The 69,398-nt window shown below is 54.3% G+C and overlaps 2 protein-coding genes across 5 annotated transcripts; one reads left to right on the top strand and one right to left on the bottom strand.

Moving 5' to 3' along the window:
* Window positions 1-22,410: 22,410 nt before the first annotated feature.
* CBX7 (chromobox 7) lies at window positions 22,411-39,628 on the top strand. 4 transcript variants are annotated; one of them, XM_070411148.1, is made up of 6 exons: window positions 22,411-22,687; window positions 24,965-25,008; window positions 31,195-31,260; window positions 35,169-35,235; window positions 37,827-37,899; window positions 38,268-39,628. In XM_070411148.1, the coding sequence occupies exons 1-6, from the start codon at window positions 22,619-22,621 to the stop codon at window positions 38,441-38,443; spliced, it is 495 nt and encodes a 164-aa protein (XP_070267249.1). In that variant the 5' UTR covers window positions 22,411-22,618; the 3' UTR covers window positions 38,444-39,628. The 4 variants fall into 4 exon arrangements, with proteins under 4 accessions (XP_070267249.1, XP_070267248.1, XP_070267247.1 ...); XM_070411147.1 differs by having other exon boundaries at window positions 37,725-37,899; window positions 38,265-39,628; XM_070411146.1 differs by having other exon boundaries at window positions 37,548-37,899.
* Window positions 39,629-47,519: 7,891 nt separating this feature from the next.
* LOC139006538 (DNA dC->dU-editing enzyme APOBEC-3F-like) lies at window positions 47,520-66,972 on the bottom strand. The gene is made up of 9 exons (XM_070408857.1): window positions 66,814-66,972; window positions 65,470-65,608; window positions 61,951-62,236; window positions 61,549-61,737; window positions 53,581-53,716; window positions 52,240-52,378; window positions 48,711-48,996; window positions 48,385-48,499; window positions 47,520-47,692 (listed from the first exon to the last, which is right to left on the bottom strand). Exons 1-9 carry the CDS (start codon window positions 66,861-66,863, stop codon window positions 47,686-47,688), a joined length of 1,347 nt encoding a protein of 448 aa, XP_070264958.1. The 5' UTR covers window positions 66,864-66,972; the 3' UTR covers window positions 47,520-47,685.
* Window positions 66,973-69,398: the final 2,426 nt, after the last annotated feature.

Here is a 69,398-nt window from a genome sequence, read left to right as displayed (position 1 = left end):
TCGTTGATCCACACGTGGGATGTCCACCCGCCTCCCGGTGACCTCCAGTGGAAGCATCTGTTTCTTCATCCTGTAAATGAGGACACTGACTTGCCTAAGTTCACACAACCAGGGTGGCAGAGGCGGGACTTGAACTTCGGCCAATCGGACACCGTGGCCCCTGTCTTCTAGCTCCCGGGGGATCTGAATGCCCTCTGAACCATGGCCCCACCATTACATTACTCTGTGTGTGGGAATGGGCCTGGCTCTGCTGCTATGGGGAGGGACAGTCTTGAGAGAACTCAGGTTCATGCCCTGGCCTTGCCCTACCCTGCCGGGCCACCTTGGGTGAGTCACGTTTCTCAGGGCCTCAGCCTCCCCATCTGAGCAATGGGGTGATCCCTACCCAGCCTTGCTCCCGCGGTTCTTAGTGAGAAAGGCATGGAAGGACCCGGATGGAAGAGGCCATTGGCTTTGTCAGATGCTACTTGTTTGGGTCCCCCCGGTGCCTAAGCTGACCTTTCCTGTTCCCTTTTTTGGTGTCAGGGGAGAGTCCGGTCATTCCCCCCTCCCCCTGGCCTCTCCAGCCTGCACTTTTTCCAGATTAATCAGTCTGCAGCTGCCCCGCGCCCCAGCAGGCCTGGGTTCCGGCCAACGGCGGCCGCCCCCATCCTGGGCTCCAGGGCCGCCAGATGGGCAGCTGGTCCTGGTGCTGGAAATAGCCTTGAGGGGAGATTTCCCGCTTTCCGGCGCTCAACCACTTCCTCTCTGACGGCATGCAGTCTCCAGAAGCTTCTGCTGGTGGCCTGGGGTCACGCCTTGGGTCTTGGTCTGTTGTTCTCGGTGTGTCTTGTAGCAGCAGATACTGGGGGGCCGCCTCCTTGATATCCATTCTCTGATGGAACCCCACACTTCCCAGCCCATGGCTGAGTGGGGTCGACACAGCCCCAGCTCCAGGTGGGCTCCGGTTTAAGCCAATCACTAAATCCCACCTGGGATGGTTCAGGGATGGACACATGACCCAAGACTTGAGGTCTCCGAGAGGTAGACTTGCTCTCCCTACTGAGTGTGAAGAGAAGCAGGTGGACCCAGACCTGGTTGGGGGCCATTCTGACACCCCCAGGGGAGGTCAGGCTGGGAAAGGGACAAACGAGATAGAGGCAGAGAGACCTGGTCCTGTCCGTCCGTCTGTTTGCACGGCTGGATCAGGCTGCACCACCACTATCTCCTCTGGGGACTCCAGCTCTTCTCCCAAAAACAACCCAAACACCAAACTGAGCAAAATCCATCCCTGCTTCACCCCATCGGTCAAGTTCTCTGCTCCCAGGTCAGTTCTTACCTGCAGGACCCGGGACAAGAGTGCAGGCGGCCTGCACACTCTAAGTCAGAATGTGGAAATGGTATAAACACGACACCCAGCTGTGAAATCAAATACCTCCTCTCTTTCCATTGAGAAGTAGACCTTCGTGAGGGTTTGGAGTTAGACTTCTCCTACTTCCGGCACCTGGTGGCCTGGGGAGAGCCAGCCCTGGCCCTGGCACCCTTCTTTCCTCACCCCCTCACACCTTGACCAGCTTGGAGCCCCTGTGTGTGGACACCCAGCCCAGCCGAGCGCTGTCCAGCGTCCCTGAAGAAAGCAGCTGTCCCGTGGCCACAGTGTGGGCGGAGGACCCCTGGAGCCCTGGCCTCCTGCTGCTTCCGATCCAGCCGCACCCGGGGAAGAGCTGCCGCGACTTGCCCCTTTAGTTTTGAATCCTCATCTGAGGGTATGTTCATTGATTTTTTTGTGAACGATAATCTTATTTATTTATTTATTTTTATTGATTTCAGAGAGGAAGGGAGAGGAAGAGATAGAAACATCAATGATGAGAGAGGACCATTGATTGGCTGCTTCTTGCATGCCCCCTGCCGGGGATCGAGCCTGCAACCCGGGCATGTGCCCTGACCAGGAATAGAACCGTGACCTCCTGGCTCATAGGTATGTTCAACCACTGAGCCACGCTGGCTGGGCTGTTCACTGATCTTAGAGAAAAAGGAAGGGAGAGAGAAACATGGATGTGAGAGAGAAACATTGATTGGTTGCCTCCTGTACGTGCCCCACCGGGGATCAAACCTGTAATGTAGGTATATGCTACGGTGTACGGTGTACGGGATGACACTCCAACCAACCGAGCCACCTGCCTGGGGCTCCCCTCCCCCATTCTCTCCGAAGTCTCCCTCTCCTGTGCAGCTCCCACCCCTCCTCCATGCTGCTGAGTGCTGAGCTCCTCCCTGAGGACCTGGCTCTCCTGGGCCTCCCTGGCTGCTCAGGCTCCTCTGCGGGTCCCTCCTTATCTCCCCAACTTCGCAATGTGGGGGAGGGGCAGGGCTCAATCTTTGGCCTTCTCTGCCTATACCCATTCCACGGCTCTCATCCCATCTCGTGGCTAAATTGCCACCCATAAGCCAATGATGCTCAAAGGTGTGTCCCCAGCTGGGACCTGTTCCTGGCTGTCGGCTCCACACCTGCCCATGGATGTCTCGGATTCATCACTGGGTATGTCAGCCCTCACCTGTCCCACCTCAGCGCCTGCTCTCCCTGCTCCTGTCCATCTTAAACTAGCCCTTCCCCAGCGGCCCATTCTCTCAAGTGCTGGAGCCCAAACCCGGAACTGACCTTGATCCTTCTCTTTCCTTTACCCTCCCCCATCTGATCCTCTGCAGACACTGCCAGCTCCTTCCCTACTTCTCACCACCTCCAGCTGCCAGCCAGCCTAGCCCCCACCGCTCCCCTCCGCAGCCCCTCACCCACCCCACCCTCCAGGCGCGTGGTGCACTCACCAGGCAGGGCTGCGATCCCCGCCTCTACACTGCCCAGCACACAGTAGGTGCTCACTCCGTGTTTGCTAACTGGGGTTGCCCATTTGGCTTCGTTTTATGTTTAATGTTTTCCATTAGGCCTTCATTTCTTTTCTTTTAAATCATGTTTATTTGTTGTTGAGTTTGTCTTTACTTTGTTTTTATTGCCCTTTTTCTGATTATAAAACTAAAATGCGCTCATTACAGAAAATGGTGACAATATGTCAGAGTATAAACGAGAGAGAAGATTACTCATAAGTTAGCAACCTAGAGGTAATCATTATTCACATCTGCTGTGTTCACTTCAACTTTTTCTGCTGGGTGCACATTTTTTCTTTTACCAAATCTTTTACTGTGACCGTACCTTATGTCTGGTCTTCATCCTACCTCACGGCTACGTAATATTCCGCTGTGACAGTTTATTGTAATTTATTTAACGAAACATTCTACACACAAATGATCATGAGACATGCACCGCCTTGCCATCCTACACACACACACACACACACACACACACACACACACATACACACTGACCCCCACCCCCCCAAACACACCAGCACACCCTCCCGGGCTCCCGGCCGCCATAGCAGAGGTGGCTTCCCAGCAGAGGGTGACCAGTGCACTCACTGGTCATGTGGACCCAGCTGGGTGGGGCTCCAGCCTTTTCCTCTGACTGTTCCTCAGACAGACAGATGTCGAGACAGACACAGACAGGACAGGCAGACAGGGCGAGCAGGAAGTAGGCAGAGGGGGGCCAGGGGAAGGAGGAGGCAGCAATGGCTTTGGGGGGTTGAGAGGGGTCAGGTGATGGGGAAAGTGGGGTGGTTGGGGGCAGGGCCCTGGCTGCCCCCGAAGCAGCAGACCCCCGACAAGGGCGGGCGACAGAATGGGGTTTCCTCTGCTCAGCTCTCTCGAGGGCCTGCAGAGGGAGGTGCATGGGCACAGAACCGAGAACTAGAAACTCAGGATCCTGGGACCCGAGGGGCTGAGCGGGGCGGCCAGGAGGGACCATCTCGTGCCGCTGCCCGATGATGGTCAGTGCAGGCGCTGGGCCCAGTGGTTCCGGCCTCTTGGGGCTCCTGACTTGAGCAAAGGGGCTTTTCTGCCTCCCCGGGTGGCCTGGCCCAGGCTTCCGTGGTCTCTGTCTCCCGAGCCAGAGTGAGCTCTTGAACTACGTAGCGCCGTGGGCATCGGGTGCAGCTGCCTGGAGGGTCGCCAGGACTGGGCAGAGGGGCTTGGGTGGTCCTTGGGCTGCCACAGGAGGGAGGGAGACTGGCATCCCAGACTTGGCCTCAGATGTGTCCTGCTGGCCCCCACCAGGCCCTGAGCGACGCCTCCAGGGCCCTCAGCTGCATAGGGCAGCCTGGGGGAGAGGCGCAGGGGCCAGTGCCCGGGGTCACCTGCATCCTGTGGCGAGGAGGTCTCCGAGGCAGACCCCTGGGGAGCTGCCCTGGCCGGACTCCTTCCCAGAGTGCACTGGCTCTCCCGCGGCTGAGACCAGAGGCTGCAGAAAAGCATGAAGAATGAACTCAGCTCTGGTGGCTCTGGGGAGGGGTAGCAAACACGGGGTCCAGAGTCAGCGCGACCTGGCCACGTGGGATCCTGGACGAGTCATTTCCCTCCCGGGACCCCCTGGCACAGCCAGGCAGGAGGCTCCGGGGCCTGACCACCGGGGACTGCGGTGTTGCCAGTTCTCGGAGCCTGGGAGCCGGCAGGCCATGGCTGCGGAGGGAGTTGGCCCAGATAAATAAACAGTGGGAACCACCGTAACCTGCACTAGGCCAGGCTCGGCGCAAAGAAGGGCTGGGTTCCTGCCCTTGGCCAGGGAAGAGGCTCTGCAGAGAGGCAGTTACTAGATGGTGACCACAGCGCAGCAGCGCTGAGGACGGAGACAAGCCTCCCATTTTTCAGACGGAGAAACTGAGTCCCAGAGAGGGAAAGCGGCTGTCTAGGCCTCTTTCCTCCCCACCCATCCACCCTGTCCCCTGGCCACTTTCCAGAGCTGGGGGGCAGGCTGGGGAGCCCTACAAGGGAGAACTGAAAGCAGTAACGCCTCTCGTGTTGATTGACTGCTCCCAGGCCCCCCAGTTCTCTCCTTCCGGGTTGGGGTTTGTCTGCTCCTGTGATAGCTTGGGTGAGTGGGACTGGTAAGAGAGTGTCCCCTGTCCCCCCAAATCCAAGGAGCACCCCAAGTGGGACACTGCTCGGCCGCCAGGACAGAATGGCACTGGGCCAATGCCCCAAGCAGCGACAGCGAGAGGCAGCTGGCGGGGCTGCCGCCAAGAATGCCAAGAATGCGGAGCCAAGAATGCAGAGCGGCTGTGTCCTTCCCGCTCCTCTTCCTCCCCCAGCGGGAGAACAGGATATTCCCTGTGCAGGGAAGCCCGAGCCCTGCCCCCTTATGGGAAAACCGCGGGCATGTGGGCTCTGCTGCTGCCCTGGGATGGGCACTCAATGCGGGGGAGCCCCGGGAGGCGAGGGGGCTGGCACTGCTGGGGACAGCAGGCCTGTGTGGGTTCCGCACATGTTGAGGACCTACTATGTGCTAAGTAGTTATTCACGCAATCTCACAAGCATGGGAGACTGTTTTACAGGTCAGACAGTTGAGGCTCAGAGGGGCCAAGGAACTTGCCCGAGGGCACCAGCTGGCAAGTGGCAAAGCCAGGCCTGATCCAGGCCAGTCCGACTCCAATGCTCTTAGCCATTAGGCCGGGCGTCCTCGATGCCACTGTGCTGCTGGGGGCCGTCCCCGGCCCCCCATAAACCCTACAGAGAATGGGCACCTGGTCTTCCTGGCAGTTGGCAAAGGGTCAATGCGGGAGGTCTGTCTCTGAGCTGCGGGGACTGCGGGGGCTGCGGGGGCTGGAAGCGCAGCCCGGGGCCCCCTCCCAGTTCCCCCAGGGTCCCAGCACCCAGCAAGCCCAGAGCTTGGCCCGAGCTCCTCCGGGCCCTCTGTGACGGGGGCCCTGGGAGAGGATGGAGGGCTCTGGAAGGCTGAAGGGAGATGCAGGGGCGGGAGAGAGCCTGCACCCAGACTCCAGTCCTGTGATTCTAGGGTTCTCTCTGTGCCCCCAGCTGTGTACCCATCTCCTCTCTCCTGATCCCGGCCTTTTGCTGGGCTGCGCCTCTGGCCATCACCCCTTGACTGAACTCAGCCCTGCTGGCAGGTGGGCGACAGATAGGACTACAGAACCTTGGGCTGTGCTGCGGGGGATGTCCAGACTCAGGATCGCCCCAGACCAGGCCTCGAGTCACTGGAGAACAAGAGGCCATCTGCACGGGGTATTAACCCATGAGAAACAGGGGGGACCCCCCAAAAAAGAAAGAAACAGGGGGACCCAGGCTCATGGGCGCCAGGCCACCTGCTCACAGTCACAGAGCTGTGATTTAAATCTTGGTCTTGTCTCTGGCTCCCACCAGCCCTCAAGGGGGTCTGGCCTGGTCTTCCCACCCGGTCCCCTTGCCCCTGGCTCCGGCTGGTTCGGTTCCAGCGTGCTGTCCTGCACTGGCTCCGGGTCCCCTGGGGAGACCCGGGTCAGGTAAACAGGATCCCAGCGCACTCCCTGACCTTGTTTACCTCCCGAAAGAATGTCAGGGCATTCTTCCCCTTCCCAGCCTGTGAGTCACCCCGCAGCAATGCCAGGCTCCCGCCACTGCCTGCCCGGCCCCGGGTCAACCCCTCTGGACCCCGGCCCCTAGCCTCCTCACCCGGTGATGTCAACCGTGTCCCCCTCCCCCGCTCCAGGGAGCCCACTGGGCCTTGGGTCGCCATGGCGACGGCTCACAACAGGAAGCCAGGCCCACGAAGGCCTGCGCTGGGCCAGAAACACAGGAAGCAGCGCTGAGCACTGCACAGCATTGTCAGCCCCATAAAAAACAAAACAGAACAAAAAATTTAATGAGAACAATTAGCCCAAAGAAAAAGGGAAAAAAAATAGGCCAACAAAACAAACAAAGCCAAACACCCTGAAGGCAGGGGGCTGGCGGAGCTCCAAGGACCCCGTGTTTCCCCTCCCGACACAATGTCGGTTAAATAATACTTCCTTCTCAGAAGGCTCCTGGGGCATGGGGGTGAGGGGTCCTTCCCAGCAGCTCCTCTGCGGAGCCCCCCGACTTCTGAGGCTCCTAAGGCTCCTCCCAGCAGCCCTGACCCAGCCAGCTCTGTGACCTCCTCTGCAGGCTCCGGGGGGCCAGATGGGGCAGTCACCCCCCACTCCCAGGTACTAGTGCTCCCCAAGGCCTGCAGGGGCGGCACCGGCTCAGTGGAGAGCGCACAGGCTCTGGGCACAGATGGCAACTCGACTGCTGCCCCCACTGCTGCCGGCTGTGAGACTGTGCGGTGACCACGCTCCCGAGCCTCAGTTTCCTCCCCATTTTCCCATCATCACCACCGTCAGCACCATCCACCCCACCCCGCTGAGGTCTGTGAAGCTCAAACGAGTTGGCGCATGAACTGCATCTACTCCGTGCGCTGAGGGAACTGGAGAAGGAATGAATGAACCGGCAGAAGTTCCTCGTGGGGAGGTGCAGCTCAGCATGGATAAGCTCAGACACCACGAGGGGCGGAGGGGGTTGGGGGGGGGAGGGGGCCCCCATCAGCACAGGGGGCCGACAGAGGCTGGGAGACTTGGCGGGCTCTTTACAGGGGACCGAGCCCTGGAGTGGGGGTGCAGCGGAGAGTCCTCAAGGTCCCCTCTCTCCCAGGAGCTGAGGGCTCCGGCCCAGTGACTCTGCCTGGATGATACCATCTAGTCTGGTACCCAGCTGGTGTGTCTGCCTGTGGCCGGGAGCCTGTAGCTCGGGGGCGGGGGGGGGGGGCAGCTGGAGGCAGAGAGACCCCAGGCAGGACCAAGATCTCAGACAAAGCGGGCTCTGGGGCAGAGGAGGCCACCATTGAAGTCCTTGGGAACGTGCTGACGATGGATAGCACCGAGGGACGGTGGCAGAGCGAGGCCATCGCTGCAGCCGGGGTTGATCCAGCACCTGCTGTTGGCCTGCAGCTCCTGCCGATGGTCAGTGAGAGAACCAGGCACTCCACCAGGCAGTGCAGGCCGAGGCTGGGCCGTGGGCGGCTGGATGCTTAGGGGACAAGGTTGACTGTGGTGGCCCCAGGCCGTCCGGGAGCCACAAGGAGGACGCGGGCCAGGAAAAGCTGATGGGAGTTTGTGGAGCAGCTATGAAAGGGGTAGCTGTGCTGCTCGGGGGACAGCGTGTGCACAGGTGTGTTGGTGAGAAAGCCAACGTCTCCTGGGCATGGGAAACGGGCCCACGTGACTGCAGTGGAATTTGGTGTCACAACATTAAGTGGAAACCTGATGGGAAAGAACGCGTTGAGAGCCAGACCGTGGAAGGCCTTGAGTGCCACATCCAGGAGGGCCAGTCTGGTATCTGATATTTCTGGACAACTTAGGAATTGAGTGGGGGGGAACACACCAGGGAAAAGCACAGGAATGGAGGTCAGGCAATCTGGGGTTTGCCGACTTGGTTTCTTTTATTTGAACTCAGTAATAATGACACATAGTAGGTGCTCAGTCAGTATTTATTGACAGAATGAATGATAATCACCTTATACTGAGATATATATTCGTATACATTGTCATTAATTCCCACCTCAACCCTATGAAGTAGGCCTTATTCTTCTCCGCTTCTACAAATGAGAAAATGGAGGCTCAGAGAGGTTGAGGAAGTTGCCCCAGGCTGCACAGCCTGCGATCCTGGAGCCAGATTCCAGCCCAGCTGGCTCCACCTGCCATCTCAGGCAAGCCACCGCTGCAGTGTTTACCCTGTGCCGGCCCCAGGCCAGGCCTGGGGGACACCCAGCTACACCCCTGAGGAGCCTCCTGAGTTAGTGGCCTCAGTTTTCCCAGCCGTGGAGGAGGAAGCCCCAGGCCCCTCCGAGCTCTCTCACCACTGGCCTCAGGAGCTGCAGCGGTGGGAGCACAGTGGAGACCATGGAGCGCAGCGCGGCTCCCAGGCCCAGCTGGGGGAGGGAGGGCCGAGACTAAGGGGAAGCCTGAGAAGAGATCGGATAACGGGGTGGGGGTGGGATTGAGCGGGCGGGGGGTGTCCCTCAGGAGAAGAGCAGAGCCAGGGCTTAGCAGGGGAGAAGAAGCAGATGTGGTGAGGGGCAGGCGCAGGGGCAGCCAGGGCGGGAGGAAGTCATCTCAGTCCCTGGCCCTGGCCCTGGGGCCCTGGGCCTGCTCAGCTGGAGGCCAGGCCTGGGATGCAGCGGGCGGGGGTGGGGGCTGCACCTGCCCACACCGTCCTCTTGCCTCCTCATCCGGTGCCCCGCACGCACCTGCCCGGGTGGGGAAGGACACGGATCCCCTCCAATCCGGGGGGAAATCCTTGTGGGGGTGTGGAAATGGGCTGCAGGAAAGGGACATGGCGCGTGGGCGGCCGTGTCTGCAGCAGGTGAGGGACAGGGAGGGGCCGCTGGGGGCCCATAGAGCCGCAGGTCTCCTAGGACGGGAGGGGGCAAAGGGTCGTCATCAATAGCTGAGGAAGGGCCCTGGCCTTGCAGCCACAGAGCTGAGTCCTCCTCTCGCTTCTGCTCCACATGGGGGGTGGGAGGGTGGGGGGGTGGAGGGGGTGGGGACTTTGTGGAGTTGTTCTCTTGAAATGAGGGGCTCTGACTGTAGGCAGAGGCAGCAGGCCGGTCTGTGCCTATGAGTGTGGGTTGGCAACTGGACTGTCGGGACGCAACCCTGGCCCCGCAGCCACACCAGACAGACCGTGAGGAGGCATGTTAATAGCACACGGTGCAGCCCGGCCGGCGTGGCTCAGTGGCTGAGCATCGACCTATGAACCAGGAGGTCACGGTTCGATTCCCGGTCAGGGCACATACCTGAGTTGTGGGCTGGATCCCCAGTGGGGGTGTGCAGGAGGCAGCCAATCAGTGATTCTCTCTCATCATTGATGTTTCTATCCCTCCCTCTCCTTTCCTCTCTGAAATCAGTAAAAATATATTTAGAAAAACAACACACAGTGCGGTATGGTCGACAGAGTGGAATGTTCTGGCTCCTGCACTCACTGGCTGTGCAGCTTGGGCGGGATGCTCAGCGTCTCTGTGCCTGTTTTCCTGGAAGAAGAGGATTGTCACAGCACCCACCCGCTGGGCTGCCGGCCGCGGAGTCAATGCACCTACGCTGGGCAGGTTGTGGGTGCCCACAGAGCCACCCTAGGGTGCTCTCCCTGGGGGTCCCCAGAACAGCTTCACTGCCAGGCCCTGTGTCCGCCTGGCCCTTGGGACAGAGATGGGAGCAGGTGGAGGAGCAGGAGGCAAAGTGGGAAACTGGCTGACCCAGGGGTTGGAATGGTCGTCCTCGCCTCGGTCTCCCGGCCCTGACCATGGTCATCCTGGGGTTGGGCCTCCGGGTCCATCTGGCTTTGTCCACCTCCCTCCCTGGACTGAGCAGGCGGGGCCTGCAGAGGAGCTGGCAGGGAGGCGCATGGCCCCAGGGAGAGTGCGTGGCCTGTTTCTCAGGCGGCACTTGACCTCGGGCTTCAGCGAGCTTCTCTGTAAGAGCAGAGCAAGAGGGCCCGAGGACATCACGCAAGGGGGGCCTGCAGGGCCTGCGCCCAGGAGGTGCCCCCAGCGCTCCTGACCTGCTCCTTCCCTTCCCCAGTCCAGCTCCCCCTCTTCCACCAGCTGCGCCCTCTACTGGTTGTCCCCCCGCAGCTCAGACACATGCTCAGTGTCTGCCCTAAAGGCCCTAAAGCAAACAAGCTGTGACCCCCAGCTCCCACTTACCCTTCTCCCCTCTCCCCTTTGTCCGCACGTCCTCTCCCCATCTTCCCAACGCCACTGCGGTTGCTCCGTAGCTGTCACATGTCTCCCGAGCCTTCAGCACCTTCCGTGTGTCCCTCCTGCATGGCCCCAAGATGCCTCCTCTTCATTCTCCTCTGACCCCTCGTGGCTCCCTCTCAGTCTGGTTGGCTTCCCCTGCCAGCCTGGACCCTCTGGCCTTGTTCCTGGGGCCTCTGCCTCCACCCCCTTCCCTCCTCCCAGTCCCAGGCTCCGCATCCACATCTAATCTCCCTCCAGCAGGATCCTGTGGGCCAGAGCCCACCTCCTCGCTGTGTAACTTTGAGCCAGATACCTAACCTCTCTGTGCATCAGTTTCCTCCTCTGTAAAATGGGGCCAACGGTGGTTCCTGCATCCTACGGTGGTGGAGGGATTAACTGAGTAAAAAAGCACTCAGAACATGCCTGCACACAGCACGACCAGTACCCAAGTCACACAGCCAGTCCGCGGCCGGGTGGGCGCTTGAACCCAAGTCCCATACTCCGCCATTTTGCTCTTTGGCTTGTTTGACACGCCTGTCACCCAACACACTCTCCCCTGAAAGGTTTTGCAGTGTAAAGCCGGCATCCCATCTCCTGTGGTGGGAGCTCGGGCACAAACAAGCAGATGGAACACGACCCCCTGAGGCCTAGAGAGACCCTGTTGTGCGGCTGCTGAGCATCCTGCAGGAGGCTCTGGCCTCCTTGGGACTCCATCCCAGGAGGGAAGTTGGGGACAGCGCCCAGGGCAGCCAGACACCTGGGAGTCTGGCGCCACCTGGTGGTTAGAGCGAGTCCCACTGTCCTCCGGGATTCACCCTGGGAACTCCGGCCCAGCATCCTGCAGCTAGCCCTCCGCAATGGTTTTTCCCAACCCTTTTATCAGCCCCACCTTGAGCCCTCGTCCCCCGTGCCCTGCCGAAGGCCGGCCTGTCACTGAGTATTTGTTTATTTACTCAACAAGCACTACCCACCTCTTGTGTGCCTGGCCCCCAGCAGAACCCCAGGATGGTGAGATGAGATGAATAAAGCATGTTCCCTGTCCTGGGGTGCTCCCAGTCTGATGGGGAGACACACACGGACTGACAGCTGAACCAGGACTGTGACTGAGAGAAGCCCAGAGGCTCTGCTGGGGCAGGCAGAAGGGTAGTCCAGGGGGCTTCATGGAGGAGGAGGCATATGGAGGAGGGGTGTGGACTGCCAGGAGGAGAACAGACAGCATGAGCCACTGAAGGGTGGCCGGTGTATGTGTTTTCCGACACCACCAAGCAAAAGTCACCTCCTCAACACAGACTCAGAGGTAGTCAAAGGGTTCGTTATGAATATCAAGACACCTTTACCACTCTTATCACTTAGGCACTTCCAAGGGTTTTAGGAGCTCTGTACTACAAATGGGGAAGAAGACCAAATATATATATATAATTTTTTATGATAATCACAATAATTAGTATGGAATGATGCTGTCACTCTGGCTGCCAAAGCTGGAGGTGGCAGGGGCTGAAGAGAGAGGCGCTGGTGGCTTGATCTGGGAGAGGGGGTGGTGGTGTGGTGTTGACTCCAGGGGTTGGGAGAAGGGGAAGGAATTGAGAGGTGGGTGGGAGGTGAGCCAGAGGAGGGTCTGGGACACCATTCAGGGTCTGAGAATCTGCATGTTTATATTTAAACATCAAACTTTAAAAGAATATATTTAATTTTATTATTGACTTTAAACATCAAATGCTCACTCGCCATTTGTATGGCAAGAAAATATTTGCAAAACATCCTATCTAATAAAGATGTGATATGCAAATTGACTGTCACACTATCACAATCCATTAACTGAACAATACAAAACATGATTATCTCAATATATTCAGGAAAAGCATTTGACAAAATTCAACACTCTATTATAATAAAAACCCTCAGAAAACTAGGAATAGAATGAATCTTTCTCAATCTAATAAAGGGTGCCTACAAAAAAATCTGTAGTTATAGCTGATATCAAAACTATTGGTAAAAAATATGAGTGCTTTCTTCCTAACATCAGGAAAAGGCAGAGAAGTCTGCTTTCAATACTTATGGTCCTCGTTGTACTGGAGGCCTTAGCCAGTGCAATAAGGCAAGAAAAAGAAGGGCATATAGATTAGAAATAAAGCAAAACTATCTTCACAGACATGAAACCTGGGTGGAATTTACAAAAAAGCTAATAGAACTAATAAATGAGTTCAGTGATATTGTAAGATATAAGGTCAACATTAAAAAATCACATTTGGGCCCTGGTTGGTTTGGCTCAATGGATAGAACATCGGCCTGCAGACTGAGGGGTCCCAGGTTTGATTCCAATCAAGGGCACATGCCCAGGTTGTGGGCCTGATCCCCAGTAGGGGGCGTGCAGGAGATAGCCTATCAGTGGTTCTCTCTCATCATTGATGTTTCTATCTCTCGCTCTCCCTCTCCTTCCTCTCTGAAATCAATAAAAATATATTTTAAAAAATCACATTTGGGCCCAGCTGGTGTGGTTCAGTGGTTGAGTGTCAACCTATGAACCAGGAGGTCATGTTTGGTCCCCAGTGTGGAGCATGCAGGAGGTGGCTGGTCAATGATTCTCTCATCATTGATGTTTCTCTCACTTTCTCCCTCTCCCTTCCTCTCTGAATAAATTTTTAAATAATCAAATTTGCCCTGACTGGTTTGGCTCAGTGGATAGAGTGTCGGGCTGTGGACTGAAGGATCACAGGTTTGGTTCTGGTTGAGGGCATGTACCTTGGTTGCAGGTTCGATCCCCAGTATGGGACATGCAGGAGGCAGCTGATCGATGTTTCTCTCTCATCAATGTTTCTAACTCTCTATCCCTCTCCCTTCCTCTCTGTAAAAAGTCAATAAAAATATTTTTTAAAAATCAAATTTGGTTTTATTTAGTATTCATAAAAGTTTGAAATTAAAATTTTAAAATACTACTTACAATAGGAATGAAACACTTATGTATAACTCTGACAAAGATGTGTGGCAACCATACCCCCAGACTACATTGCTAATATAATTAAACAAGGACTAAATGTCAAATGTTCCTAAATGGAGAGTTATAACATTTTCATAGATTGGAAAATTCAATATTATTAAGACATAAGTTGTTTCCAAATTGAGCTACAGATTCAACATAATCCCAATAAAAATTCAAGCAGTCTTTTTGTTTTTGTTTTGTGTGGAGCGTGCAGGAGGTGGCCGGTCAATGATTCTCTCATCATTGATGTTTCTCTCACTTTCTTCCTCTCCCTTCCTCTCTGAAATAAATTTTTAAATAATCAAATTTTCCCTGACTGGTTTGGCTCAGTGGATAGAGACCTTGACAAAACGTATAGCTATATAGAAAAAAAATGAACCTCACATCATATACAAAAATTAACTCATAATAAATCATACACCTAAATGTAAGAGCATTTGTCTTTTGAAAGATACAATTAAGGAAGTAAGCCCTACAAGTTTGGCTCAGGGGATAGAGTGTTGGCCTATGGACTAAAGGATTCCGGGTTCGATTCCAGTCAAGGGCACATGCCTGAGTTGCGGGCTTGATCCCCAGTAGGAGGTGTGCAGGAGGCAGCCGATCAATGATTCTCTCTCCTCATTAATGATTCTATCTCTCTCTCCCTCTTTCTTCCTCTCTGAAATCAATAAAAATAAAAATTATAATTCCTTTAAAAAAAAGACAGAAAATAAAAGACAAGCCACAGTATGGGAGAAAATATTTGCAAAACATCCTACCGAATAAAGATGTGATATGCAAATTGACCGTCACACCATCACAAAGATGGCGGCACCCAGTCCCCTCAGCCCCGCCGGAGTCCCCTAGTCCTTTCAGCCCCACAGGGGAGTGGCAGGTGCACAATGCGGTAGGACCCACCCACTGTCCCCAACCACCCAGCGTGGGCCTGAGGCGCAGGCAAGGCTTTGATGTCGGCTGCCCAGCTGCCCAGGGCTGTCTGAGGCTCAGGTAACCAGGGCCAGCCAAGGCTTGCGCTGCTGGCAGTGGTGGAAGCAGAGGTGTTTTGGGGGCGTTGCCTTCCCCTGATGGCCATGTCGTCTCCTGCCCCTGAGGCCCCAGGACTGTGAGAGGGGACAGGTGGGCTGAGAGCCCCCCCCCTCCAGTGCATGAATTTTCCTGCACCGGGCCTCTAGTATATGTCATAAAGGACTTGGAACATATAAAGCATTCTTATAACTCGAGAATAAGAAGACATACAACCTGAGTTTTAAAATGGACAAAAGATTTGAAAACACAGTTTATCAAAGAGGATACGTGAGTGGCAAATAAGCACATGAAAAGATGCCCGCCATCACTAGTCATTGGAGAAATGTGAATTCTCTACATTATATCAGTACGCATGCTATAAATAGTTAAAATAAAAAAGACTGCTGGTATCAAGTGTTGGCAAGGCTATGGAGCACCTGGAGCTCTCAAATAGTGTTGATGGGGATGTAGAAGAGTCTGGCCATTGTAGAAAACAGTTTGACAGTTTATTTATTACTATTAATGTTGACATACGATATTATATTAGTTTCAGGTGTACAAATTGTGACTCAACATTTATATATCTTATGAAGTGATCACTACAATTCTAGTAGCCTTCATCACAGTACAAAGCTATCACAACTGTCTCATAGGGATCTAATGTACAGCTTAGGGAATATAATTAAGTAGTGGTCGGGTGCACAAAATTCGTAGATGGGGGCGGGTGTCCCTCAGCCCGGCCTGCACCCTCTCCAATCTGGGACCCATTGGGGGATGTCCGACTGCTGGTTTAGGCTCGATACCTGTGGGATTAGGCCTAAACCAGCAGTCGGACATCCCTCTCACAATCCGGGATCGCTGGCTCCTAATCACTCACCTGCCTGCCTGCCTGATCTCCCCTAACCACTCCACCTGCTGCCTGCTCACCCCCAACTGCACCCTCCCTGCCGGCCTGCTCGCCCCCAACTGCCCCGCCCCCGCATTGGCCTGATTGCCCCCAACTCTCCCCCCCAACGCCCTGCCAGCCTGATCACCCCTAACCACCTCTGCCTCGGCCCTGCCACCATGGCTTTGTCCAGAAGGTCTCCCGGTCTAATTAGCATATTACCCTTTTATTAGCATAGATATTGCAATGCTTCTTACGAATGTCTTGTTGGATGAGAAAAGTAACCTCCTATTTGTTGAAGGCACTGCATTGTATTTTCTGTCACATAGAGCATTTTTAACTGGCCCCAAGGTTATGATTTTAGATTCAAAGCAATTTTCTCTTAGAATTTGAAGGACTTCCTTCACTTCCCCTGGCCTCTCTGTTATTGGTGATGCCAGAATAATTCCTGTTCCTCTCTTTGTGATTATTTTTTAACAGAAAGCTTTTAAATTCGTGTTCTTTTTCTTCTTGATATTCAGACATTTCTTAGTGTGTCTAGGTGTTGGTCTTAAAAAATCCACCCTGCTCATCACTTGACAAGCTTTCCAGTTTGGTGTCTGCGTCCCTGTTCAGTTCTGGGACACTCCTTTCCACCAGCTCCTCCCCTTTGTTCTCCCACCTTCTCTTTCTGAAACTCCTGATAGCAGATGCTGGGCCAGGATCAATCTTTCGAGTTTTGTTTTTGCTTTTATATTCTCCGTCTTTGTGTTCTATGCTCTAGGGTCCATTAACTTATCTATTAATTTTTTAATTTTCAACAATGTTTCTAATGTTCAAGAACTCGTATTTTCTGATTGCTCCTTTCTCATAGCATCTCGTTCTTGCTTTCTGCATGTGATGTCGCCTAAAACAGCTCTGAGGCACTTTCACCACAACGTTATCTTTTATATTCTGAATTATTTTTCTTTTCTTTTGAGTCAGCCTCCCCCCCCCCCCCATTACTCTTAGTATTTCTCTTTCAGCTACAGTTCTCCCTCAACATTCAGTATTTTTAGGATAAAGATAAAAACCCTTAATACAGCTGAACATGCTCTGTATAGTCTGGCTCCTAACTTTTTAAAAAATCCTCTTCAGAGGATATGTTTGTTTGTTTTTTAATTGATTTTAGAGGGAGTGGAAGGGGGTGGGGAGAGAGAGAGAGAGAGAGAGCGAGAAATGTCGATGTGAGAAGAGAGAAATGATTGGCTGTCGGAGACCAAACCCACAACCCCTGCCTGTGCCCTGACCAGGAATCGAACCGTGAACTCCTGGTTCATAGGTTGATGCTCAACCGCTGAGCCACGCCGGCCGGGCTGCACTCCTCCATTTTTGTCCCAGTAGGTTGTCTGTCCTTCTTATTGATCCCAGGGATTCTGTCCATGGCCTCCCTGGTCAATTTCTGCGTGTTTAAAATATCTTCTTTATCTCTTACCCCTTTGGAGTCTTTCGATAAAACAAGTTTATAATTTTAATGTAGTCAAAGGTATCAGTGTTTCCATGCTCTTTGCTTCTTGTGTAAGAATGATTCCCTAGCCTGGCCAGCATGGCTCAGGTCAGGCAAATGCCCGGGTTGCAGGCTGGATCCCCAGTGTGGGGCATGCAGGAGGCAGCGGATCAATGATTCTCTCTCATCAAGATGCTTCTATCTCTCTCTCCATCTCTCTTCCTCTCTAAAATCAATAAAAAAATATTTTTAAAAAAGAAATGATTCCTAGCTCATGTTAATAAAGATATTTTAAAATATCATCTAACAGTTTCAGTTTTGCCTTCCACATTGAAGCTTTGAAGTAATACGGATTTAATTTGGGGGATGTAGGAGGTCAAATTTCATCCCCCCCCCCAATATGGCTAACTAGTAACTCCAGCACCATTTATTGAAAAGCTCATACCCACGGACCAGCAGAGTTTGTCTCTCTCTGTCTCTGCCTCTGTCTCTTTGAAGGGCTTTCATTTTTGTTCCATTGTCCTATTTGCCTATTGTGTCAGTAGTGCACTGCCTTATTTGCTCTTGCTTATAATGTCTTGGTATCTGCTAGAGACGATGCTATCACCACCATCTCTCCTCCCTCCCTCCCTCCTCCTCCTCCTCCTCCTCCTCCTCCTCCTCCTCCTCCAGGAATTCCTTGGCTAGTCTCAGCCCACACACCTTCATATAAATCTGCATTCAGCTTATCCCATTCCCCCCAAAATACCTGGTGAGTTGCATTAGGATAGTCTTAACTCTATAGACCAATTTGGAGAAAACCGGCATGGTTCCAACACTGAGTCTTTCAATCCATAAATTTGGCCGAACACTCCATTTTTAGATCTTCTTTAATGTCTCATAATAAAATTTTATGGTTTTATTCCATAAAGACCTGGTACACTTTCATTATACTCCTAGGTACTTTATGTATTTTTTATTACATTGTAAGTGATATATTTTCTTCATTACAGATTTCTTTTTATTTATTGCTGGCATAGAGAAATACAAAACAACATATTTTTTTTAAAAATTAAATCTTTATTGTTCAGATTATTACAGTTGTTCCTCTTTTTTCCCCCCATAGCTCTCCTCCACCCAGTTCCCACCCCACCCTCTGCCCTTACCCCTCCCACTGTCCTCATCCATAGGTGTACGATTTTTGTCCAGTCTCTTCCTGAACCCCCACACCCCTTTCCCCCTAAGAATTGTCAGTCCATTCCCTTTCTATGCCCCTGGTTCTATTATATTCACCAGTTTACTCTGTTCATCAGATTTTTTATTCACTTGGTTTTTAGATTCACTTGTTGATAGATATGTATTTGCTGTTCATAATTTTTATCTTTACCTTTTTCTTCCTCCTGTATATTGATATTTTAAATTGACTAATTAATAACTTGGAGTTTTTTTGGATTTTCTATATAAATCTGAAAATAATGACAGTTTTGCTTATTTCTAATCTTTCCACCTTTGTTTTATTTTGTTATCTTACTGTCTAGGACAGCACTGTCCATATATACAGGCCACATGCATAATTTGAAAATTTCTAATAGCTACATTAAAAAATTACATAGGCAGGTGAAATTAACTTTTATGATATATGCCATGAAACCCTATGTATCAAAAATAATATTGTTTTAATATGCAATCAATATAAAATTATTAATGAGATTTTTAGTAGTTTTTTTTTTTCATACTAAGTCTTTTAAATCCAATGTGTATTTAATTTTGCTCTTACATCTCATTTCGGACTAGTCACATTTCAAGTTCTCAGTAATCACAGGTGGCTAGTGGCTACCGTACTGGGCAACACAGGTCTGGGATAGCCAGTGCAATGTTCATTGGAAATGGAGTTTGCAACCATCCCTGCCTTGTACCGATCTGAAGGGGAGTGCTCTTAACATTCATTCGGAGGGTTGCTGTAGGCTTCTCGTAGACACCTTTACGAGGATGAAGACATTCCTTGTATTCCTAGTTTGCTACAAGCTTTAAAACACAAACAGATGTTGAACTTTTCCTGCATCTTTTGAGATGACCATCTCTCTCTCTCTCCTTTAACATTTAACGTGTTGAGTTGACTGATTATCAAATGTTAAGTCAACCTTGCATTTCTGGACGAGACCGATTTTGCCACAATGTATTATATACTGCCAGATTTGGTTTGCTAATGTTTTGTTTAAGAGTTTTATATCTATGTTTATGAGTGACATTGGCCTATAATTGTTTTTGTACTGTACTTGCCATAAAGAGAATTGGGGAGTATTCCTCCTTTTTCTATTATGTAGAAAAGTTGGGGTAAGACTGGAATTATTATTTTTTCTTTAGATAACTTACAGGTGAAGCCCCCTGGACCTGAGTTTTCTTTGTGGAAACTGATGATTGATTTGATTCCTTTAATGGTTATAGGAAGGTTTGATATTCAGCTCACACCACAGAACTTCAGGTTGCTAAAGTACCCCAATAGTTTCATACCAGTGGGTACAGAGCCACCACTCCCCACCCTTCACCCCCAGACCTCCCATTGAGGAGATCGAAGAGTTAATGCTGGGCATAGCCAGGGGCCTCTTGGGCTCTGCTGGGTACCATGAGAGGAACAATATGCATTCAGGTTTTCTTTTGTCAGTTTTGGTTTAAGTTATACTTTTTTTAGGAATTTGCCCATTTCATTAAAACATTTAAGCTATTGTAATAGTTATTCATAATATCATTTATATTTCCTTTTTTTTTTCAATGTCTGCAGCCTCTCTAGCTTTTCATTCTTGATATTAGTTAGTGGTGCCTTCCCTTTTTTCTTGATCCATCTCAGCAGAGGTTGTCAAAACTATTAGGTTTTTCCTAGAAATATTTTTTTGGTTTTGCTGATCGTATTTCATTCCTTTCTGCACTTACCGTTATTTTTATTTCTTTTTGTTTTTTAGTTTCTTGAGATGGGTGCTTACTTATTACTTTCAGCCTTTTATTTTTTCTAAGTTTATTGCAAGCCGTAAACTTCCCTTTAAGTCTTGCTTTAGCTGTATCCCACATTATTTTAATATGTAATATTTTCACTCCCATTCAGTTACAAATATTTTATAATTTCCATCATGATTTTTTAAATCCATCAGTTATTTAGAATGTACTTCTTAATCCTCAAACATATGTGCCTTTTGAAGTTAGCTCTGGCTTATTTGTGTTGTGGTATATATATATACTATCTGATTTCAGACTTGAAATTTCTTGAGATTCACTCGTTTTGTAAATATTCCACACATCTTGCGAAGGGGAGTATTCTGCAGCTGAAGCCAGGGTGTTCTAGAAAAGTCCATTAGTCAAGTTTCTTAATCATATCCTTTGAATATATATCTGCTCATTCTACCAATTACAGAGCAATGTGTTTTAAAATCTCCCGCTATAACTGTGGATTTGTCTATTTTTCTGTGTAGTTCTCTTCTTTGTGTTTCTTATATTCTAAGAGTATTTGCATGCAGATTTGAAATCCTTCTTTCTTTCTTGTGAATTGGACCATTTTCATTCTGAAGTGACCGTCTTTATTTCTGTGATGGTTTTTTCTGACATTAACAAACTGCATTAGCCTTCTGTTCGCAGTCCTTGCATGCCCGTTTCCCACCCGTTTACGTCACTCTTTCAGTACCCTCATGTTTCGGAAGTGGCTTCTGTGAGTGTCTCTTGCAAATTGCACACAGTTAGTTGGATTTTATCCAGGTGAGAATCTTAGTATTTTAACTACAACATTGAGCTCAGTTGGATTTGTTGAATTATAGTATATCTGTCATCTATCTATCCCATCGATTTTATATTTATTTTTCTCTCCATCCTTGCTTACTTTAGGATTGATTGGGCTTTCTCATTCAATTTTTGCCCTCTCATAATTCGGATAAATATTATATACCACACTTTCATTCTTTTAATGTTTACCCTGTAATGACAGTTGCATTATTAACTCATCAAAGTTTAAGTGTATTTGGTATCCATCTTCCCTTTCTCTCTCCTGAATAAGGAGCTCAGAACACTAACTCCAGGCACCCTAGCTCTACGCCATTGCTGTTGTGTAGTTGAGCTCTATTTCGATCCAGAAGACCAGGTTACTGTTTTGTATTTTCAATGCTCTCCATTCCCTGTTGCATTAGACCTCGGTCTGTGATGGGCTTCCTCCCGCCTGAAGTACCTCCGTGCAATGTCCTTTAAGGAGAGTCTGCTAAAGATAAGTCTTACTTTTTGTAAATGTTATTTCCCTTCGTTCTGGCGAGATATTTTCACTGGATATCTAGTTTTTGGAAGAAATTTTCACTGGGTAAAAACTTCTAAGATGATGTTATCTCCCAATTCCTCTGCCTTCTGGCTTCCATTGCTTCTGATAAAAAGTCAAATATAAAGTTGTCATTTCTTTTTTTCCCCATGCCCCAGGCAGCAGCGTTTGGACTTGGTTCCGAGAGGAATGGGGAGTTGGGGAAGTTTTTAAGCGCTGGGCCGACCCAGCCCGATGCGCCTTTAGAAAGCGTCCTCGGGCTTTGGGAGGGACGCAGCTCGGAGAGGGTCGCTGCTGCGGTGCTGAGACGGACGAGGCAGAGGGTATGGAGGGAGGGGGCCCCAGAGGCGGGACTGGGGAGGACTGCCCTGGGCGCTGGGAGCCACAGGGGCACGGATGACTGCGGTTCCTCGCGAGGATGGATGGCGGGGCCAAGAGGAAAACAGAAGGGTGGTTTGGATGGGTGGCTATAACGAGTTTGTCCCGGACCTCAAGATCCATTCATTCCACCAAGAGCTGAACACCTAGTGTGTGCCCAGCGCCGTGGGGCCGCGTGGCAGCCAACTCCGTTCCGTGCGCACTTTCATCCGCCGCGGCCGCACCTGCCGCGAATTATTGTTTCGCCCGGGGCCCTCGAGATGGACCCGGCACCCGGCACCCGGGTCTGACCCGGACGCGTCTGCACTACCGCCTACGGACCGACGGACGGACGGATGGAACGATGGACTGGAGGGGCCTGCTCTGCGCCGGCCGAACAGTGCGTCTCCGCAGCTTGGATCTAAGGGGACCGCGGTGCCGCGATGTCACGACAGGTGGGGAAACTGGGCCGTGCCGCCCTCGGCCCCCTGCTCCTTAGTGGGAGAACCTGTGCCCCGTTCCTCATCTGCCCAACCCGGGCCGTGCCGCTTCCGGCCCCTCAGAGTCCCCGGGAGGATTTTAGAAAACGCATCTCGGTGTTAAGACCTCGCCCGGCTGGGAGCCGAGAGGAGCGCGCGCGAAGTTCCGCGGGCTGGCGGCTGGGGGGCTGCGCGGACCCTGCCTCCCGGGCAGGAGGGGCGGAGCTCCCGCGGGGCGGGACCGGCGATGAGGGGCGGGGCCGGAGGAGAGGGCGGGGCTCCCGCGGGGCGGGGCCTTCCGGGAGCGAGCCGCGCCCCCGCCCCGCCCACTCCCGCGCGCTCCTCCGCTCGCTCGCGCGGAGGAAAACGTTGCGCAGGTTCAAAAATGGAACGTCGTCGGCGTGAGGGAGCGCGAAGGGGTGTGCGCGCGTGCGCGTGCGCGTGCGCGCCCGGGCGAGGGTGACCGGGACCCCGCCGCCGGCCCGAGCATCGCGCGCCGCAGCCGCGGGCCCGCAGCTCCGCCCCCGGCCTGGCCCGGCCCGGCCCGGCCCCGGGCCCGCTCGTCCGCCGCCCCGCATGGAGCTGTCAGCCATCGGCGAGCAGGTGTTCGCCGTGGAAAGCATCCGGAAGAAGCGCGTGCGGAAGGTGAGGCTGCCGGGGGGCGGCTCCCGGGACCCCGGTGGGGTCCCCTCGCGTTCCCAGCCCCGTCGCCTCCCCGCTGGGGGCGTGGGGAGATGCGTGGTGGGGGGCGCAGGCGGCCCCGCGCGGCTGGGCTTGTCCCCCCCAGCCGGTGCCTCAGTTTCCCCCGGCACCTGGGAGGGCGAGTGGAATAAAAGTTGTCGCCCCGGGATGCTGGGGGCCGCTGAGCCGCCGAACTGGAGACTAGGCTCGGACGTAGGGGTCCTGGACGCCATCCTCCCCCCTCCCCCGCTTCTGAACGTGAACGTGGGGAGACTGAGGCCCAAGTTGAGGAACCGGCTTCCCTAGTGCGTTCGCGTGGGAACTGGGTCTCGAACACAGGACTCTGGACTCTTGGTACCAAGACCTTTGAAGTTGGAGGCGGGGCTCCGGGACCGCTCAGCCTCCGAAGTCGACCTGCTGGACTTGGACCTCCTCCGCTCCTCTCCGCTCCCACCTCCATCTCCTCCTCCTCCTCCCGGCGCACGCCCCTCCGGCTTCCCCACCTCAACTTTCCGCTCCGCCCCGCCCCGCAGGGCCCGGCGGCGCCGCCCACGGCGCGAGGCTCCGCCCCCTTCGCCGCCGAAACGCCCACCTGCCTTCGAGGAGGGCCCCGCCGGCGCGGGTCCGCGCTCCCGGCTGCAGAGCGGGCTCGCCGCAGGCTGGAGCGGGGTCCGAGGCGCCGGGGAAGCTCCCCTCCTGCGCTCACCACCGCCTTCCCCCCACTCCTCTCTGCCGCCCCGAGGGACGCCCCCGGCCGGGCTGGGCGGGTTCAGAGGCCACCGCTCCCTTTAACGGAGGCAGAAACCCAGGCCTAGGCCCAGGCCGGGGAGGTGAACGGATCAGAGTCACCGGGGAAGTCAGCGATGGAGGGAGAGCGAGGAGCCCAGGGCGGCGGGCGGCTGGCGGCCAGCTCTTCCTCTTTTGTGATAGAAAACTCAAAAGAGGCACCTTGGGCTCAAGGTCACGGTGGTCCATGAGCTTCTTTTCTTTCTTTTTTTTAAATATATTTTTATTGATTTCAGAGAGGAAGGGAGAGGGAGAGAAATATCAGTGATGAGAGAGAATCATGGATCGGCTGCCTCCTGCACGCCTCCTACTGGGGATGGAGCCCGAAACCAGGGCATGTGCCTTTGATGGAATTGAACCCGGGACCTTTTAGTCCACAGGCCCGTGCTCTATCCACTGAGCCAAACCGGCTGGGCCATGAGCTTCTTTTCTTCCCCATCTCTGATGGGGCTGAACACTCTTCAGGTTGGGCTGCCCTCCCCCTTCTCCCCTCCTCCAGCGTGTCCTTGATTTTAATTTATTCCCCAGAGCCCAGCTGGTCATGGAGTGTAGCCCAAGCAGCTGCAGTGGTTACCCTCTTCCACGCCAGGCTGGAGGGGTAGTGCCAGTGTCATTCCTTCAGCCATTCATTCAAAACAGATTTACTGAGGATCTGTTAGGTACCAGGCGCCATTCTAAGCCCCAGGGAGGGATCACCCCCTCCCTCACCGAGCTGGCATCCTGGCAGAGGAGATGCACCGTGAGTGAGGAAATAAACACAGATGCCCTCCAGCGGGCTCCGTGCTGCACACCGTGAGGTGGGGGGATGGCATTCGAAAGCATGGCCAGGCCAGGCCTCTTGGAAGAGGTGGCATCTTGGTCTCAAAGTTCCCGTGTGGACAGGAACTTTTAAAGGCCCCTGTCAGCTTTGAGGAAGGAAGGGGTCTGCTCTGTTTTCTAACTCCTGGAGGAGTGACCATCGTGTCCATAGGTGGAGGTTTTGTCAGCCTTCTCCAGGGTCCTGCCGGGTCTTTTGAGTTGAGAGATGCACTGGCCTGTCACCTCTGGTCAGAGGCAGCCTCTCGGAAGGGGCTGGTGGGATTGGACTGAGGAGTTTTCTATGACCTGGAGAGTCTTCTGACCTAAAGATGGTCTTAGCACTCGGGTTCTAAACACTGGGTCTTTGGTGACGCACACCCCCATGTGGTCTCAGTTTCCCCATGTGTCACAGGATCCCCAGAGGTGTCTGGGGCCGGATGCACGTCTGTGCTCTACTAGGGAGGACGTCTGGGGTGGTTGCGCAGCAGCCAGAGTTGGGGGGGGGGTGTCTCTGGGTTGGTGGGGGTCTGGTGGGGGTCCCTGTGTATATGTTGGGGGACATGTATCTGTAGAGGGGGTTAGGCCGTACTGTCCTGTAGATGGTCATCGGGGCGGCTGTGTATCTATCTCACTGTGTCTGCTTCTCTTTCTTCCCAGGGTAAAGTGGAGTATCTGGTGAAGTGGAAAGGATGGCCCCCAAAGTAAGGTCCTTTGTGTGTGCGTCTGCCTGCCTGCACCTCCCTCCACCCGCCGGTGCCCTCTCTCCTGCCTGACTTTCAGCTCCAGCTGCTCTAGCTTGGCCAGCGGGCCTTGATGAGATCATCTTCTCTAGCTTTCAGTTGCCCCTCTGCCAGCTGAGGGGCTTGGAGCACATGAGGGTCAAGGCAGGCCCCAGTTACCCTCCTCACCTCCCTCAAGTTAAGTTCCATCTCTGGTTGGAGGCCCCTCCCGGCCCCCCTCCCCCGCTTTCTGGCTTTTCTTGGCACCTGGCTGGTGAAGGCCCAGCATCTAGGGTTCAAAGATGCCTGCTGGAGGAGTGGAGGGGCTGGGCAGGGGTTTATGGGTAAGACAAGGCTAGCCAGCGGCGCATGAGTCCTCAGTGACATAGAACTAGGGACAGTCTGAGCCCACCTTGCCTTTGGACAGCTCTCTCCAATCTACAGAGCAGGTTCCCATTCAGTCTTGTGAGGCAGGTGGGGTAGTAACCTCTCTAAAAGATATAGAAACAGGTTCAGAGAAGGTAGGCAGCTTGCCTTGGATCACACAGCAAGTGAGGTCAGAGTTGAACTAGGCCTCCCCATTTTCAGGTACCTCCTCTGTGCCTCCTCCATCTCAGAGTTGGGGGGCAGGGAGCTGGTCTAGGACCTCTCCCAGTCTCTCCACCTCTCATGCTAAGACCCAATTAGAACCTTCACACCAGCCAATCACCTCCCAGCAGGGAGTTATTTGAAGAGGGTGGGGAAGGAGGGAGTTGTGGGGCCTTCCCATTGGTCTGTAGGTGCCCCACCCCCCTGCCCTGCCAGTAGAAACTGGCTCCTGGAATCCCCCTCTACTCAGAGCCTCTGCTGTCTGTGCCAGGCACTTTTTGCAGTGCTGTGCTGAAGGGGGGGTGGGGGTGGGGCGTGGGAGGGGTGACGACTGCCCTGTATTGGGTCCTGGAAGTGTCTGGGGGCATGGTGGAGAAGACAGCAGAGAGGACATGGCCCATGCTGCCTCAGCATCCATATGTGCAAAATGGGTTCAATAGTCAAGGCCCTGCCCCTCCTCCCACAGGCTTCTTTACCTTGTGGAGCATCCTGATGATTCGAGTTGGTGGCTGGCCAAGCAGATAATGCATTTGTCCATTCCTCCTGTCCCTCCTGCCCCTTCCCAGACACCCCAGGACTGAAGGAGGGTCCCTTACTCTCTGGGCAGATGAGGCGTGGACTTCCAGCCTGGGTGCAGGACAGTAAGAGTGCGGGAGGACTAGACAAGGGTGCCGGGGGCAGCAGGAGCATGGGCTCCCTGAGCACTGGCGCCCCTGGCTTCTGCACCAGAAGGCATCGCATGGGGGTGTGGTCCCAGCCCAGTAGCCTTCAAGGCACGGTTGGCTATTTGTCCTCCTCTAGACTCCGTCTCTTGAAAGACTTCCTCCTTTAAACAGCGGCACTTATCCCACTTTTATTAATCCCAGTGAACATGTCTGCCCACCGGAGCTTCCATCAGCAGGAAGGACGCAGAGCTCTAGCAGCAGTCCCTCCCTGTTTCTGCTGGCTGAGCCCCAGCCCTGGGCCCACTTGTTTCTTAACATGATGGGACCACTAGATGGGCTTTCATGACCTTTATGACCTCCTCAAGGGGTTCTGGGAGCCTTGTTTGACCAGATGACAGGTGCACTTCTGGCTCCCCCACACTTTGGTCCTGGGTTCCTATCCACCCGTGAGCCCCAGGAAGGTAGTTCCTAGGAAAGGTCATAAGAATAGAATTGCCAACTCCATGCAGCATGGTCCCCACTTCATGCCATTCACTGTGTCACCCACTTCACTTGGGGGAAACTGAGCTTCAGTCAGAGGGAGAAGCAGGAGCTCCTCTGTAACCCATTTGGTCTTCTGTCTCCCCTCGCCAGGGGGTCTGGCTTGGACCCGAGGCTGAGACAGCAGGTGGGGAGTGGGGAGTTGGGCAGGCTGCAACCTGCAGGCCTGGGAGCCTTGGCTAGGGCAGTGCCAGCCTCAGCGGGGAGGGAATCCAGATCCTCCCGCTCCTCACCCTGCCAGGGAGGCCTATATTAACAACAGAAACAGCAGAATGCTCGCCCTGTGCCTGTTCAGCCACATGCTTTGCCTGTTTTCTCTCCAAATGGCAAAAATAATGACTGCCCTTCCTCCCCAGCAGGTGGGGCAGAGGAGCTGTCTTGCTAGTTATGGAAGGTACAGCAAATAGCACGGAAAAGGGCTGGGGTCACAGGGCAGAGGATGTTAAATCAGCTGCAGGTGCTCTCAGCCCCGAAGAAACCCTCAGACATCCTATTCTGATTGCAATCTGCCCAGGACTGCGGTCCGCTACCGCACCTTCTAGGGTGGACCGCCTCCATGGAGCTTTCCTAATGTTATTGTCAGTGGGCACAGCAATAACCAGGCTGCTCATCAGTAAGTCCCTAGTATGATCAGACATTGCCTATTGATTTATGGCAACCCATTTTACAGATGGAAAGGCAGAAATCCTCAGCAGAGGAGCCCTCGCTCAGGGCCGTACAGCTTGGGTGATTTGAATGACGGGATGCCTGCCCCCAGGGCTTGCAGGTCTAGCCCCTTTGATACACAGTGGGCTCTGGCAAAGGTGACCCAGGGTGATGGCCTGATGGTCCACTCAGTGGGACGTGCTCAGGCTGTGGAGTCAGACCAGGCTGCCTTTGAACTCAGTTCTATATAGTTAACAACTGTACGACCCCAGGCACAGCCCTCAGTCCCTCTGCATCTCCATCTCGCTACGTGTAAAAAGGAGGCCCCGGCCGCACAGAGCCCGCCGCCGGCTGCCCCAGACGGAAGGCACACGGTTCCTAACGGTGTCGGAGGGACGCAGGGAGGGCGCTTCTCCCTCCTCCAGGACGGTTTGGAGTCCAGGATGCGGGCCTGGCAGCTTCTAGTGCTCTCTAGGCTTTCGAAATGGATTTAAAATGCTTATTTGCTTTCATTATGTACCGTACTGAACTAAGTGCGCCACAGGCTAACACAGCTAATAGTCACATCAACCCTAGGGACTACTTTGGTAGCCCCCCTTCACGCAGAGGTAAAGAGACGTGAATCACTTGGTCAAAGCCACCCCTGCGGGCTGGCCTTTCCAACCCCACGGCTGCATCTCATTTGAGCCGCCTTATATTGTGGGGGAGGCTGGAGCGGGCCTTGGTCAGTGGGGCGCCCCGCCCCCAGCACAGCCGGAGCCTGCGCACACGGGGCTGGAGCAACTGCCGCTGCCTGTTTACCCAGCCGGGCCGGGCTGCGGTCACGTGGCCGTGTTTACCTCCCAGCGGGCACGCGCCGTCCCCGCCCCAGCCCCCATTGGTTGGCCCGGTCATCCGGACGCGCCTCCTGCGTGCGCGCGCGCGGCTCCGGTGCTGCGGGGAGAGGGCGGGCGGGGCGGGGCCAAGTGGTCCTCCGCCTCCCACGGAGCGCCCCGTTCGCGCCCAGCTCGTACCCAGTTCCCCAGCCCGCCCGCTGTCGCCTAGGTTGTGGACCAAGTCGCCTCCTGTCCTTGCGCCCGGCTGTTCCCGAGTCGGGTTTGCCTCTGGATCGCCACAGGACGGGCACTGTGGCCTCCATTTTGGGGAGCCCCGGGTGTTCGACAGATACTTGTGCAATCCACCTCCCCTTGCCCGCCCTTCGCACGGAGCAGGGCCAGGCCTCCTGCTGCCAGGTCTGAGCCTGTGCTCTTGCCTCAGATCCCACGGATGGAAGCCCCATGCTAATAACAGGCCCCTCTGAATCTACCAACCTTTTCCGTGCACCTACTGTGTGCCAGGCCCCCAGGTCAGACACCGAGGACTTGGTTAGTTAGGCAGTGCCTCTCTCCCAAGGACATCCCAGCTCAGTGCACGACATGTGAGGTACCCGAAGGTAGAGCATGGCCGAGATTCAGCTGAGTTCCAACCACAGACTGCCCACTCGCTGTCACAGTGGCCTTGGCAAGATGCTACCCTCGGACCTCAGTGTCTTCATCTATAAAATGGGTCACCTACCTCTTACGGGTGTTGAGAGGAATGGATGAGTCCCCGGCAGTAGTCTGCGCTCACTCCTTGCTGTTAATGGCCGTGGTGCTGCTAGTGATTCTAAGATGAGGAAACTGGGATCCAGAGAAAATTAGGGACTTGCCAGGAACCACACTGCAGCAACATCAACAAAACTGGGTGAGGAGGTGGGGAAGTGGGCAGGGCAGAGAGGACTAGAACAAGACAGGGACATTTCAACAGCCAGAGAAAGGAGGCAGCCCACAGCAGGAACACAAAACTCCCCCTATAACTAGTTTCAGCTGAGAAAACCCAACCTTGAGGAAATAAAACTGTGAGCCTCTGGTTGGTCATAGTTTGGGTTTTACCAAAATATACATGTAACCAGTTTTAGTTTCACTTTCTTTTTCTTTTTTTTTTTTTAGTTTCACATTTCTTCGGGGTGAAACTGCAGTGGCGTCTAGAGCCATTCCCAGAGCACCTGGCCGCTGGGCCTGGGCTGAGTGCTTTGGGGAGGGGTTACATCTGCCCACCAGGGCGCCAGCTGCACTCAGTAATTATGGCAGGTGCCAAGGGCAGTGAGGGGAGGGGGGATGAGAGGATCGTTCGTCCTGCTGCGAGTGGCACAGCTGGGAGAGGAGCTGTAAGAACCTGGCTCTTGAAGGATGAGTGGAGTCCTCTGGAGGGACTGTCCAGGCGACCGCATAGCGTGTACAAAGGAAGAGAGGTGACGTGCCTGCTCGGGCTGAGCCTGTGGCACTTGGGTATGGCTGTGTGGTCCTCAGGGCACGGCCCTTCATTGCTGAGTTACAGGCCGGACGGGGCCAACACGAAGTAGCCGTGCAGCAGTGTCCGTGGAGAGGAGCCGAGGAGTCTGTTCTCAGGCAGCTTGTTTGTGTCTGGACCGGACACCTGTAGGTTTCACAGTCCCAGGACCGTTTAAGATGAAGGTTTCGGCTTAGCTTGTTTGGAGGCCACAAGGCAGGGGCCATGCCCAGCCTCCTTCTGCTTCGTAACCCTCCCCTGAGACCTGCTCCTCTCCCTTCTTATCCAGCGGAGCTGGTGCCACCTCCGCCAGGATCAGAGTCCAGTGCTTAGGTTTTGCCTGTGCATGTACATGTGCACAGACACCCAAAGGCATAATTGTACGTTTGTGTGTATATTTATTTATATGCATGCACATATGCACACATACATGTTTTAAAATTTTAATTTTTATGCACTAGCATCTGTTTATAGTGAATGGTACTGTTTTTTCCAATTACAAAAATCATATACAGTTAGTTTTTTTAAAAAGTTAATAGATGAAAAAGTGAGCAGCTTAAAGGCAGATTCTAAGTAAATAACGGAGCAGTGGAACACGGGTGGCTGAGCTCAGGACGTGCTGCACCGTCTCAGTCCAGGCCTGTCCCCGCAGGGAACACGCTCTGGCTGGGAGTGGAGGAGATCCCCAGGGGAAATCCTAGCGGGTCCTAGCCCTATGACGGGTGCTAGACATTTACCAAATTCCTGCTGTGTGCCAGGCCCCGCCACCAGGCACTTCACACCTGGCCTCGATGGCACAGATGTGTGCCCAGAAGGGAGGGAGCAGCTCAGACTGGCAAGAGAGGCTATGCTGGGGCTGGGGTTTGAGAAAGGAGTGGGGATAGCAACAGTGATAAGCACAGAGCACTTCCTGTGTGTCAGGCCCTGCTCTAAACACTTAGACACACTATGCTTTTTCCAGCACAGAGTCTTTTGCAAATGGGGAAATCGAGGCACAAAGACCATAGGGAAATTATTCAAGGTTTTACAGCTTCCAAGGGCAGAGCTGGGATTTGAACCCAGGCAGCCTGTCTCAGAGCCCCTGCTCGTTACCACGGGCTCTTACCTCTTCTAGGAAGGGCCTATGGGACGTACCGCCCTGCCCTCCCAGGTCTCCTGAGCTGCTGAGGTGGACATAGGTCTCATCACACCTTTTGTAGGTGGTATGGTGAGTGCTCAGAATGAGGGCATTCTGGTGCCATTGGAACCCCTAGGAGGCTCTGACCTCGCTTGGCTGGCCTGGGACAGCTCCGAGGAGTAGGTGACAATTTTCTGGACCAGGACGGGGCGAGGGCCTGCAGACAGTGGGCCCTGGCGGAGCAACTGTGGCTTCTGTGAATGCAGGGGAGCGCGGGGCAGCTCTGACCTGTCGTTTCTCTCCCAGGTACAGCACGTGGGAGCCAGAGGAGCACATCCTGGACCCCCGCCTGGTCATGGCCTATGAGGAGAAGTAAGGGGCTCCGCCTGCACTGCCGGGCTGGTCCACAGGCCGCTGGGAAGTTTCCTGCTCTGCCTTGGCTCTGAACAGGGCCCGGGCATGGGCGGGGGAGGGGTCCTGGCAGGGACACTCTGGTCGTGGCTGCAGCTGGGGGAGGGTGGTGGGCACCAGCTCCAGGGCACCGGGGGCCCTGGTTACTTTCCTGTTGCTGGGTGATGTTGGCCACTTCCCTCCCCTCCCAGGCCTCGGTCTCTCTGCTGCCACGGGGCCACCCCAATAACTCCTGCTGCGGCTTCTCCATAAGGTAGGGGTTTCAGTCGCCGTGATGAATGTGAAATGTGTCCTAGTGATGCCCTACGTGTGAGGAGCAGCAATATCAGTAATGCCCAGGCAGCCCTGGGGCAGAGACCAGAGACACGCACCCTGGAGGTCCCTTAGCAAGAGAGGACCACCTGATGAAGCTCAGGGAAGGCCTGTGGGAGGGCTGGTTCTGGTCCTCCCCACTCTGCCCCCTCCTAACTGAGTGGCCCTGGGCAAAGCCACCAGGCTCTCCGTCTCCCACGTCTGCCAGCGCTCTGCTGAGATTCCAGGGTGGTTAGTGATTGGCAGCTCCTCCCATACCCATGAGGGCTGCTCCACGGGGAACCTTGGACAACATGTCCTCTCTGCTGGTGTGGGGCCCTGTGAGCAGAATCCAGCCATTCCCTCTGCTGTGAGGCCACAGTTACTGAGCTCCTGCCAGCAGGCAGCCCGCATCCTGCAGCTTCTCCCTAATACTGACCTGTCAGTGCGGACCGTCTCCTGAAATCAGTCCCTCTGGTCACCTCCTGAGGCAGGGTGAGGGTCATCTGACAGATGGGGAAACTGAGGCTCTGAGGAGCTGTGGGACTTGTCCAGCAGCCTCCCAGCTGGGAAAGAGCCCAACCCAGGCTCCTGACTGTACGTGGGAGGCCCTTCTTCTGCCCCTCGGGCCCCCTTCTCACCTCTCCCCCCAGGACGTCTCCTGCTGCCCATTCAAAGGACCAGTTCTCACTGCTCCTGCCTTTAAAGATGAGGGTGACCTGTCCCACAGCTTCTTTCTGGTTCCCCAGTGCTTGTGGGGCCTTGACCAAAGTGGTGTGGCCCTGGGAGAGAGTTGGGCAGCATCACAGGCCTGGGTTAGAGTCCTGGCGCCTGGCTCTGCCAACCACCAGCTGTGAGGTGTCAGGCAAGGCCTTTCCCTCTGAGCCTCGGCTTCCCCATCTGTGCGATGGGTATAAGGGGCCGACCTTTGGGGCTTGCTTGGGAGGCAAAGGTATGTGAACGCACTCTGCAGACCGTGAGTGTGGGCACACACGTGTGAGTATCCCCTGATGGTAATTAGGGGTCAGCTAGTCATTCTTTGGTTTCTTCAGCAAGTCTTGATTGAGATCATAGTATGTGCCAGGCACTGTTCCAGCGCTGGGGTCCCAGCCAGACACAACAGCAACAAACGTCCCTGCCCCATGTGGCTCACATCCGTGTAGAGACACGCAATAAACAGTGCTCTAACATACGTGTACCATATCAGAGGCTGACCCCTGCTGCAAAGGTAGGGAGAGGGGTCCTGGTTTCCTGGGGAGTGAGCTGGGGGTGTCTGAGCAGAGACCTGAGTGAAGTGAGGGAGTGAGCCTGGTGGGTCCTTTAGAGAACACCCAGGTGAGGCACAGGGAGTGCAGAGGCCCTGGGATGGGGGCCTGTGTGTGAGGAGCAGCCTGGAGGACAGTGTGGCTCTGAGTGTGGCCACTGGAGTGGGTGAGCTGGGAGGCCGTGGGGGTGAGGGAGGGTGGGGACAGTGTGGGAGGCAGGGGCATCTGAAGGAAGGGGTGGCACAGCTCAGGGAGGGCAGCTTGAGTCCTGGTAGATGATGGGCGTGCTGTTTTGAGTCAGAAGTCAACAGTTATGGACAAACTGGGAGACTTCTGCAGGCCCACTGTGTGACACTCTCACTCCTCTCAGTCTTGGTGAAAAGGAAGTAAAAGGCAGTGAGGCCCATTTCACACATGCTTTGCAGGGTTTTAATGAGACCCAGGAGGCTGGGAGGGGGTTTCACTGGGGGGACCTGCACACCAGGGGGCACTGAGAGGCACTGGGCTTGCTGGGGCCCTGATTCCTTGGCGGTCTCAGCTCTTTAGCCCTGGACACAAATGGTCAGAGCGTTTGACAGATACCAAGCTCTGAGTTGGTAAGGTTGGACAGAATGCAGGCCCCTGCCTCACCCTCTCACCTGCACTCCCTGCAGTTTGCAGACAAGAAAGGGGGAGGGGCTGCATATTAGAAGCCAGAATCATATGGCCTGGGCTCCAGGCCTATCCTGCTGATCCTGCCTGGGACCCTAGGCCTGACCTCCCAGGTTTGGAACCAGAGCTTAGCATTTTCACCATTGGCGGGAGGTGTAACAATGTGCCAACGTGTGTTACTCAACCTCTCTGTACCTCAGTTTCCCCAGCTATAAAGTGAGGGTAGTAATAGTACCTCCCTCGTAGGATGGTGTGAGGGTTTAAGCTTTAGAGCAGTGACGTGTCCAGTGTCCAGTATGTGATCATCATATCAATAAGTCATGTAAATGTAATTAACATGCTATTATTTTCCCCTGAGGCCCTTCTCTTTCCCCCTTTGCTTCTCCTCCTCTTCCTCTCTCTCCTTTTTCTCCCCTCTCTCTTCTTCCTCTTTATTACTTTAGCCTCCTACTTTCCATTTTCATAAATACCAGGGACATCTTTCACTCCTCTCAAGAGCCTAGTGATGAGCTGAGAAGGGAGCCTCTCGCTCCAGACAAGGCCCCTGAGGCCAGAGAAGTGACCAGCAGTCTCCTGTGGGTCGGTGCAGAGCTGGGCCTGGAGGGGGCGCCTGGCCCCCAGCACTGGGCTCTGAGAGAAGCTTGTCAGCGTGAAGGCTGGGAGGGCTGTCCTGGAGAGTCGCTGGAGCGTGTCACAGCGCCCTGTGCTGCTCCCAAAGGCTGCTTCTAGGTCCCCAGCGCCATGGGAGGGAGGGCTTCACCGCACATGCAGGATGTGCATCTCTCTCTCTCTCTCTCTCTCTCTCTCTCTCTGGTCAGCTGGCCCCTGCTGTCACCAGGTCTCACTCTCTGGCCCACTGGAATTCATTTACAACATCTCAGAATGTTTCTCTTGTCAGGGCGAACTCCCGCCCTCACATTCCTGCTCCAACCACATGGTCTCTTCGGCCCATTCACACTTTCTGAGTGTGAAGGAAGTGACTGGGTTTTCCCACCACTCAGGCCCTGTTGGCAGCTCTGTGGTGACTCTGGTGTGTGTTGTGTGGCTTTGTTTGCAGCCTCAGGTGTGCCTGTGTTTTGCACTTGGGATTTGGAAAGGCCCCCAGCCATGGGTCATCTCCTAGGGACTCAGCACAGCTAGTTTCTCTCCCCTTCCCCGTTCGGACAGTACAGAGAGGTGGGCGCCTTTCTCCCCACCAGTCACGCAGATCCCAGATGGGGCGCAAAGGTGGGAGGGATCCTTCCCATTCTCGTCAGTGCCCTGGGGCATTCAGGCAGACTTGATAGACAGGTTCTATACAACTCTCCAGAGTGGAAACTGGAACTGTACTCTTTGGGGGGAGGTTGCTCCCGGTAGCATGGGGAGCAGAGCTCTGGCGTGACCTGGGCCCAGTCAAGAGCCACACGCTTTTGGAGATGCCACCCACGGCTGTGCTGTTGCCTTCGGCAGCTGGGAAGACCGAGGCTTCGGGAGTTAAACGTGTGGCCCCGTTGTCATGGCCTAAAGAGAGCAACAGGGAGGAGGCCCTGTCCTGGCACTGGGGGGTGGTCTGTGAAGGATGCCCCTCCCCCATAGACTGCCGAGGGCAGGGTGGAGGACCCCTGCTTTCCCTTAAATGTCACCAGTATTTTCTTTTCTTCCTCCATCTGCTCTGCACCCCAGGGAGGAGAGAGACCGAGCGTCGGGGTATAGGAAGAGAGGTCCGAAACCCAAGCGGCTTCTGCTGCAGGTAACCGGCCAGCGTTGGTGCCCACCCACGGTCCCCATGCTCCCCGCCATTGCCCAGCCAGTTGAGCTGAACCACTCCCCCTCCTCAGCCCGCCCAGGGTGCTGTGGGCGGGAGGCCCTTGGCCGGTAAGGCCCCATGGGAGTAGTTGGGGAAAGTCGGAATGTGGGGCTGGTGCCGCAGGAAGTGGGAGGATGCTGGTGGGCAGGAGAGTGGATGTATGGCTCATGGGCTTCTAGAATTTTAGAAGCTTGGAACTTTGTAAGCGAGCCTTTTTGATATTCAGAATCCCTAAAACACAAAATTGTAATATTTGAGGTCTTTAGAGACAAAACTTGAGAACTGAGGAAGCATGAGAGCCTGGAATTCTAGAATTCCAGCAAAGGCGCCTCGGCATCCTGGACCCACCGTCGTGGAAAGTCCTAGAAAGGTGTCACCCTTTCTGGTTCCCTGCCACAGGTGGGGTCTAGACGCTGTGGCATCTGGTGCCCAGGTCTTGGGGGCACTATGCTGACCTCACTGCTTTGCACTGAAAGGAAGGTAGAGCAGTTTTGTGATTTGAGGCCATCATGTTAGGTGATTGCTTCTCTGAGCCCGAGTTTTCTCCTGTAGAAGCGGAATGGTGGGACACCCGCTCTCCTTCACTTACAGCCCATCCAGGGACTGGGGACCAAAAATAAGTCTTCTTGGTCCACGTGCAGGTGTGTCAGGTCCAGCCGCCTGTCCGCTCTTGATTGTAGATCGCCTGAGGCTTTTGCAGACAGATGGCCTCCCTCACGCAATGGGCGTGTTCCCTGGGCTCCGTGTAAACTGTGTCCCAGAAAGGAAAGTGACGTCTGTCAGACATCTCCATGCTCAGCTCTGTGCTCAGTGCCCTTCACAGTGGACATAAACCTCCAGGGAAGGTGTATTATCATCTGTTTCTGTGTGATGATCCCCCCTAACTAAGCAGCTTGAAGCAACAAACACCATAGTCTCCGTGGTCAGGAGTCCAGGAGTGCATTCGCTAGTTCTTCAGTGATTCTAGTTGGGTTGCAGTCATGATGTCAGCCAGGGAGCTGCTTCTGAAGTGCTCCTCACAGCACCGCTCACGGGCGTGTCAGATGTTGCAGGGCCTGTTCTTACCCTGTGGACCTCCCAGAGGGCTGCTGAGGGCCTCACAGTGGGCCACTGGCTTCCCCCAGAGTGGGCGATCCAAGCAAGAGGGAGGGAGGAGCACAGTGTCTTTAATGACCTCGCCTTGGCAGTCCCACCGCAGTGTTCATTCCCGCCCCCCTCCACATCTCCCCGCGAGGGGACTCATGGGTGTGCAGTCCCAGGGCGGGTATGTTGGGGCCATCTTAGAGGCTGGCTACTACAGCTGAAGCTCTGGGAGGCCGGGAGTTTACCCAGGGTCAGAGCTGTAAAGCCCAGATCTGACTCTGCTGCTCCTGGGTCCCTGATAGCAGTGCTCTCCTGGTGAGGCGGAGAAGGACAAAGATGAGTCCACCTTGAGAATTGGGAGGGTTTACTGGGCTTGTGATGGCCTGCAAGCCAGGGTGAAGGGTTTTGATAAAGCTACATATAGGATAAGCCCTCCTTGCATGGCAGTATTTTCCCAATGCCCTCCCAGTTCCGCCCTCCTCCCATCACCAAGACAACCTGCACCCCACGCCCCCCGATGGGCATTAGCAGGTGGGACTAGAACGGAGCCTGCACATGTGATCTTTGCTCCCCCCTGGAGGTGTCTGGCCATGGGTCCCCTCTGATGGCCTCGTTCTCTTCCGGGAGCTCTTGCCTCTGGTGAAAGGTGGCTGTAGAAGGTACTATCCTGGGGTGATCTAGGCCCTCCCAATATTTTAGCACAAGGATCTTTCCTGGACTTGTATAAGTTACCCCAAAGCAATAAGATAAGTCCCCAAATGGCAAAACACCAGCCGTGAGAAGTGGAGGAACCTTTCTTTCAGCCCATTTTAACAAGAATGAGGCAAGGCGTCAACAGAGGCCTAGGCCTGCATACTCACTCTGCTTCCTGAACCCAGATGGGGTTCTCGTACCTCCTGTACATTCCTCCGCTGTGTACCCCAGACCTGTGCCCGTGGCCTCCGTCCCTGAGCCCCTCACAGCCCCTGGGGAGATGAGGCTGCCACGTGGGGCTATAGGGCTGGGACTGGCTAAGGACGGCTCTCTAGGCTGGACTGGGGGTGGGGTGATGGCTGCCTATGGGCCATGAAACATGGGGAAGGGCACTCCGGCGGGAGGAACAGCATGAGCAAAGGCGCGGCAGTGGGTGGGAGGGCTGGGCTGACCCGCCGTGCCCTGGCTTGCCCCCGCAGCGGCTGTACAGCATGGACCTGCGGAGCTCCCACAAGGCCCAGGGCAAGGAGAAGCTCTGCTTCTCCCTGACGTGCCCACTCGGCAGCGGGAGCCCCGAGGGGGTGGTCAAGGCGGGGGCGCCTGAGCTGGTGGACAAGGGCCCCTTGGTGCCCACCCTGCCCTTCCCGCTCCGCAAGCCCCGAAAGGCCCACAAGTACCTGCGGCTCTCACGCAAGAAGTTCCCGCCCCGCGGGCCCAACCTGGAGAGTCACAGCCATCCACGGGAGCTCTTCCTGCAGGAGGCACCGGCACCGGACGTCCTGCAGGCAGCCAGCGAGTGGGAGCCTGCTGAGCAGCCCCCCGAAGAGGAGGGTAAGGTGCCCAGGCCCAGAGACCCTCGGGGCTGGAACCATCCCTTGAGTCATCAGGTCCAGTTGGCCTAATGCCCGGAGCGGGCATGGGGTGCTCTGGAGGCCACACAGCCTGCGAGGACCCGGGCACCCAGCCCAGGGCTTCCTGTGGTCCTGCCCAGGATGAGTTCTGGTCCTGCCGGGAAAGAAATGTCATGACCTCCTCCCATGTGTCCAGTCGTGCGCTGGCCAGGCCTGGCTGGAGGCTCAGAGGACAGCCTGGTGCGGGGGTGGGGAGTAGTCCGCATGCTGCCACCCGTTCCCACCTTTCCCGCCCTGTTGTCAGCGCTGTCCTCCATCTGTCCGTCTGTCTTTCTCCCATGGCAGTAGCAGATGCAGACCTGGCCGAGGGACCCCCTCCTTGGACACCCGCGCTCCCTACAAGTGAAGTGACAGTGACAGATATCACCGCCAACTCCATCACCGTCACCTTCCGCGAGGCCCAGGCCGCTGAGGGCTTCTTCCGAGACCGAGACCGAGACCGAGGCCGCAGTGGGAAGTTCTGAGTCTCCATTTTTACTTCTCTTAGACTGTTTTCTTTTGGGCTTGGGGTGGGGACTTCCAGAGGGGAGGAGGGGTCTAGGGAGGGTAATTATTTTATTTAAAAATACGAAACGGGAGGAGGGGGAAGATCCCACACTCTCCCACCATCCTCCCCTTGCTCTGTGGGTGATGTTTACAGAGAGGCCTCCGGGTCTGTTTCTGGCAGCGGGTGGGTACCTGGCACTGCTCTGTCAGTTTGGGTACCATCTCCAGAGCAGAATGGGGACAGGGCCACCCCCTGCACACCTCCATCACCCTTCTCCCCAGACACAGAGCTGGCCCTGGGAACTAACCGAAGGAGTCCAGCCCTCCCCCTCACGGCGCCCAGCCCTGGGGCTGATTCTGCCTTTGCCTCTCTGGCGGGAAGGGGTCTGTGTTTTTATCTTTGCACTCCAGCTTGCGATGGGATGGCGGCTCCTTTGCTCAGAGGGAGGGTCAGAGAGAAGGGCCAAAGGAAGGGGTAGAGATGGCTGCAGTGTCCTGAGTCCATACCCTTCAGAGAGCCTCTACTTTCCCTGGGGCAGCTGCCAGCCGAGGCCTCCTGCTGAGAGCTTCCCCAGTCCCACCCTCCCCAGCTGCACCCGTGTGCGCGCACCCTGCCCTCCACCCCCGTGAGTGTGTGCATGTAACTGCAGACATGTGCGGTGGGTCCTGCAAATCTCCTGTTTAGAAACCTGATAGATGAATGTGAGGTGATCACAGCACAAAAGAACTTGCCACGGGCACCACGCACGCACCCCACCTGGCATAGCCCATCACGTGACCGGATCTGGGCCTACTGGAAGCTGTCGGCAGGGTCTGGCATGGCAGATGTCCTCTGCTGCTCTGGGCACGCATGTCTGTGGCTTCGCCTGGCCCGCTGCCGGCGTGGGGGCGTCTGCAGGTGGGCCTGTGCTTCCTCCTGGGGGGCTCTGTTCTCTCTGACTCAGGTGACCTTTCAGCCCTTCCCACTCCCCTCTTCTGCCCTCTCCTCAGCTCAGCCAGTGGTGGGTGTGGGTGGTCAGGGCGGGAGGGAGTCCCACCACCTTCTCAGGGCAGCCTCAACTCCCTCCATCCCTCCTCCTCGCATCCTGTGCCCCTCTGCACCCCGACCTGTGTTCTGTGGTGGGGCCTCTGCCGTGTCTTCCTGCAGTCAGGCTGCGGGGTGGGGGGGGGTGGGGGGGTGGGGGGGGTGGCGGGGGCAGGCTGTGCACAAGCCCCAGGCCGCCCTCCAGCACAGGTTGTGTCTGCCAGCCGGAGGGCACTCACTTTCTAGTTTGCACCAATGTGCCCTGTGGACTGGTCACTCCCCTGGCAGTGAGGAGTGGCTTCTGCCCCATCCCAGCCCTGTGGGCAGAAAAGGCCACAAGGCAGGGGAGGGGGTGGGGGGGGGGGCGGGAAGTGCAGGAGGGCAAGTACAAGCCTGGCCCTCCACTCTCCGCCATTCTGCCTGCCCTCCAGGGCCGCCCTCCCCGCTGTGTCCTGAGGCAGGATAGGGCTATTCCTTCCCCAAGCCCCCTCCCCAGTTCCCAAACCAAAGACACCGCACCCCATTTCTGCGTTGGGTGCCCTGCTGGCAAGATTCTCAAATCCCTGGTCTCTTTCCCCTTCCTCCTTATTTCTTCACTGTCCAGGGTCAATTCAGTGCTTCCAATGGGGACAGTCCCCTCGGGGTGACTTGATTCACCCCGGCCTGGGGAGTTGGATCTAGAGGCTTAAGTGGGGGTGGGTCAGGGGAAGGAGGGGCAGCTGTGCCCCTGGGAGGGAAAGGCAGCTGGAGTTGGGACCTTCCCAGGACTGGGGCTCCCAGCTGAGGCGAGGTGTGGAGGGGGGTGGGCTGGGAGGTCTCTAGTGGAATGCTGTTTGCTCATGGCTTTGGGACAGGCTGGCAGCTTCTAGTATAAGTCATACTCATTCCCCAGGGCACACAGGACCTCGTCCTGGCTCATGGGCCCTCCCAGAGAGTGTGTTAGGTCCGCACCACCAGGAGCCAGGCCGAGAGACAGAGTTTAAGAAAGTTTACGTTCTCACCGCGGGCTGAACCCCGTGTGCCCGTGTCAGCGAGGGAGTGTTTGTGTTCCCTTATACAGGCCGGGGTCAGGGCTGCTGCCTGAGCAGGACGTCCTTGGAAGACAGCAGGGTGTCTGGGGAGGGGGCACGTGTCCACCAGACAGAGGGAGCCCCCGAGTCGGCGGGGAGTGGATCTTATTTTGCTTCTGCAGGTGCAGGCTGCTTGCTTCAAGCTATGGGAAAACACTGTAACAATATCTCAGAAAACATGGCCAAGGAGGGGCTGGGCAGTGCATCCCCATAAGCTGTGTGTGTAGAACTTGCAGAATCGGGGCGTGGGGGCCTGTTGTGGAATGAGGCAGTGGCAACCAAACCCTTCTTGCCTCTGACTCAGCCCTTTCCAGCCCACGGGCATCCTGTGTCTCAGAGAGGGCTGACCCTGCAGAGCCCGCCCCGGGTGTCCCCGCCTCCCACCTCCCCTCGCTTCCACACTGAAGGCCAGTACTCCAGGGAGTGGATGCTTGGAAAGATTGGACCTCCTGCCTCCCTTGGCCCACCCCCACCCCCACCCATTTGAATGTAGTTGGTACTTCCTCCTCCCCCTCCCCGCTGTGAGATGGACAGGAGATTGTCCTCCACCCCTGGCAAGGCCACTCCTCATGCAGCAGCCGAGCCCATGATCATCACCCCATCGAGCCCGTTGCCAACGCCCCCTCCTCCCCTGCTGGGGAAGGCGCTATGCTTCCCGTAGCTTCGCTTTAGAAGTGGCCAGCCTGGCCTCCAGGTCTCAGCACAAGAACGCTTCCTTTGCACAGAATGAGCAGTGAACTTTGTTCAGACGAAATGAATGTATTGGGCGGGGCTGGCACGAACCGTCCCCAGCACCTGCCTCTTGTGAGTGGGTGGGTGCTGGGGGAGCCGGAGTGGATGCAGAGCTCGGGTTTATTTTTGTACTGATATTGGTAACAGACTGTATAGCATCTATTTATTTAGATGATTTATCTGGTAATCGAGGCAAAAACTATTAAAAACACATTAAAGATGATTTTTAAAAAGGTGATTGGGCATTCGCTTCCTCCTTTGATGGTGTCACAGCTATGCTGGGGAGAGACCTCCGCCCTCAGGGCTCAGCCCGGGGTTTAGGTCGCGGGTCTGCCAGGGGCTGAGCAGGAGCATGGACAGGTCAGTTTTCTGTGGCTTCAGATGCAGAGTGAAGAGGAGGACGGTAATGGGTGGGGAGTGGTTGGGAGCTGGAAACGAGTGCAGATGGGTGCGTGCCCACCTTTGTGGTCAGGGTTCAAAGGAGAGGGGTGGGCGAGGTGGGTTTGCCAAGGGTGTGCTTCTGTTGCCTCTTAGTTCGTGGCAGGTGGGGGTGCAGTGGCTGGCTTTGCTGGCAGCTCCTAGGTAACTCCCTGTAGAGAGTGGGGACTGAGTGTGCCTTGGCCTCAGCTTTGAGCATTGGCCCTAGTTTTGGATCCTCAAGAAAAGTCCCGTGGGCACCCTGGTACAAAAGCCCACCCTGCCCCTCAGGCATGTTTCCTGGGCACAGCCTTCTGCGTGGGCACGACTGCATGGTTAGGGCGGCCGCTGGCCGGAGGCAGTCCTCTCGTCCTTGGCTCTTGTCTCCTTGTAGGAGGAATTTGAACAGGAGACAACACACAGCAGCCACAGCAGGAAAGGAATGCACTCAGACAGTCTTAGCGGCAACACAGCCAATGTAGGTGCCCCGCTGAGGCGGGGGTTTGGGGTACTTACACCCCCAGGCTGGAGTGTCCCTCAGCAAGTCTCCCCTCCCTCATTTCTCAAAAACATATACGTCTCCAAGTGATAGGCTCCTTCGCCCCGCTGAGATGCACTCCTCTCCTCACATGCGGGCCTGTCGCCTTCAATCTCTCGTTTTGTTTGTCTTGTCTCACATGTATCCCCCCCAAGCCCCAACGCCCTACCCAGCTCTAACAGGTGGAGACGAGGACTGAGGTTATAGTAACGCCAGGCCGCACAGTCAGGAGGCCCTGAGCCAGGAATGTGAACCGTGTCTCCTACAGCAGCCCCCGTACCCAGTTTTACTTTCCATGGTTCAGTTACCCACAGTCAACCACGGTCTGAGAATAGCAAATGGAAACTTTCTGAGATAAACAATTCATCTCGGCTGGTGTGGCGCAGGGGCTGAGCCTCACCCATGAACCAAGAGGTCGCCGGTTCGATTCCCAGTCAGGGCACATGCCCAGGTTTCCGGCTTGATCCCCAGCAGGGGTCATGCAGGAGGCAGCCAATCGATGTTTCTATCTCTGTCTCCCTTCCCTTCCTCTCTCTCTCTCTCTCAGATCAATCAAAATATATTTTTAAAGAGAAATAAACAATTCATACGTTTGAAACTGCCTGTCTTTCTGAGTTGCGTGATGACGTCTGGTCTTCCCTGTGTGCCATGCCCAGGACACAGATCACCCGTTGGTCCAGTGCTTCCGCCCTGTGCAGGCAGCCACCCTCCCCCACACGAGAGTCACCTGGCTGTCTCCGTGATGTCCAGGACTAGGACACAGGCCCTGCTGGGGATGTGACCCCAGCAAGCCCAGTGCCTCTCAGTGCTCCCTGGTGTGTAGGGACCCCCAGTGAAACCCCCTCCCCAGCCTCCTGGGTCTCATTAAAACCCTGCAAAGCATGTGTGAAATGGGCCTCACTGCCTTTTACTTCCTTTTCACCAAGACTGAGAGGAGTGAGAGTGTCACACAGTGGGCCTGCAGAAGTCTCCCAGTTTGTCCTTAACTGTTGACTTCTGACTCAAAACAGCACGCCCATCATCTACCAGGACTCAAGCTGCCCTCCCTGAGCTGTGCCACCCCTTCCTTCAGATGCCCCTGCCTCCCACACTGTCCCCACCCTCCTTCACCCCACGGCCTCCAGCTCACCCACTCCAGTGGCCACACTCAGAGCCACACTGTCCTCCAGGCTGCTCCTCACACACAGGCCCCCATCCCAGGGCCTCTGCACTCCCTGTGCCTCACCTGGGTGTTCTCTAAAGGACCCACCAGGCTCACTCCCTCACTTCACTCAGGTCTCTGCTCAGACACCCCCAGCTCACTCCCCAGGAAACCAGGACCCCTCTCCCTACCTTTGCAGCAGGGGTCAGCCTCTGATATGGTACACGTATGTTAGAGCACTGTTTATTGCGTGTCTCCACACGGATGTGAGCCACATGGGGCAGGGACGTTTGTTGCTGTTGTGTCTGGCTGGGACCCCAGCGCTGGAACAGTGCCTGGCACATACTATGATCTCAATCAAGACTTGCTGAAGAAACCAAAGAATGACTAGCTGACCCCTAATTACCATCAGGGGATACTCACACGTGTGTGCCCACACTCACGGTCTGCAGAGTGCGTTCACATACCTTTGCCTCCCAAGCAAGCCCCAAAGGTCGGCCCCTTATACCCATCGCACAGATGGGGAAGCCGAGGCTCAGAGGGAAAGGTCTTGCCTGACACCTCACAGCTGGTGGTTGGCAGAGCCAGGCGCCAGGACTCTAACCCAGGCCTGTGATGCTGCCCAACTCTCTCCCAGGGCCACACCACTTTGGTCAAGGCCCCACAAGCACTGGGGAACCAGAAAGAAGCTGTGGGACAGGTCACCCTCATCTTTAAAGGCAGGAGCAGTGAGAACTGGTCCTTTGAATGGGCAGCAGGAGACGTCCTGGGGGGAGAGGTGAGAAGGGGGCCCGAGGGGCAGAGGAAGGGCCTCCCGCGTACAGTCAGGAGCCTGGGTCGGGCTCTTTCCCAGCTGGGAGGCTGCTGGACAAGTCCCACAGCTCCTCAGGGCCTCAGTTTCCCCATCTGTCAGATGACCCTCACCCTGCCTCAGGAGGTGACCAGAGGGACTGATTTCAGGAGACGGTCCGCACTGACAGGTCAGTGTTGGGGAGAAGCTGCAGGACGCAGGCTGCCTGCTGGCAGGAGCTCAGTAACTGTGGCCTCACAGCAGAGGGAATGGCTGGATTCTGCTCACAGGGCCCCACACCAGCAGAGAGGACATGTTGTCCAAGGCTCCCCGCTGAGAGCAGCCCTCATGGGTATGGGAGGAGCTGCCAATCACTAACCACTCTGGAATCTCAGCAGAGCGCTGACAGATGTGGGAGACGGAGACCCTGGTGGCTTTGCCCAGGGCCACTCAGGAGGGGGCAGAGTGGGGAGGACCAGAACCAGCCACCCTGGCTCCAAAGCCACCCACCAGACCCAGCCCTTTTTTAAAAAAAAAAAATATATTTTTACTAGAGGCTTGGTGCACAGATTCATGAACTGGTGGGGTCCCTAGGCCTGGCCTGGGTCCTCTTGCAATCCGGGAGGCACACTGGCTGGGGAGGTACCACGTGAGGGCTCCAGGGCATGCCCAGCTATCTCACCCAATCCCCAATCGACTGGACCCCAGCAGCAAGCTAACCTACTGGTCGGGTGTATTCCCCCTGGTGGTTAGTGTGTGTCATAGCAATTGGTCAAACGGTCAAATGGTCGGACACTTAGCACATTAGGTATATATATATATATATATATATATATATATATATATTGATTTCAGAGAAGAATGGAGAGGGAGAGAGAGAGATAGAAATATCAATGAGGAGAGAGAATCATTGATCAGCTGCCTCCTGCACGCCCCACACTGGGGATTGAGCCCGCAACCGGGGCATGTGCCCCTACTGGGAATCAAACCCTGACCTTCTGGTTCACAGGTTGATGCTCAACCACCAATCCATGCCGGCCAGCTCCTAACCTTAACAAATTACCACACACTGGGTGCTCTTAGCAGCAGAAAGCTATCCTCTCACAGCTCTGGAAGACAGAGGTCTGAGACCAAGGTGTCCGCAGGCTGTGCTTTCTCTGAAGGCTGCTGTGTCTGCTACAGCTGGGCCTGTCCCCCCTGGTGTTGCCCTAAGTCCTGGACTTGTAAAACCGCCCTCCAACCTGTCCTCACATGGTCTTCCCCCTGAGAGTCTGTGTCGCCTCTTCTTACAAGGACACCAGTCAGATTAGAATAGCCCCCCGCAACACACACACACTTCATATGGCCTCACCTTAAATAACTCCATCTGCGAGGACCCTATGGCCAAATAAGGGCGCATTCTGAGGCTCTGAGCTGGACGTGATGTGGAGGGGATACTCTCCAATCCAGCACATGCATGCTTCCCATTTATTGCTGAAAATCTCACATGTGTGGTAGAGTCTACTCATGTCCCACTGTTAATGCTCCTATTTCAGCATGTACAGCCCCTGATGCTTTCCCAGTTACCCAACATGAAGGCTCCGTTTCCTGAGCTCCTTTGCTGCCAGGTGTGGCTGGGTGACCGTCCTGGCCAGGGAGATGTGGAAATAAACTCCATATGGCAGCTTGTGGGACCTTCCTCAGCAGCAGCCAGCTTGGGCACCTGCCCCTTGCTCCCCCTCCTCCCCCAGCTCGCTGACAGGACACAGGTGTTCCAGGTGGCTGCACACTGGGCCCCGAGGACCCAGACCCCGCGTATCCCGAGGCTGGCATAGCAGTGAGCTGGGAGCCTCGCGGGTCCCACGTGACTGTGGAGTTGTTAGGGGCAGACATCGAGTAGTGGGGACTAGCTATAGCTGTAAGAAGTATGAATCATGCTCTGTTAGTGGTGATTGTTCTGCTCTGATTAGAGGAAGCACATGCTGACCTGGCTGAGAGTTGTACGCCCGGGACATGGGAGTTAACCTCGGAATGCAGCCCATTCTCCTTTTTCGAGACTGCTGATCGTCATGGAAAGATTCACCACCTTGTTGCTGAAACAATCCAGTCCCGAGATGCCCGTCCTTACCAATTCCCAGCCTGCACTGCCTGTAGCCTGCACCATTCCCCTGGCCTGCTCCCCATGCCTGTCACTCCTACTTCCCATGTAATCTCTGTCCTTCTACCCCGTATCAGCAGCTGGTTTATGGGGAAGAGCGGATTTTCATGGATGACCCGCTGCTCTCCCACACTGCCGGCCTTATTGGAATAAACTCGCGTATATGACTCAACCCTGTCTCTGCTGACCTGGCTCAAGTAGTGACAGGCAGCCCGGACCCATTGGTTGTCTGGTTTCAGAGTCATCGCCCAGCTCTGCAGCTAACACCTGGACGTTCCTGTTGGAGGTAAGCAGCCACCCAGGGCGGCTGGGCTGCATGGAGACAGCGCTCCCGCTGGCCTGGAGGGTTCCTGCACCACCTGAGCTGGGCAGAGTGCAGGTGTGCCAGGAGCAGGAGGGGCTGTTGGGAGAAGATGCCCTTGAGGTCCCCATGGATCTCTAAGACTGACCTTCTGCTTTGGTCTTCATCTCCAGGAGGAGGAGAGATTCTGAGCCGACCACTTTGCCTGGTTCGATGACCCAGTCAGTCAAGAGTGTGGTCCACACCTGTGCCTCCCTCCTTGTGAGGAGACGGAAGGAAGCCAGGTAGGTAGGGGTGGGACCACGGGAAAGGAAGGAGAACCGGGAACCCAACGGGGCGGAGTTACTAAGGCACCCAACTGGGCGGGGAAGGAAGGGCGCTCGCCAGAGAGGCAGGAACTTTAAAATGTATGGATACTGCAGAGATCACATGCAGATAACCAATCACAAGGCAGTAAGGCATATAAACCAATCCCAAGGATGTTGCCTTGGCAGAATTCTTTGAAAAGACCAATTAGGAGCTAGCAAGACTGCCCACCCCCTAAAGTAAGAGGCCCGCAGTTCCTCTCGCCCTCTCTCTTCTCCCAGGCAGCAATGGCTTCCTGACGTTCCTTCCTGTGTCGGGGGAGCTCACCCCTGCGTCCATGTGGCCTCCACACATGGACTATTAGACTTTCATTAGCTTGGACACTAAACTACTCCCCACTGTCACATGGAAAGGAGGCTCCAGACACCGGCCTGCACTTGGAACCCCAGCTACACCTTCTCTAGGACTGGCTGCTCCCAGTAAACTTTGGTTTCATTAAGTGAGGAGAGGTAGAGGGGGTGGGTGATGGTAGTGGAAGGCCCCGGGTGGTTGGCAAACGGGCCCCGCCCCCTGGTTGAACTTCCAGTCAAGGGGACAATTTGCATATTAGCCTTTTATTGCATAGGGGCTTGGGGAGGGGAGCTTCAGGGAGCGGGAGAGAAAGCTGTGCTGCTTCAGTTTTAGCGAGCGCTCTTCCATTCAGCCCCGGGAGCCAGCCGCTTGCAGACATCATTCCGTCCCAAAAATAAAGTCATGAATCCTCCTCAGTCCCTGAGAAGACAAACACACACATTAGCAACTAATGAGGACCTTCCTGAGAACAAAGGGAGTTGAACAGGAAGAGCTTTTACCACGTGAACAAAGGCCTCATTAAGCAAAGCTGTTCAGCCCGGCCAGTGTGGCTCAGTGGTTGAGCAGCAGGCTCTGAACCAGGAGGTCACGGTTCGATTCCCCTTCAGGGCACATGCCTGGTTTTCGAGCCCAATCCTTAGTGTGGGGCCTGTGGGAGGCAGCAGATCAATGATTCTCTCTCATCATTGATGTTTCCATTTCTCCCTCTCCTTTCCTCTCTAAAATCAATCAAGATATATTTTTTAAAAATAGTTGCTCTTAATACTAGGGGCATTCACATCACAGGGCTGGGCTACAGTTTGTTACTAAGGAAGCCCTAGTTCCCGAATGCAGTCATTCTCTGCCTCCTCAGTCTTCTGATGGCCACACTCATACACATTCATGACCACTTGTGTTCGTTTAATAACAATATTTGGTTAATGTGGTGAGTTGGGAGGACCGAGGAGGGGGGAGCACCTTTGCTGGGGGAGAGGGAGGCACTGAGGGGTGGAGGGAGGGAGGGTTGGGGTGGGGAGGCACCTGAAGGAGCAGAGAGGCCCAGACTCAGGTGAAGGTTGTGGGAGGTAAGGGTGCGGGGGGGAGCGGGGGAGCGGGCGGGAGGAAATTCATACCAGAGGATTTCATCAAGCTTCTCCTGCAGACGACCATAATTTCTTCGCACATTCTTCCAATACGTGAAGTCCCGTCCCCCATTGTACACAAAGTTATCCCAACAGTATTCAAAGTCTGCAGCAAAGAGGGGAGAAAGCGGGCAGGTCTGGCCTAGGAGCCTTTCTCTCCTGAGCCTCCCCTGGGCAACCCACTCAGGGCCCAGTTTCCTCCTTGCCAGTGTCTTCACTTCTGCCTCAGTTTCCCAAGTCCCCCTGCCACTCACTCTCCCTGGGTGCCTCTACCTACCCCCCCCCCCCATTCCTGCCCCAGCTCCCTCTGCTCTCACCCTCTGGAGCCATCATGGCCACCTTGGCCCCTGCAGCAACCAGATCTTGAAGCCCCTGCTTATCTTCGTCCTCACACAAGTAGAGGCGGGCGGCGGAGATGCTCAGGTCCACGTTCTCGTGCTCATTCAGGAAGCCAGCCACCTGCTCTGCACACTCGAAGCAGGGGCTCCAGGATATGTACCAGGTGACATGGTATTGCGCATCAGGACACCGAACCTCATCAGGAAACAGAACCTTCTCATGGAACCATTCTATGAAGCAGAGTTCTGCGTGGCCAGGATCCAACTGGGAGAAATGGAGAGAGGGTGAGGGGACCCTCGTAACAAAGCAGGCATGTGACAGAGCAGGCATGTGACAGGACTGGGGGTGGGCACCAGGGGACAGGGAACAATTGTCTCAGGGTCATGTTGTTGATTGATTTATCCCCTTTTTATTTTTTAAAAAATATGTTTTTATTGATTTTTATTTTTTAAAATATATTTTTATTGATTTCGGAAAGGAAGGGTGAGAGGGATAAAATGTCAATGGTGAGAGAGAATCATTGATCGGCTGTCTCCTGCACGACCCCCACTGGGGATTGAGCCCACAACCTGGGCATGTACCCTTGACCTGAATCAAACCCAGGACCCTTCAGTCCACAGGCTGATGCTCTATCCACTGAGCCAAACCAGCGAGGGCTATTTTTATTAATTTTTAGAGAGAGGAAGGGAAAAGTGAAAGGACAGAACAGGGCTGATAACTGTGTTCCTAACTCCTCTTCAAGCAAAAGCCATAGAATGTATCAGTTGCTCAGCCAGCCCTTATCTCAGCCAATAGGAACGCAAGGAAACTAGCCCAAGGCCAAAAGTATGCTAGCCACCTCCTGTCTTTGTGTAACCAGACCCTAGCTGCACCCTGCCCTAGCCCCCGGCACTCACTCAGCCAACCGGAATCGGCCAAATCAGTGGTCCGAGTGAGCCCCCACCCCCTGACCCAAGCCCTATAAATTCTTTGTTCTTCCAAGACTCCGGGCTCTCTTGCTTCCTGCCACTCCACTGTGTCAGTGAGGGAGGCAGAGGGACCAAACTAGCTAGTTTGAATAAATGACTCTTTGCTCTTGCATCGGACTCGGCTCCCTGGTGGTCTGTCTTTGGGGATTTTGAAATCTGGGCATAACAAAAGGAGAGATAGAAACATTGATGAGAGAGAAGCATGGAACAGCTGCCTCCTGCACACCCCGCTCTGGAGATCAAGCCTGCAACCTGGGCATGTGCCCTGAATGGAATCTAATCAGTGACCTCTTGGTCCAAGGGTCGATGCTCAACCACTGAGCCTCGCCAGTGGAGCGATTCATCCCTCTGTAAACTCCTCCCTCCCTAATGTTTTATTTACGCATCCCTTCCCACACGCATCCATGAACTCCAACATCCTGAGGGCCCGCTGCAGGGCAGGCCGCTGTGTCCAGGCTTGTTCCCTGGGTGCTGTCTGCCGGGGAGGGCCCAGAGCCGTGCTGCCCACAGGGAGCCACTAGCACAGGTGTCTACTGTGCTCTTGAAATGTGGCTCGCCTGCACTGATGTGTGCAACAAATACGGAATATACTCCTCATCTCCATGACGTGGTATGGAAGAAGAGTGTAAACTATCTCACGAAGAACTTTTATATTAACTACTAGAGGACAGATGCATGAAAATTCGTGCAAGAGTAGGCCTTACTTCCCCCGGCTGCCAGCACCGGCTTCCCTCCTCCGGCCCCTGGCAGGCACCCGGGACCCGGGTGGCTTTGCCCAGCCCCGGCTTTGTCCGGAAGGACATCAGGAATGGTGTCCAGAAGGATGTCTTGTCTAATTAACATATTACCCTTTTATTATTACAGATATGTTGAAACAATATCTTAAATATATTACAAAGTACGTTATCAACATTAAATTGATCGATTTCTCTGAAAGTTTGACCCCTGGGTACTAGAAAAGGTTAAATGACCTGAGTGACCCTGATTACACACCCATGGGAAAGTACTGCCCAGTGACACCCGTCCACCCCATAAGGGCTCTGAGACGTCTGCACTTTGGGTGGAGAAGGGAGGGCTGGTGTGTGCTGGACGCTGCACAGGAGACCTTAGTGCTTGGCCCAGAGCAGGCGGGAGGCAGGCAGGAAGTGGGTGTGGGTTCTCCCCCGGGGGATCCCACATCCTGGGCCTGGAAGAGGGAGGGGGTAGCCAGGGGAGCACCCAGCCAGCAGAGCACTTCCTAGGGCCCCATAAGGCACTGGTGCACAGCAGCCCCAACTGTCCTAGACCCTCTTTCTTTTTTTTCTTTTTTGCAATCAACATTTTAATAACAAAGATACTATTTTTAACATGGTCAAGTATACTTGGCTAAGTCCAGATTTTAAAAAACATAAGTACCTAGCCCAACAGTTCGTCCATACAGTTTTGTACAGAACATTCCGTAGGTCAACAGAAAATGCATGTCAGCACAAAAATATTTAAGGAGAATCTCTAAGCACCATTTTATTTCTGCAAAACAGACATATATCTTGTACTGATTAAATATCTTCAAGTGCTGCCCTAGCTGGTTTGGCTCAGTGGATAGAGCATCAGCCTGTGGACTGAAGGACCCCAGGTTAGATTCTGGTCAAGGGCATATGCCCGGGTTGCGGGGTCGATCCCCAGTAGGGGGTGGGCAGGAGGCAGCTGATCAATGATACTCTCATCATTGATGTTTCTATCTCTCTCTCCCTTCCTCTCTAGTCTACGGCCATACCACCCTGAACGCGCCTGATCTCGTCTGATCTCGGAAGCTAAGCAGAGTCGGGCCTGGTTAGTACTTGGATGGGAAATTCCTTATGATAAACCACAGTATGTAACAGAGGCTTATGTACGGCCTGTCAGAGAGACGTCAGGATGTGACCATTAAATCTGAGGTGGCCAACTGCCCGAGCTCCCAAGGAGAATGCTTTAAGAAAAGTGCTTATGCTGATGTATGTATAGTCTAGATCTGAGACCCATTTTGCTAATTTGGCTGAGTGGCTGAATTATACTAACAGTAGAGCGATCACTGAGAAACAGGACAGGGAGGTGAAACAGGCCTTTATGAAAATTTTGCTTTTGAATATGGAAAAAGCATTTATGTATGTGAGTCCAATCGAATGTACTCTCTTCTATACACGTAAGCCTATCAGCACTTTTACCCAAGCCTAGGTGCTCTTTCTCCAAGACGGTTTGAGGGCCCTGGAAGAGGTGGCGACTGAGGGCCAGCAGGTTCAATAATCTCTAGTGACCTGAGGAGGCCTCATGGATCAGTCAAATGCCATTGTCTATGGCAGCAGTCACCAACCTTTCAGACCTCACGGGCCATCAGTGGTCCACAGACCACCCGTTGGTGACTGCTGGTCTATGGCGATTTGGGAGGGACAGGCAGGGGCATCCAGGGCTAAAACACAGGACAGTGTTGTGGGAAGAAGCCTCTGGCATTTTCCATATTATCATCTCCCCACATCCTTCCCTGGCTTAGCTCCTGCCTCTGATGACAGCATCGTGGGGCACATACCTGGTTTCGAAAGACACCATTTTGATAGTCAAGAACTGAGCCATCCTCCCATCTTTCCACTTCAAAGCAGAGGAAGGTAGACTTACACCCATAGCCAGCTAGGTTTTTGAAGTTGGAGTTGAAGGTCTTAGGATACATTCTTCTCATTGGGTTGCAGTGGGCAAGAGAGAAAACAGACAATTTAGTCTTTATACGAGTTTCACCCATCCAGTGACTCCTGAACACACCCCATGGACACCCTGGGCACCCTGCCTCCCAGTAACCCCTGCCTTCAGCTGGGGGAGAGCAGCAGGGTAGGGGCTGCAGGGACAGTGGGGCGAGTGGGTGGGGCTCCTGTCCTCTTCCTTAGGGCCCGGCTCTGCTGCTTTGAACAATACACGCCAAACTCCCTACCCCCAGTCATTTGAATACAAAAATGAGTAATAAAACTGCCTCCACCCCAAACATTAGATTTTCATATTAAGGTGCAATTCATGACTGATATTTCACCTATGCATGTTTATTACTATTATTTAATGTCAGGCTAACACCTAAATTCACAGGCTCCGCCTACTGTTCTAAGAGCTCCTTGTATCTGAACTCCTCTATTCCTCCCCAATCCAGGGGCCTCACCCCATTTTACAGAGGAGGGAACGGGACACAGAGAGGGGAGTAGCCTGTCCAAGTCACAGGGCTGCTGAGTGACAGAGCCGGTCCCTTGCCCAGGCAAAGCCATGTCCAGCCCTTGCATGACGTCAGCTGGCAGCGGGGCCCTATTGGCTGAGAGGCTTTTCTCGCTCATTGTAAACAGCGTGTTCCCCACCGGTGGGCGCACTATAAACTCGAGGGCGGGATGCCTCTGGGGACAGCCTGACTTTACTCTTCTGCTCAGTGCCGGCACCTTGGGAGAGAGAACTCCCCTTCCTGCTCAGCAAGCTCCTCTCACTCTGAGTGGATAACGGGGTCAGTAGCACAGAAAGTGGATCCAAGTGCTTCAAGCCAAATGCCCCCAGTGCTCCACTCATCCTTCAGTGCAAGTCTCATGGCCAAGAGGGCACAGGAAAGGCCACAGAGCAGCGGCCCCACGGGCAGGGAGGGCACAGCCAGCCCACAACTGGCAGACTGAGAGGAGGACCAAGTGGACAACAGGCCTGGGCGAGGGGCAGGAGGGGCCATTCAGAAGCAATTGTGGGGGCTTCCCCAGGAGAGGGCAAAGCCCCCATGGAGTGGGACCTGCAGAGAAGGTGCCCAGAGCAGGAGAGAAGCCAGGCTAGACCAGGGACAGGACAAGGCTGAGGACAGAGACACCTCAGGGCCCCCAAGTAGAAAGGGCTGCAGAGAAGGACAGAGTCGGGGCAGTACCTGGGCCAGGGCACCGGAGTGAAGTCTTGGTTCCCTTGTTGCTGCTGCATTGCCCTTGGTCCCGGAGCTGGCGCTGCACTTCTGCTCACAGGCCCAGGTTTTAGGAAAGTCCCTGTATAAACAAACTTCCCGCCTTCTTAGCTGGGCCCCACCTCCTGGGTGTGATCTTCCTCAGCCTCAGACCCACCTTCCCTCCTCCTCTGGGGCCCTCCCTGTGGACAGAGCTGACCTCTGCTGGAGACAGGCTCCTCTGTGCAGCAGGACCCAGGCTTCTGGCAAAAGGAAAGTGAAAGTGTTGATGGCAGGGAGAGGGGATGGGACAGGCCCTGCTCCCCTGGGAGGGCCAGGCTGGAGCCCTCCCTTCACCACCCTGCACCCAGCCCAAGCCTGAGCCCAGTGCAGGCTCTCCACCTGCCTCCTGCTGAATGATGGGAAAGTGTGGACCGTGGACCAGGGACAGATGTGCATTGAGTTCCTCGTTCTGGGCTTGGTCCTCTCCTTGGGTCCCTCTGCCTTCACAGGGTGGGGAGGACACCGCTGGCAGGCTCCTGTCCCTCTTGCTTTAGGAGAGCTTTCAGACCAGCTGGATAGTGAGCCTTGTCAGTTCCATTGCAAATGCTTTCTTTCAATGTGTGGCTAGGCTCTCGCTTCATGAAGTCTTTCCAGGTATAGATGTCTTAATTTTTAAGGTTTTCAAATGTAATAGTTTTGTCATATATGTATATGACATGACATAGGCATGTCATTTTTTATTTTGTATTGAATAGCCAATGCAAGGACATTTAATGACTTTCCTTCCATGTCATTTTGTCCTACTGATGTGCAATGCCACAACCTTAGTGTGTGTATGTGTGTAGGTTGTCTCTGACTCACTCCTATGCTCCATTGCCTCACCTGTCCATGCCTGAGCGACTACCTTGCTGCTCTGCCAGGGCTTCAGCGTAGGTCCAATATCTGGTATGCCCATCCACCTTAGCTTCACCTTTGAAGTTGCATTGGCTTTGTGCAGATCTACATGAATTTATGCGCAAAATTTTCTTAAAATATGTTTTATAAATTAATTTCACAGAGAGGAAGGAAGGGGGAGAGAGAGAAAAAAAAAACATCAATGTTGAGTGAAACATTCATTGGCTGCTCCTACATACCCCCTACTGGGAAAAGAGCCCCCAACTCAGGCAAGTGCCCACACATGAACCTCCTGGTTTATGGGTCCATGCTCAACCAATGAGCCAAACCAGCTGAGTGATGGACAAACTTTTCCTGTTTCATGCAATACCCTATCATCAATGTGTAGAGCCATCTTGGCAGGCATAGACATCTCTGAGGCCCTGAGACTCTCCATCCCTGAACATGGGATATATCTCCATTCCTATGGGCCTTCTTTTATGTTCTCGGTGAGTCTGAAATGAAGTGAAAGGGGAAGCTGGAAGGGAAGGAAAGAGGCAGCCATGAGGGCAAAGAAGAGGAAAGGGAGCACGGAGAGGAAGAAACAGGATCAAAAGGAGGATATACCACTCTGGGCAGATGGAGGGAAGCAAAGCAGGGAGGAGAGAGAAAGAATAGAGGGAGGGAAGAGGCAGAAAGTGAGGGTGTGAATCCGGGCTCAACCTTGTCTCCCTGCAACCTTGGGAAAAGGGAAAAGGAACTTTGCCTCAGCAATATGGTGCTCAGTAGTCATTCCCTGCTCTGAGAATTGGTGCAGTCTGGACAAGCTTGGGGATGAAAGGGGCTTCGCCCAGGTCCTGAGACCCGGTGAGTCTGCACCAAAAGGCAGAGGTTAATTTAAAGCAAAGGGAATGGAGGCCCCTCTCAATACGTCCTGCTCACTAGGGCATGGTGTGGTCACTTCTGGGACTGGCATTCTCCCTGGCACACCTGCAGCAGGGGCGGGAGGAGACACAGAAATGAGGGCAGCAGCCCACAGGACATGCTGGGAGTCCTGGGGAGAGGCCCGGCGAGGCACAGGTCAGGAGACAGGAGGATCACACAGGGGCAGAGGAGGAGCTGGCAGAGGATCGGAAGGCAGGAGGAGGGGGTCAGGAGCAGGGGCCAGCCCTGTCTTGGATCTCAGCCTTGACCACCTGCTGAGACCCCTAATGGTTCCTGTCACCACTTCTTCCCAACACAAGGTTGCACATGGTGTGAGCAGGAACTGCTGGAGGACGGAAAGATTATTTGAAAATAGATTGATTTATTGAACCAGAGTGTTCCCCTCTTCTTTATTATCACCTCATCCTCTGTTGAAGACTATCTTCTTTGTTAGACATTTTCCCAAATGCCCGACATTTAACTGTCACGGCAGCCCCTGAGGTCAGTCACTGTTGCTCTCCATGTGTTACAGTGAGGAATCCAAGAGGCAGCCCTGTTCCCTCTGCCACACCCACAGGGTCTCCACAGGAAGGAAACACCACTGGAACCTGACTTCTGGGCTGCCCATCATGGTCGGTCCCTGCTATTGTCCATCAAAAGGATGCATAGGCTTGAAAGATCTGTGGTTGGTCCAGTCCTCTCTGCCCCCTGGGAATGAGGCATGATGTGTGGAGGTGGCCGCCATCTGGGGCTTGGAGGAGACCAGCAGGAGAAGACAACCCCCCAGAGCTGAGTTGGGGGTAGGTGCGGGGGTTGGGGCCTGATTCCAATAGCATCACTGAGCGGCGGACCAGGCCCACACTGTCCTCCTCCTCCCACAGGTCTTGTCCCGGGAAACAAGCTGACTTTCTGCCCCTCAATGGCGGCCACAGTCCCCTGACAACCCAGCCTTCTGTCCTTGATCTCATTCCTGCCCCTTGTCTCCCACCATTGGCCCCCAGCCCTGCTTTGCCCCCCCCGCCCCAACCCACCCCACCCCACCCCACTCCAACCCACCACATCTCACCCACCACCCCACCCCACCCCACCCCACCCCTCTCCTGTCCTTTTCTTCCATCTCTTCAGATCATGTTGTCTATGAAGTCTTCCCTCTGGCTCTGTGTCCTTCTGACTCAGTCCCCTCCTACTGCTTTGGCCACAAGCCTATGACTGTCCTTATTCTCTATCCCTCCAATGTCTCTAAACTAAAGGATTCAGTCCCAGTCCCTCACAGTCCTGTGTGAGGTTGTGACAGGGGGGTCCAGACATGTGAGCAGAAGCCTGTGGTGAGAGACCTGGGAGCCTTCCTTGCCTGTAAGGCCATGTGCAGGATGCCAGCTGCCAGGGGCTCGCTCAGCATGATTCAGGCTCCACAGAGACACGGCAGGACAGACAGCCGCTGCCTGCACTGCATCCTGCGTGGGCCCAAGGTCCTGGGAAGGGCAGAGGGATCCCGTCTGCAGGGAAGCCCCTTCCTCCAACTTCCTCTCCAGGGAGTGGAATTGGAAAGGCCTGAGGACCCAATAATCCCCAGCCCTCCCCTCAGCCTGGCACATACTATGATCTCAATCAAGACTTGCTGAAGAAACCAAAGAATGACTAGCTGATCCCTAATTACCATCAGGAGATACTCATATGCCTGTGACCACACTCACGGGTCTGCAGAGTGTGTTCACACACCTTTGCTTCCCAAGCAAACCCCAAAGGTCGGCCCCTTATACCCATCGCACAGATGGGGAAGCCGAGGCTCAGAGGGAAAGGCCTTGCCTGACACCTCACAGCTGGTGGTTGGCAGAGCCAGGCGCCAGGACTCTAACCCAGGCCTGTGATGCTGCCCAACTCTCTCCCAGGGCCACACCACTTTGGTCAAGGCCGCACAAGCACTGGGGAACCAGAAAGAAGCTGTGGGACAGGTCACCCTCATCTTTAAAGGCAGGAGCAGTGAGAACTGGTCCTTTGAATGGGCAGCAGGAGACGTCCTGGGGGGAGAGGTGAGAAGGGGGCCCGAGGGGCAGAGGAAGGGCCTCCCACGTACAGTCAGGAGCCTGGGTTGGGCTCTTTCCCAGCTCGGGGGCTGCTGGACAAGTCCCACAGCTCCTCAGGGCCTCAGTTTCCCCATCTGTCAGATGACCCTCATCCCTGCCTCAGGAGGTGACCAGAGGGACTGATTTCAGGAGACGGTCCGCACTGACAGGTCAGTATTAGGGAGAAGCTGCAGGAGGCAGGCTGCCTGCTGGCAGGAGCTCAGAAACTCTGGCCTCACAGCAGAGGGAATGGCTGGATTCTGCTCACAGGACCCCACACCAGCAGAGAGGACATGTTGTCCAAGGCTCCCCGCTGAGAGCAGCCCTCATGGGTATGGGAGGAGCTGCCAATCACTAACCACCCTGGAATCTCAGCAGAGCGCTGGCAGATGTGGGAGACGGAGACCCTGGTGGCTTTGCCCAGGTTCACTCAGTTAGGAGGGGGCAGAGTGGGGAGGACCAGAACCAGCCACCCTGGCTCCAAAGCCACCCACCAGACCCAGCCCTTTTTTTAAAAAAAAATATATTTTTACTAGAGGCTTGGTGCACAGATTCGTGAACTGGTGGGGTCCCTAGGCCTGGCCTGGGTCCTCTTGCAATCCGGGAGGCACACTGGCTGGGGAGGTACCACGCGAGGTCTCCAGGGCATGTCCAGCTATCTCACCCAATCCCCAATCAGCCGGACCCCAGCAGCAAGCTAACCTACTGGTCGGGTGTATTCCCCCTGGTGGTTAGTGTGTGTCATAGCAATTGGTCAAACGGTCAAATGGTCGGACACTTAGCACATTAGGTATATATATATATATATATATATATATATATATATATATATATTGATTTCAGAGAAGAATGGAGAGGGAGAGAGAGAGATAGAAATATCAATGAGGAGAGAGAATCATTGATCAGCTGCCTCCTGCACGCCCCACACTGGGGATTGAGCCCGCAACCGGGGCATGTGCCCCTACTAGGAATCAAACCCTGACCTTCTGGTTCACAGGTTGATGCTCAACCACCAATCCATGCCGGCCAGGTCCTAACCTTAACAAATTACCACACACTGGGTGCTCTTAGCAGCAGAAAGCTATCCTCTCACAGCTCTGGAGGACAGAGGTCTGAGACCAAGGTGTCCGCAGGCTGTGCTTTCTCTGAAGGCTGCTGTGTCTGCTACAGCTGGGCCTGTCCCCCCTGGTGTTGCCCTAAGTCCTGGACTTGTAGAATCTCCCTCCAACCTGTCCTCACATGGCCTTCCCCCTGCGAGTCTGTGTTGCCTCTTCTTACAAGGACACCAGTCAGATTAGAATAGCCCCCCGCAACACACACACACTTCATATGGCCTCACCTTAAATAACTCCATCTGCGAGGACCCTATGGCCAAATAAGGGCATTCTGAGGCTCTGAGCTGGACGTAATGTGGAGGGGATACTCTCCAATCCAGCACATGCATGCTTCCCATTTATTGCTGAAAATCTCACATGTGTGGTAGAGTCTACTCATGTCCCACTGTTAATGCTCCTATTTCAGCATGTACAGCCCCTGATGCTTTCCCAGTTACCCAACATGAAGGCTTCGTTTCCTGAGCTCCTTTGCTGCCAGGTGTGGCTGGGTGACCGTCCTGGCCAGGGAGATGTGGAAATAAACTCCATATGGCAGCTTGTGGGACCTTCCTCAGCAGCAGCCAGCTTGGGCACCTGCCCCTTGCTCCCCCTCCTCCCCCAGCTCGCTGACAGGACACAGGTGTTCCAGGTGGCTGCACACTGGGCCCCGAGGACCCAGACCCCGCGTATCCCGAGGCTGGCATAGCAGTGAGCTGGGAGCCTCGCGGGTCCCACGTGACTGTGGAGTTGTTAGGGGCAGACATCGAGTAGTGGGGACTAGCTATAGCTGTAAGAAGTATGAATCATGCTCTGTTAGTGGTGATTGTTCTGCTCTGATTAGAGGAAGCACATGCTGACCTGGCTGAGAGTTGTACGCCCGGGACATGGGAGTTAACCTCGGAATGCAGCCCATTCTCCTTTTTCGAGACTGCTGATCGTCATGGAAAGATTCACCACCTTGTTGCTGAAACAATCCAGTCCCGAGATGCCCGTCCTTACCAATTCCCAGCCTGCACTGCCTGTAGCCTGCACCATTCCCCTGGCCTGCTCCCCATGCCTGTCACTCCTACTTCCCATGTAATCTCTGTCCTTCTACCCCGTATCAGCAGCTGGTTTATGGGGAAGAGCGGATTTTCATGGATGACCCGCTGCTCTCCCACACTGCCGGCCTTATTGGAATAAACTGGTATATATGACTCAACCCTGTCTCTGCTGACCTGGCTCAAGTAGTGACAGGCAGCCCGGACCCATTGGTTGTCTGGTTTCAGAGTCATCGCCCAGCTCTGGGGCTAACACCTGGACGTTCCTGTTGGAGGTAAGCGACCACCCAGGGCAGCTGGGCTGCATGGAGACAGCGCTCCCGCTGGCCTGGAGGGTTCCTGCACCACCTGAGCTGGGCAGAGTGCAGGTGTGCCAGGAGCAGGAGGGGCTGTTGGGAGAAGATGCCCTTGAGGTCCCCATGGATCTCTAAGACTGACCTTCTGCTTTGGTCTTCATCTCCAGGAGGAGGAGAGATTCTGAGCCGACCACTTTGCCTGGTTCGATGACCCAGTCAGTCAAGAGTGTGGTCCACACCTGTGCCTCCCTCCTTGTGAGGAGACGGAAGGAAGCCAGGTATGTAGGGGTGGGACCATGGGAAAGGAAGGAGAACCGGGAACCCAACGGGGCGGAGTTACTAAGGCACCCAACTGGGCGGGGAAGGAAGGGCGCTCGCCAGAGAGGCAGGAACTTTAAAATGTATGGATACTGCAGAGATCACATGCAGATAACCAATCACAAGGCAGTAAGGCATATAAACCAATCCCATGGATGTTGCCTTGGCAGAATTCTTTGAAAAGACCAATTAGGAGCTAGCAAGACTACCCACCCCCTAAAGTAAGAGGCCCGCAGTTCCTCTCGCCCTCTCTCTTCTCCCAGGCAGCAATTGCTTTCTGACGTTCCTTCCTGTGTCGGGGGAGCTCACCCCTGCGTCCATGTGGCCTCCACACATGGACTATTAGACTTTCATTAGCTTGGACACTAAACTACTCCCCACTGTCACATGGAAAGGAGGCTCCAGACACCGGCCTGCACTTGGACCCCAGCTACACCTTCTCTAGGACTGGCTGCTCCCAGTAAACTTTGGTTTCATTAAGTGAGGGGAGGTAGAGGGGGTGGGTGGTGGTAGTGGAAGGCCCCGGGTGGTTGGCAGACGGGCCCCGCCCCCTGGTTGAACTTCAGGTCAAGGGGACAATTTGCATATTAGCCTTTTATTGCATAGGGGCTTGGGGAGGGGAGCTTCAGGGAGCGGGAGAGAAAGCTGTGCTGCTTCAGTTTTAGCGAGCGCTCTTCCATTCAGCCCCGGGAGCCAGCCGCTTGCAGACATCATTCCGTACCCAAAATAAAGTCATGAATCCTCCTCAGTCCCTGAGGAGACAAACACACACATTAGCAACTAATGAGGACCTTCCTGAGAACAAAGGGAGTTGAACAGGAAGAGCTTTTACCAAGTGAACAAAGGCCTCATTAAGCAAAGCTGCTCAGCCCAGTGTGGCTCAGTGGTTGAGCAGCAGGCTCTGAACCAGGAGGTCACGGTTCGATTCCCCGTCAGGGCACATGCCTGGTTTTCGAGCCCAATCCTTAGTGTGGGGCCTGTGGGAGGCAGCAGATCAATGATTCTCTCTCATCATTGATGTTTCCATTTCTCCCTCTCCTTTCCTCTCTAAAATCAATCAATATATATTTTTTAAAAATAGTTGCTCTTAATACTAGGGGCATTCACATCACAGGACTGGGCTACAGTTTGTTACTAAGGAAGCCCTAGCCCCCGAATGCAGTCATTCTCTGCCTCCTCAGTCTTCTGATGGCCACACTCATACCCATTCATGACCACTTGTTTTCGTTTAATAACAACATTTGGTTAATGTGATGAGATGGGAGGACCGAGGAGGGGGGAGCACCTTTGCTGGGGGAGAGGGAGGCGCTGAGGGGTGGAGGGAGGGAGGGTCGGGGTGGGGAGGCACCTGAAGGAGCAGAGAGGCCCAGACTCAGGTGAAGGTCTTGGGAGGTAAGGGGGCGGGCGAGAGGAAACTCATACCAGAGGATTTCATCAAGCTTCTCCTGCAGACGACCATAATTTCTTCGCACATTCTTCCAATACGTGAAGTCCCGTCCCCCGTTGTACACAAAGTTATCCCAACAGTATTCAAAGTCTGCAGCAAAGAGGGGAGAGAGCAGGCAGGTCTGGCCTAGGAGCCTTTCTCTCCTGAGCCTCCCCTGGGCAACCCACTCAGGGCCCAGTTTCCTCCTTGCCAGGTGTCTTCACTCCTGCCTCAGTTTCCCAAGTCCGCCTGCCACTCACTCTCCCTGGGTGCCTCTACCTGCCCCCCCTCCCCCCATTCCTGCCCAGCTCCCTCTGCTCTCACCCTCTGGAGCCATCATGGCCACCTTGGCCCCTGCAGCAACCAGATCTTGAAGCCCCTGCTCATCTTCGTCCTCACACAAGTAGAGGCGGGCGGCGGAGATGCTCAGGTCCACGTTCTCGTGCTCATTCAGGAAGCCAGCCACCTGCTCTGCACACTCGAAGCAGGGGCTCCAGGATATGTACCAGGTGACATGGTATTGCGCATCAGGACACCGAACCTCATCAGGAAACAGAACCTTCTCATGGAACCATTCTATGAAGCAGAGTTCTGCGTGGCCAGGATCCAACTGGGAGAAATGGAGAGAGGGTGGGGGGACCCTCGTAACAAAGCAGGCATGTGACAGAGCAGGCATGTGACAGGACTGGGGGTGGGCACCAGGGGACAGGGAACAATTGTCTCAGGGTCATGTTGTTGATTGATTTATCCCCTTTTTATTTTTTAAAAAATATGTTTTTATTGATTTTTATTTTTTAAAATATATTTTTATTGATTTCGGAAAGGAAGGGTGAGAGGGATAAAATGTCAATGGTGAGAGAGAATCATTGATCGGCTGTCTCCTGCACGACCCCCACTGGGGATTGAGCCCACAACCTGGGCATGTACCCTTGACCTGAATCAAACCCAGGACCCTTCAGTCCACAGGCTGATGCTCTATCCACTGAGCCAAACCAGCGAGGGCTATTTTTATTAATTTTTAGAGAGAGGAAGGGAAAAGTGAAAGGACAGAACAGGGCTGATAACTGTGTTCCTAACTCCTCTTCAAGCAAAAGCCATAGAATGTATCAGTTGCTCAGCCAGCCCTTATCTCAGCCAATAGGAACGCAAGGAAACTAGCCCAAGGCCAAAAGTATGCTAGCCACCTCCTGTCTTTGTGTAACCAGACCCTAGCTGCACCCTGCCCTAGCCCCCGGCACTCACTCAGCCAACCGGAATCGGCCAAATCAGTGGTCCGAGTGAGCCCCCACCCCCTGACCCAAGCCCTATAAATTCTTTGTTCTTCCAAGACTCCGGGCTCTCTTGCTTCCTGCCACTCCACTGTGTCAGTGAGGGAGGCAGAGGGACCAAACTAGCTAGTTTGAATAAATGACTCTTTGCTCTTGCATCGGACTCGGCTCCCTGGTGGTCTGTCTTTGGGGATTTTGAAATCTGGGCATAACAAAAGGAGAGATAGAAACATTGATGAGAGAGAAGCATGGAACAGCTGCCTCCTGCACACCCCGCTCTGGAGATCAAGCCTGCAACCTGGGCATGTGCCCTGAATGGAATCTAATCAGTGACCTCTTGGTCCAAGGGTCGATGCTCAACCACTGAGCCTCGCCAGTGGAGCGATTCATCCCTCTGTAAACTCCTCCCTCCCTAATGTTTTATTTACGCATCCCTTCCCACACGCATCCATGAACTCCAACATCCTGAGGGCCCGCTGCAGGGCAGGCCGCTGTGTCCAGGCTTGTTCCCTGGGTGCTGTCTGCCGGGGAGGGCCCAGAGCCGTGCTGCCCACAGGGAGCCACTAGCACAGGTGTCTACTGTGCTCTTGAAATGTGGCTCGCCTGCACTGATGTGTGCAACAAATACGGAATATACTCCTCATCTCCATGACGTGGTATGGAAGAAGAGTGTAAACTATCTCACGAAGAACTTTTATATTAACTACTAGAGGACAGATGCATGAAAATTCGTGCAAGAGTAGGCCTTACTTCCCCCGGCTGCCAGCACCGGCTTCCCTCCTCCGGCCCCTGGCAGGCACCCGGGACCCGGGTGGCTTTGCCCAGCCCCGGCTTTGTCCGGAAGGACATCAGGAATGGTGTCCAGAAGGATGTCTTGTCTAATTAACATATTACCCTTTTATTATTACAGATATGTTGAAACAATATCTTAAATATATTACAAAGTACGTTATCAACATTAAATTGATCGATTTCTCTGAAAGTTTGACCCCTGGGTACTAGAAAAGGTTAAATGACCTGAGTGACCCTGATTACACACCCATGGGAAAGTACTGCCCAGTGACACCCGTCCACCCCATAAGGGCTCTGAGACGTCTGCACTTTGGGTGGAGAAGGGAGGGCTGGTGTGTGCTGGACGCTGCACAGGAGACCTTAGTGCTTGGCCCAGAGCAGGCGGGAGGCAGGCAGGAAGTGGGTGTGGGTTCTCCCCCGGGGGATCCCACATCCTGGGCCTGGAAGAGGGAGGGGGTAGCCAGGGGAGCACCCAGCCAGCAGAGCACTTCCTAGGGCCCCATAAGGCACTGGTGCACAGCAGCCCCAACTGTCCTAGACCCTCTTTCTTTTTTTTCTTTTTTGCAATCAACATTTTAATAACAAAGATACTATTTTTAACATGGTCAAGTATACTTGGCTAAGTCCAGATTTTAAAAAACATAAGTACCTAGCCCAACAGTTCGTCCATACAGTTTTGTACAGAACATTCCGTAGGTCAACAGAAAATGCATTTCAGCACAAAAATATTTAAGGAGAATCTCTAAGCACCATTTTATTTCTGCAAAACAGACATATATCTTGTACTGATTAAATATCTTCAAGTGCTGCCCTAGCTGGTTTGGCTCAGTGGATAGAGCATCAGCCTGTGGACTGAAGGACCCCAGGTTAGATTCTGGTCAAGGGCATATGCCCGGGTTGCGGGGTCGATCCCCAGTAGGGGGCGGGCAGGAGGCAGCTGATCAATGATACTCTCATCATTGATGTTTCTATCTCTCTCTCCCTTCCTCTCTAGTCTACGGCCATACCACCCTGAACGCGTCTGATCTCGGAAGCTAAGCAGAGTCGGGCCTGGTTAGTACTTGGATGGGAAATTCCTTATGATAAACCACAGTATGTAACAGAGGCTTATGTACGGCCTATCAGAGAGACGTCAGGATGTGACCATTAAATCTGAGGTGGCCAACTGCCCGAGCTCCCAAGGAGAATGCTTTAAGAAAAGTGCTTATGCTGATGTATGTATAGTCTAGATCTGAGACCCATTTTGCTAATTTGGCTGAGTGGCTGAATTATACTAACAGTAGAGCGATCACTGAGAAACAGGACAGGGAGGTGAAACAGGCCTTTATGAAAATTTTGCTTTTGAATATGGAAAAAGCATTTATGTATGTGAGTCCAATCGAATGTACTCTCTTCTATACACGTAAGCCTATCAGCACTTTTACCCAAGCCTAGGTGCTCTTTCTCCAAGACGGTTTGAGGGCCCTGGAAGAGGTGGCGACTGAGGGCCAGCAGGTTCAATAATCTCTAGTGACCTGAGGAGGCCTCATGGATCAGTCAAATGCCATTGTCTATGGCAGCGGTCACCAACCTTTCAGACCTCACGGGCCATCAGTGGTCCACAGACCACCCGTTGGTGACTGCTGGTCTATGGCGATTTGGGAGGGTCAGGCAGGGGCATCCAGGGCTAAAACACAGGACAGTGTTGTGGGAAGAAGCCTCTGGCATTTTCCATATTATCATCTCCCCACATCCTTCCCTGGCTTAGCTCCTGCCTCTGATGACAGCATCGTGGGGCACATACCTGGTTTCGAAAGACACCATTTTGATAGTCAAGAACTGAGCCATCCTCCCATCTTTCCACTTCAAAGCAGAGGAAGGTAGACTTACACCCATAGCCAGCTAGGTTTTTGAAGTTGGAGTTGAAGGTCTTAGGATACATTCTTCTCATTGGGTTGCAGTGGGCAAGAGAGAAAACAGACAATTTAGTCTTTATACGAGTTTCACCCATCCAGTGACTCCTGAACACACCCCATGGACACCCTGGGCACCCTGCCTCCCAGTAACCCCTGCCTTCAGCTGGGGGAGAGCAGCAGGGTAGGGGCTGCAGGGACAGTGGGGCGAGTGGGTGGGGCTCCTGTCCTCTTCCTTAGGGCCCGGCTCTGCTGCTTTGAACAATACACGCCAAACTCCCTACCCCCAGTCATTTGAATACAAAAATGAGTAATAAAACTGCCTCCACCCCAAACATTAGATTTTCATATTAAGGTGCAATTCATGACTGATATTTCACCTATGCATGTTTATTACTATTATTTAATGTCAGGCTAACACCTAAATTCACAGGCTCCGCCTACTGTTCTAAGAGCTCCTTGTATCTGAACTCCTCTATTCCTCCCCAATCCAGGGGCCTCACCCCATTTTACAGAGGAGGGAACGGGACACAGAGAGGGGAGTAGCCTGTCCAAGTCACAGGTCTGCTGAGTGACAGAGCCGGTCCCTTGCCCAGGCAAAGCCATGTCCAGCCCTTGCATGACGTCAGCTGGCAGCGGGGCCCTATTGGCTGAGAGGCTTTTCTCCCTCATTGTAAACAGCGATTCCCCCACCGGTGGGTGCACTATAAACTCCAGGGTGGGGATGCCTCTGGGGACAGCCTGACTTTGCTCTTCTGCTCACAGTGCCGGCACCTTGGGAGAGAGGACTCCCCTTCCTGCTCAGCGAGCTCCTCCCACTCTGTGTGGATAACGGGGTCAGTAGCACAGAAAGTGGATCCAAGTGCTTCAAGCCAAATGCCCCCAGTGCTCCACTCATCCTTCAGTGCAAGTCTCATGGCCAAGAGGGCACAGGAAAGGCCACAGAGCAGCGGCCCCACGGGCAGGGAGGGCACAGCCAGCCCACAACTGGCAGACTGAGAGGAGGATCAGGTGGACAACAGGCCTGGGCGAGGGGCAGGAGGGGCCATTCAGAAGCAATTGTGGGGGCTTCCCCAGGAGAGGGCAAAGCCCCCATGTAGTGGGACCTGCAGAGAAGGTGCCCAGAGCAGGAGAGAAGCCAGGCTAGACCAGGGACAGGACAAGGCTGAGGACAGAGACACCTCAGGGCCCCCAAATAGAAAGGGCTGCAGAGAAGGACAGAGTGGGGGCAGTACCTGGGCCAGGGCACCGGAGTGAAGTCTTGGTTCCCTTGTTGCTGCTGCATTGCCCTTGGTCCCGGAGCTGGCGCTGCACTTCTGCTCACAGGCCCAGGTTTTAGGAAAGTCCCTGTATAAACAAACTTCCCGCCTTCTTAGCTGGGCCCCACCTCCTGGGTGTGATCTTCCTCAGCCTCAGACCCACCTTCCCTCCTCCTCTGGGCCCTCCCTGTGGACAGAGCTGACCTCTGCTGGAGACAGGCTCCTCTGTGCAGCAGGGCCCAGGCTTCTGGCAAAAGGAAAGTGAAAGTGTTGATGGCAGGGAGAGGGGATGGGACAGGCCCTGCTCCCCTGGGAGGGCCAGGCTGGAGCCCTCCCCACACCACCCTGCACCCAGCCCAAGCCTCTGCCCAGTGCAGGCTCTCCACCTGCCTCCTGCTGAATGATGGGAAAGTGTGGACCATGGATCAGGGACAGATGTGCGTTGAGTTCCTCGTTCTGGGCTTGGTCCTCTGCTTGGGTCCCTCTGCCTTCACAGGGTGGGGAGGGCACCGCTGGCAGGATCCTGTCCCTCTTGCCTTAGGAGAGCTTTCAGACCAGCTGGATAGCAACCCTTGTCAGTTCCATTGCAAATGCTTTCTTTCAATGTGTGGCTAGGCTCTCGCTTCATGAAGTCTTTCCATGTATACATGCCTTAATTTTTAATGTTTTCAAATGTACTCATTTTGTCATGTATGTATATGACATGACATAGGCATGTTATTTTTTTAAATACATAAATCATAGTTTGGGTCTTTTTAACACTAGGAACATAATATGCTTTATAATAATCAAACAACAATATTAAATCTGAGTTGTGTGAGTGGTTAACTTGTATTTTAACATTTAGCTTAAAACCAAAACCAACCAGGCATGTCATTTTTTATTTTGTATTGGATAGCCAATGCAAGGACATTTAATGACTTTCCTTCCATGTCATTTTGTCCTACTGATGTGCAATGCCACAACCTTAGGGTGTGTGTGTGTGTGTGTGTGTGTGTGTGTGTGTGTAGGTTGTCTCTGACTCACTCCTATGCTCCATTGCCTCACCTGTCCATGTCTGGGCGACTACCTTGCTGCTCTGCCAGGGCTTCAGCGTAGGTCCAATATCTGGTATGCCCATCCACCTTAGCTTCACCTTTGAAGTTGTATTGGCCTTGTGCAGATCTACATGAATTTATGGGCAAAATTTTCTTAAAATATGTTTTATAAATTGATTTCAAAAATAAGAAGGAAGGGGGAGAGAGAGAAAAAAACATCAATGATGAGAGAATCATTCATTGGCTGACTCATGCATGCGCCCTAATGGGAAAAGAGCCCCCAACTCAGGCAAGTGCCCACGCATGAACCTCCTGGTTTATGGGTCCAAGCTCAACAATTGACCAAACCAGCTGAGTGACTGACAAACTTTTCGTGTTTCATGAGATACCCTATTATCAATGTGTAGAGCCATCTTGGCAGGCATAGATGTCTCTGAGGCCCTGAGACTCTCCATCCCTGAACATGGGATATATCTCCATTCCTATGGGCCTTCTTTTATGTTCTCGGTGAGTCTGAAATGAAGTGAAAGGGGAAGCTGGAAGGGAAGGAAAGAGGCAGCCATGAGGGCAAAGAAGAGGAAAGGGAGCACGGAGAGGAAGAAACAGGATCAAAAGGAGGATATACCACTCTGGGCAGATGGAGGGAAGCAAAGCAGGGAGGAGAGAGAAAGAATAGAGGGAGGGAAGAGGCAGAAAGTGAGGGTGTGAATCCGGGCTCAACCTTGTCTCCCTGCAACCTTGGGAAAAGGGAAAAGGAACTTTGCCTCAGCAATATGGTGCTCAGTAGTCATTCCCTGCTCTGAGAATTGGTGCAGTCTGGACAAGCTTGGGGATGAAAGGGACTTTGCCCAGGTCCTGAGACCCGGTGAGTCTGCACCAAAAGGCAGAGGTTAATTTAAAGCAAAGGGAATGGAGGCCCCTCTCAATACGTCCTGCTCACTAGGGCATGGTGGCGTCACTTGTGGGACTGGCATTCTCCCTGGCACACCTGCAGCAGGGGCGGGAGGAGACACAGAAATGAGGGCAGCAGCCCACAGGACATGCTGGGTGTCCTGGGGAGAGGCCCGGCGAGGCACAGGTCAGAAGACAGGAGGATCACACAGGGGCAGAGGAGGAGCTGGCAGAGGATCGGAAGGCAGGAGGAGGGGGTCAGGAGCAGGGGCCAGCCCTGTCTTGGATCTCAGCCTTGACCACCTGCTGAGACCCCTAATGGTTCCTGTCACCACTTCTTCCCAACACAAGGTTGCACATGGTGTGAGCAGGAACTGCTGGAGGACGGAAAGATTATTTGAAAATAGATTGATTTATTGAACCAGAGTGTTCCCCTCTTCTTTATTATCACCTCATCCTCAGACTATCTTCTTTGTTAGACATTTTCCCAAATGCCCGACATTTAACTGTCACGGCAGCCCCTGAGGTCAGTCACTGTTGCTCTCCATGTGTTACAGTGAGGAATCCAAGAGGCAGCCCTGTTCCCTCTGCCACACCCACAGGGTCTCCACAGGAAGGAAACACCACTGGAAC

The sequence above is a fragment of the Myotis yumanensis genome, unplaced genomic scaffold, assembly GCF_028538775.1.
Source record: "Myotis yumanensis isolate MYYU_CA2020_CCGP unplaced genomic scaffold, mMyoYum1.0.hap1 SCAF_3, whole genome shotgun sequence".
Taxonomy (NCBI): domain Eukaryota; kingdom Metazoa; phylum Chordata; class Mammalia; order Chiroptera; family Vespertilionidae; genus Myotis; species Myotis yumanensis.
Note: the sequence above shows the minus strand (reverse complement) of the source record. Positions and strands in the feature narration are given on the sequence as shown.

Excerpts from the sequence above, each read along its gene's own strand:
- CBX7 (XM_070411145.1), top strand. The coding sequence starts at position 22,619 with ATGGAGCTGTCAGCCATCGGCGAGCAGGTGTTCGCCGTGGAAAGCATC. Across the intron at positions 25,009-31,194 it reads TGGAAAGGATGGCCCCCAAA|GTACAGCACGTGGGAGCCAG; the intron begins GTAAGGTCCTTT and ends TTTCTCTCCCAG. Across the intron at positions 37,900-38,264 it reads GCAGCCCCCCGAAGAGGAGG|TAGCAGATGCAGACCTGGCC; the intron begins GTAAGGTGCCCA and ends CTCCCATGGCAG.
- LOC139006538 (XM_070408857.1), bottom strand. The coding sequence starts at position 66,863 with ATGCAGCAGCAACAAGGGAACCAAGACTTCACTCCGGTGCCCTGGCCC. Across the intron at positions 65,609-66,813 it reads ACTCCGGTGCCCTGGCCCAG|AATGTATCCTAAGACCTTCA; the intron begins GTACTGCCCCCA and ends CCCAATGAGAAG. Across the intron at positions 61,738-61,950 it reads GGCCATGATGGCTCCAGAGG|ACTTTGAATACTGTTGGGAT; the intron begins GTGAGAGCAGAG and ends TCTTTGCTGCAG.